Source organism: Microcaecilia unicolor, chromosome 7 (genome assembly GCF_901765095.1).
Source record: "Microcaecilia unicolor chromosome 7, aMicUni1.1, whole genome shotgun sequence".
Classification (NCBI taxonomy): domain Eukaryota; kingdom Metazoa; phylum Chordata; class Amphibia; order Gymnophiona; family Siphonopidae; genus Microcaecilia; species Microcaecilia unicolor.
In genome coordinates, this window is record NC_044037.1 from 276131743 (window position 1) to 276194827 (window position 63085).

At 43.9% G+C, this 63085-nt stretch overlaps 1 protein-coding gene across 1 annotated transcript; it reads right to left on the bottom strand.

The window, feature by feature from the left end:
- Window positions 1-51213: 51213 nt before the first annotated feature.
- Window positions 51214-55033, bottom strand: C1QL2 (complement C1q like 2). Its single transcript, XM_030209435.1, has 2 exons — window positions 54287-55033; window positions 51214-51826 (listed from the first exon to the last, which is right to left on the bottom strand). The coding sequence occupies exons 1-2, from the start codon at window positions 54887-54889 to the stop codon at window positions 51647-51649; spliced, it is 783 nt and encodes a 260-aa protein (XP_030065295.1). The 5' UTR covers window positions 54890-55033; the 3' UTR covers window positions 51214-51646.
- Window positions 55034-63085: the final 8052 nt, after the last annotated feature.

Genomic DNA, 63085 nt, shown 5'->3' on the forward strand with positions numbered 1-63085 from the left:
ATTTGCAGCACCACAACCCTTTGAGCTGGCAATTTGGCCCATGCTATAGGGTTGTCTTCAAGTCTGCCACTGCAGGACCCCCTCTATCTATGAGGCCTGTTGCAGTCACATCTTCCACTCAGCCTACAGATGGCCCTGCTGACTGCACAGTGCTCTCACGTAGAGTGTCATATATAAATGCTATAATAAACGGAGACATTTGCCAACTCTATGACGAACAGAGATCTGACCAAGCTTTGAGCTTTGAAACCAAGAGAGAAAACACATAGAGAAAGCCAGTCAAGCACATCTAAACAAACCTTTCTGCTTACAATGGCAACTAGTAGGGTCCCCGCTGTTATTGGACAAGTCCCTCTTAAGATATATCAAAAAGCCATATTTCAACTCCCTCAGTGGCTTTCCACTTATTTAAGAGGAATAATTAAATTTGCAAAGCAATTGCTCCTTTAATAAATGTCAGATGATATCCATAAGGCCTTCCTAATGCATTCAGAAAGAGCTTTGCACAAAGAGATGGGGGAAAAAAAAAAACAATACCCTCCTTGCTCTTATAGCTGAGGGAGGTACTCATCGTATTGATTGTGTAAGCTGTCACTGTAGTAGCAATACGATTTTTTTTTTCAGAGAGTAATCCAGCCTAATAATTAGTACATGGGAGATAAGTGGAAAATGAAACGTCTGCAGAGGGCGGATGAAGCTTTCCTGTGACATTGATAATGTGCAGATACATAGATCACTGTCAGGGCAAGCTGCCACTGTAAGCCTGTGTCTTCCCACTGCCCCATCAATCCATCATCCTTTTAGCTCTTGACACCTTGGCAGACACTGGCAGCCGGATCTGCATTTGAATTGGAAGAAGCCGGCTCCTCTGGAGAATACAGATTTAAGAATCTAAGATTCAAATTTGTCTAAGTATTGTGAACAGCAATTCCCTTGTAAGTCATCTTCATTGCCCTTTCACCAAGGGGGAACGGTTGGGTCTTGGTTAGAAGTACAAATTGCTTCTTAATGCAAAGAATAAAGCAGGCTGGCACCTCCTTAGAATTCCTTGCTGCTCCCGGTAATGCTGTTGCATGTCAATTTTAATTTTTGAAATTTAAACCGAGGGCTTTGTCTCCAAGTTTCGTCTCGTCAGAGGAAGGTAGAGAATAAGTCAGAAAGAATTAGGAACCCAGTGGGGATTTCAAATCCTTCGCAATTACATTTTCTTTTGGTCTGAAACACTGTTTTTAATCATAATACAGGTTATACGATCGACAAAGCTGAGATTGAGAAGTGTAGAATACACGCACTTGTTCGGGAAGACTTTCATTATTTGATTTTTTTTTTCCTAGTCTATAGACGAATGCCACTCAAATCACCTGTATTAGGTAATATTTCTTCCTTGTGATATCTATCAAGCTCAAATACGGTCTACAACCAGACTCAGAAGGTCAGATCACATTAACATGAACTGATACATGCATCCAGCTTTTCTTACATAGGTATGCAGCTCTGGAATGCACTACCACTTGATGTGGAAAAAAATGCGCGACCTAATCAATTTTCGGAAGTCACTCAAGACCTACCTCTTCAACAGCGCATACCATAATGATCCATCATCTGAACTTTACTGCACGACCACTTTATTTGTTATTCCGTTAACGATCTCATATACCTGATGCTCTACTCCATTATGTTACCCATGTTCTTTTGTAATTACTAATTGTATCTGTTACTCTGGTATGGCGATAGCCACGCGGAACAATGTAAGCCACATTGAGCCTGCAAATGGGTGGGAAAGTGTGGGATACAAGTGCAACAAATAAATAAATAAACATAAGCACGTGAGTGTATCAGGCTTATTTTCGAAAGAGAAGGGCGCCCAGCTTTCGACACAAATCGCAAGATGGGCGTCCTTCTCACCGGGTCGCCCAAATTGGCATAATCAAAAGCCGATTTTGGGCATCCTCAACTGCTTTCCATCGCGGGGATGACCAAAGTTCACGGGGGCTTGTCGGAAGCATAGCGAAGGCGGGACTGGGACGTGCTTTACACATGGGCATCCTCAGCCGATAATGGAAAAAAGAAGGGCGTCCCTGACAAACAATTGGGCGACTTTACTTGGTCCTTTTTTTTTACGACCAAGTCACAAAAATGTGCCCTAAATGACCAGATGACCACCGGAGAGAATCAGGGATGACCTCCCCTTACTCCCCCAGTGGTCACTAACCCCCTCCCACCCTCAAAATAAAATTTTAAAATATTTTTTCCAGCTTCTATGCCAGCCTCAGATATCATACCCAGCTCCATGACAGCAGTATACAGGTCCCTGTAGCAGTTTTAGTGGGTACTGCAGTGCACTTCAGGCAGGTGGAACCAGGCCCATCACCCCCTACCTGTTACACTTGTGGAGGAAACAGCGAGCCCTCCAAAACCCACCATAAACCCACTGTACCCACATCTAGGTGCCCCCCTTCATCCCTAAGGGCTATGGTAATGAAGGTGTAGCCTAGTGGTTAATGCAATGAACTTTGATCCCAGGGAACTGGGTTTGATTCCCACTGCAGTTCCTTGTTACTCTCAGCAAGTACTCTCCATTGCTCCAGGTACAAAATAAGTACCTGTATATAATATATAAACTGATTTGATTGTAACCACAGAAAGGTATCAAGTCCCATCCCCTTTTATAAACTTAATTCATTATACGAAGTACTCATATATGCGCTCTTCTTCCAAGCACTAAAGGTCAGCTTTCATCTCCCCATTACCAGATCCCTTGCACAGCTTTCCTAAACACATGCAACAGGTTCCACATCTGGCTAGTTTCAAGACCAACCTAACAACATATCTCTTTGAGGCCACTTAAATCATAAATCTTCCTGCTCATGTAAAGATGTTGTCAACCTAGGCTCTGGACTGGGCCATGTATGTCTCGGTTTATTCAGACTGCACTGAAGCAGTCTTTTCTTATTTACACTAATTAAAATAGGCTGATAAGTAACAATGTACATTATATATTGAGTAAATGTGAACTGACTGTTTACTCTTTTTTAAAAAAGGTACAAAGACTAGGGGACACTCTATGAAGTTACATAGAAGCACATTTAAAACAAATAGGAGAAAATACATTTTTTTCTCAATACATAGTTAAGCTCTGGAACTCGTTGCCTAAGTGGTAAAAGCAGTTAATGTAGCTGGGTTAAAAAAAAATGTTTAGACAAATTCCTGGAGGAAAAGGCCTTAATTTGTTGTTAAAGCAGACATGGAGAAAACTGCTGAGGTTAAGTAGTATGGAATCTTTCTACTTTTTGAGACTCTGGCCAGGTACTTGTGACTTGGACTGTTGAAAGCAGGATACTGGGCTAGATGGACCCTTGGTCTGACCTATTACGGCAACTCTTATGTTTTTTTACTGTGTATAGGGTATCAAATAGATTAAAGCTGAGTTTTGATTTGGAGTCACCAGTTCCCTTTTCAGAACAGTTTTGGTTCCCACTTGTGGTTCAGAGTGAAGATAGTGCCACAGTGCTGAAGAGCAGCTGTAGTGTAAAGAACAGGTAGCTTACACCTCTTGAATATGCATCCAGCTTTTCCTACATAAGCACGCAACTATGGAACTAATTAACTAACTAACATTTCTAAAGCGCTACTAGGGTTACGCAGCGCTGTACAATTTAAACATAGAAGGACAGTCCCTGCTCAAAGAGCTTACAATCTAAAAGACAAGAGAACAATCTAAAGACAAGTGAACAATCTAGAGGACGAGTGAACAGTTAATCTGATAGGGTGGATAGATTGGAGCATTCTATATTTCTCGCACTACCAAATGCCATAAAAACAATGCACAACCTAACAATTTTCTGAAAATTACTGAAAACCAACCTGTTCAAAAAGGCATACCACAATGATCCAGCCTAAATATTAGACAACGAAACCTTTACCAAAACTAGACAAAACCAAACTCTTTACACTTGACTGCTTCATATACTCTGTTACAAATGAATGCTAACGCACTACCACTTCATTTCTCTTGCCGAAATGAACTTCTATATTTGACTGTCTAACTTACTCTATACTTTATTAGATATGAACTTGAATACACCACCACTCTATTTCTCAGCCTGGAAATGGCGATTGCCACAATGGCATAATGTAAGCCACATTGAGCCTGCAAATAGGTGGGAAAATGTGGGATACAAATGCAACAAATAAATAAATATATAACCACATTTTTCTCTTTTAAATATTTGCAGTCCCAACATAACATTTGATGAGTCTCCATCCTTATTATTATTATTATTAGTTTTTGTATAGCGCCACCAGACGCACGCAGCGCTGAACACCTGATACAAAGAGACAGTCCTTGCTCAAAAGAGCTTACAATCTAAATAATACAGACAGACAAGACAGTTAGGGTGAGGGAAGTAATGGGAGCTAAAAAGCAGCAGTGAAAAGGTGGGTTTTCAGCATAGATTTGAACACAGGTAGAGATGGAGCTAGACGTATAGGTCCAGGAAGTCTATTCCAGGCATAAGGTGCCGCGAGAGAAAAGGAGCAAAGCCTGGAGTTAGCAGTGGAGGAGAAGGAGGACGACAAGAGAGATTTGTCCAGTAAGCGGAGTTCAAGGGGAGGAATGTAGGGCGATTTAATGTATAACCACTTACAATAAATCTTCTAGGAACATAAGGGTCCACTAAGCTGCGCCAAAAAATGGCCTGCGCTGGTATAGACGCGTGTATTGGACGCGTGCAGGTCAATTTTTCACCACACCTGCATAAAAGGCCTTTTTTTTACCGAAAATGGACACGCGGCAAAATAAAAATTGGCGCACATCCATTTTGGGCCTGAGACCTTACCACCACCCATTGACCTAGCAGTAAGGTCTCACACGTTAACCGGGCAGTAATGGTCTACGCATGTACAATGACAATTACCGTCCGGTTAGCGCCGTGCACTGGAAAATTTCCAGCGCGCTTAGTGGACACACGTAAAAAACGAAATTACCGTCCGTTCCACGCGGTAGCCAAGCAGTAATTCAAAATTGGCACACATAGGATCAGCGCTGCGTGCGTCTGGTAACACTATACAAATGCTAATAATAATATGCTAATAATAATAATAATAGGACACCCGTATGCACCTACACAACTTAGTAAAAAGGCCCTATAGTAAATCATGGGAGATAACCTGCATGGTCCATCCAATCTGCCCAACAAGGTGACCAGAGTTATACCTACCACTCCATGCAGGTTACACCCCTCTACTATTTCTGTTTTGTCCCCAAAACTCAACTTACCTTTCTGATCAATAGCACTGGTCTGCTTCAATTTCACTAAGGAGGAGTCCTCCTAGGACATAACAAGAGTCAACACAATCTGTCACTCATCAGAAGCTTCTTCTGAATGAAGATGCAAAAAGTCATTGCATTCAGAAATATATGCATTAAACAATCATACCTTTGTTGTCTTTATTTATTTATTTATTGCATTTGTATCCCACATTTTCCCACCTATTTGCGGGTTCGGTGTGGCTTACAATACATTGTATTGATGGAAGTACAATTTGTTACAACTAGATTATGGTTACATTGTGAGGAGTAAAGTGACAACAAAGTCTACATATCGCAAGGGGAATAGAACAATGGAACAGAACAATGGAATAGTCTTTGAGTTAATGACAGTTAGTGCACACAGAACAAAAGAAATAAGAGGCTTTAAGCCTCTTATTTCTTTTGTTCTGTGTGCACTAACTGTCATTCTTAACTAGATTGTAAGCTCTGAGGGGTAGGGGCTGTTCATTAAGGGGTTCATTTAATATACTTTAGCTGTTCCCGGGAGCATCGTTTCGGCAGTGTGTGCATGGAGTTGTAATGTATGCATGTATATGCAGAGAGGTGTGGTAGCCATGTTAGTCCACTCTTAAAGGTTATCAATAGAAATCAGACAAAATAAAACATGGAAAAGAAAATAAGATGATACCTTTTTTTATTGGACATAACTTAATACATTTCTTGATTAGCTTTCGAAGGTTGCCCTTCTTCATCAGATCGGAAATAAGCAAATGAGGTAGCAGATAGTATATATAAGACATCAAAGCATTACTTTGACAGTCTGACAGAGTGGGAGGGTGGGGGTATGCATGGGGACATCAAAGCATTTCATTGATATTCTAACAGGATGGGTGTTGGTAGGCGAGAGGAGGGTAATAAACAGAGAAATAAACAGAGAAATACAGCTTTATGGTTTATAATGGGTTAGAAAACCCAGATCCTTATTAAGTCCTGTTTGTTGGGTGTCAAAATATTCAATCATTCTTATTTCAAAGGTCTTACGTTCCTGTATTGTTTTAAAATTACCTTTCAGTATTCTTACTGTGAAATCACTGGTGCAGTGTTCTGCATAAAGTATGTGCACACATTTACACGTTCTTCAGAGCAGGTGTGAACTTGTGTGCTGTTGGGGATTGTTCTGAGAGAATCTTTTAGAAATGCAAGTAAGATAGATGCCTACTCTCCTTTACAGGATATGTGCTGATCAGGAGCCCTCTGGGTACCTATACATTCATGGAAAATTATAGAATTACCACCTTAGTGTCTAGTTCCCACAGGGTGGGCACATTATCAGTGGTAATATGAATCGTCATACCCTACCTACTATTGCACGTCTGAGAATATATTGTGGAAAACAAATCAGGGTAATAGTCTTTTCCTGTGCCCAATATTTCTGTAGGTAATAGAACCAGAGAGATCTATATAACAACATCAGCGATGGCACTTACTCATAGAGGATGGACTTCAGTACATGGCGTCCAAAGTTAGGCACCGGGAAGACCTGCACTCAAATACAGTTATATTTATTTTTCTTATATTCCGCTAATTCCATTTGCATAGTTCAAAGCGGATTACACTAGATCACCAACAGGGGCATTTTCGAAAGAGAAGGGCGCCCATCTTCCGACACAAATCGGGAGATGGGCGTCCTTCTCTCAGGGTCGCCCAAATCAGCATAATCGAAAGCCGATTTTGGGCGTCCTCAACTGCTTTCCGTCACGGGGACGACCAAAGTTCCCGGGGGCGTGTCAGCAGTGTACCGAAGGCAGGACGGGGGCGTGCTTAACAGATGGGCGTCCTCGGCTGATAATGGAAAAAAGAAGGGCATCCCTGATGAACATTTGACCGACTTTATTTGGTCCCTTTTTTTTCACAACCAAGTCTCGAAAAGGTGTCTGAACTGACCAGATGACCACCGGAGAGAATCGGGGATGACCTCCCCTTACTCCCCCAGTGGTCACCAACCCCCTCCCACCCCAAAAAATTTTTTAAACATTTTTTCCAGCCTCTATGCCAGCCTCAAATGTCATGCCCAGTTCCATCACAGCAATATGCAGGTCCCTGGAGCCATAGGCGGTCGGTGGCCCAACTGTTTGGGGAGGCTAAAGGGGATGGGGTTAGGGGTGGGTCCAGGGGTGGAGCTTAAATCCATAATTGTCTGATAACACACAGAAAAAATAAATAAATAAAAATAAAAGTCACAATTAATACCTTTTATTAAATTTAGATATTAGATGTGTATCATATGTCAAAGAATAAAGTGGTTGCTCAAAGCATATACTAACCACAATCACTCAACTGCAAAACACTATGCACAACTTTGTGCAAAAACACACTCAGAACCTTACTGTACCATAAATATTACACTGGGCAGAACCTAATACACCAATATACCACCCATACGGAAAATGCAGACCGTCAACAATATGAAACAAGGGATCATAATATCACACTTCTCATGTACAGCCACAAAACACCCTAATTCATGTTTAATGTGGGATAAAATGCCATAAATAAGTAAATAAATATAAACTTTTAATGTTGAGCACCTGATTCTCAAAGTGGACATATTCCAAACACTATAATGAAAATAAAATGATCTTTTCTACCTTTGTTGTCTGGTGACTTTGTTTTTCAGGTCATGCTGGCCCAGTATCCGATTCTGCTGCTATCTGTCCTCTTAACTCCGTTTCCAGGGCTTCCTTTCCATTTATTTCTTTACTTTCCGCCTTTCTTCTTCATTTCTTGTCCTACATCCATAAGTAAAAGCTGGGTCCTCCGCAGACTTGACTGTCCAGTGGATCCAGCTTCTGCCTATTTTCTCCATCCATGTGCAGTTTTTCTCCTCTCTTCCTTTTCCCTCATCTCATCTCCTTCCTCTCTCTTCCCTCCCCTCCCCTCTATGTCCAGCAATTTCTCCTCTCTCCCTGGGCCCAGCCTTCCCATCCATGCTCCTCTCTCCCCTGCCCCCTCCATTCTTCCATATCCAGCATTTCCCCTCTCTCCCTGAGCCCTGCCATCCCATCCATGTTCCTCTCTCCCCTGCCCCAACTGCCCACCCTCTTCTCCCCCCCAAGATCCCTTTCTTTTTTTTTTCTTTTAAATTTACCTCTGAGTCCGGCAGCGCAACGTCAGTGAAAGCGCTCCCAGTGGAAGCGCTTCCCTTCGCTCAGTGTCCCGCCTTCTTCTGACATCAGTGAAGGAGTGGCCTAGTGGTTAGGGTGGTGGACTTTGGTCCTGAGGAACTGAGTTTGATTCCCACTTCAGGCACAGGCAGCTCCTTATGACTCTGGGCAAGTCACTTAACCCTCCATTGCCCCATGTAAGCCGCATTGAGCCTGCCATGAGTGGGAAAGCGCGGGGTACAAATGTAACAAAAAAAAGCGTTTACACGTCTAAAAATCACAACCAATAAAATAGAAAAAGAAAAGAACTACAATATATGAAAGGAAAGAACACTTATCCTATATAATAAAACTCACTCTCAATGTTCTGAAGACACTGACGTCAGTGAGCCAAGCCACTGACGTCACTTCCTTCAAGACGGGTTTGAAGGGTTAGTGGTGGTGAAGCCACCGAAATCGCCAAGTCTCGGGGCCCCACCCTCGCGTCAAACATGATGACATCGAGGGCGGAGCAATGGCGTCACACACCGAGGGCGGAGCAATGGCGTCAGAACGACGAAGGGGTCGGCAGGTAGGTAGGTAGGGAGGGAGGGAGGGAGAAGGGGGGGGGTGTTGGGGAGGAAAACCTTGCTAGCGCCCGTTTCATTTGCTCCAGAAACGGGCCTCTTTTACTAGTCATTCATAATAAGGTTAAACAAAAATAAACATATACTTCCAGAAAAAATGAAGCCAACATCGGTCATTCCAGCACTCAGGAGTTTATAATTGAATACGCATGTTCAAGTAACCAAGACGTCAGTAATGATTTCAACTTTTTCGATGAGGTCTCACTGCACAGGGACAAAGGTAAAGAATTCCATAGTGATGGGGCAACATAGAAAAAAGCACTATGACAAGTGCTCTCCATCTGAGCTGACCAGAGCCCTGGCAGCACCGGGCAATGGTCATTTAATGACTTCAAAACTTGTACAGGAAAATCCGGAATAATCAGACTAGACAAATACAATGGGGTACCTTGACGAAATGCTTGAAACGCTAGTACCAAAATGTTGAACTGATCATGAAACTTAAACTGGAAGCCCGTGATAATCCTTTAAATATGCTGTGACATGATCTGTCTTACAAAGAAGTTCCAAGTTCCAAGAGAAGAGGACATTTCTCTGGTAAGTGAACACTATTTTGCTTTGTGCTTTGGGAACTTAAAGATTGGGGTTTAAAGGGGGAATTGTAGGTTAGTAATAGGCAAAATAAAAATATAAAAAGCAAATTTTATCAACTAATATCCATAGTCTTTTCCACTTTGTTTTAAAAACTTTGTACCACAGCATGGGCTGAAGATAGGTCCCGAAGTGGTGAACTGGATTAGGAACTGGTTGACGGACAGACGACAGAGGGTGGTTGTAAATGGAGTTCGCTCGGAGGAGGGAAAGGTGAGTAGTGGAGTGCCTCAGGGATCGGTGCTGGGGCCGATTCTGTTCAATATATTTGTGAGTGACATTGCCGAAGGGTTAGAAGGTAAAGTTTGCCTATTTGCGGATGATACTAAGATTTGCAACAGAGTGGACGCCCGGGAGGGAGTGGAAAGCATGAAAAGGGATCTGAGGAAGCTAGAAGAATGGTCTGAGGTTTGGCAATTAAAATTCAATGCAAAGAAATGCAAAGTGATGCATTTAGGGAGTAGAAACCCACGAGAGACATATGTGTTAGGCGGGGAGAGTCTGATAGGTACTGAGGGGGAGAGGGATCTTGGGGTGATAGTATCCGAGTATCTGAAGGCGATGAAACGGTGTGACAAGGCGGTGGCCGTAGAGAGAAGGTTGCTAGGCTGTATAGAGAGAGGTGTGATCAGCAGAAGAAAGGAAGTGTTGATGCCCCTGTACAAGTCGTTGGTGAGGCCCCACCTGGAGTATTGTGCTCAGTTTTGGAGGCCGTACCTTGCGAAGGATGTTAAAAAAATGGAAGCGGTGCAAAGAAAAGCTACGAGAATGGTATGGGATTTGCGTTCCAAGACGTATGACCAAAGACTTGCTGACCTGAACATGTATACCCTGGAGGAAAGGAGGAACAGGGGTGATATGATACAGACGTTCAAATACTTGAAAGGTATTAATCCGCAAAAAAATCTTTTCCGGAGATGGGAAGGCGGTAGAACGAGAGGACATGAAATGAGATTGAAGGGGGGCAGACTCAAAAAAGATGTCAGGAAGTATTTTTTCACGGAGAGGGTGGTGGATGCTTGGAATGCCCTCCCGCGGGAGGTGGTGGAGATGAAAAGGGTAACGGAATTCAAACATGCGTGGGATATGCATAAAGGAATCCTGTGCAGCAGGAATGGATCCTCAGAAGCTTAGCTGAAATTGGGTGGCGGAGCAGTTGGGGGGAAGAGGGGGTGGTGGTTGGGAGGCGAGGATAGTGCTGGGCAGACTTATACGGTCTGTACCAGAGCCGGTGATGGGAGGTGGGAAATACTGCTGGGCAGACTTATACGGTCTGTGCCCTGAAAAAGACAGGTACAAATTCAAGATATGGGTTTATCTTGGGCAGACTAGATGGACCATGCAGGTCTTTTTCTGCAGTCATCTACTATGTTACTATGTTACTATGTATTAACAGATAGAATCTAGCAGGCACCGAAGGATCTAGTTTAGTCTTATGTAGGTAACTTACAGAATACTGTAAGTTATGCATGTCCCTGCTAGAGGCCGACTGAATTTCGATTTTGATTTTGGCACTGAAACCAGCCCAAAATCCAGGTTCGGGTTCAGCCGAAAATGCCGGTGTAAAAGGAAAACTTTGTTGTAAGGCCAAGTAATTGACCTTGTCTCTGCTTGGAATCCACGCTGAGCTCTTTATGGGTATGTACGGAATATAAAAGATGTTTTATTATAACACTTGAAACAAACCACTTCCTCTAGTGCTCGCTCACCCCTCCTCCTGACCTGCCTTACATCCTTTACTCAGTTTTTGAACCTTTTCTTCGCTGATGACTCCTAAGTGAAACAAACATTAGAGCAATAGTTCTGGGGCATGAAAACACCCACAAACGCAGATTTTTTTTTTGTACCATCAAAGAACCCCTAATTAGTTGGAAAATAAACACCTGGTTTCCCATTTATAAATGCATAAGAATAGAAGCTTTAATTATAATGAGGTTGATTAAGCAATTTACAATACAGAGCAGGTACTACTACTACTACTTCAACTACTTAGCATTTCTATAGCGCTGCCAGGGTTATGCAGCGCTGTACAAGTTTAAACATGGGGAAGGACAGTCCCTGCTCAAGAGAGCTTACAATCTAAAGGTTAAAAACTATGTAGTCAGTGTAGGTATCAGGAATGGGAAGGTGGTTAGGCACCAAAAGCAAGGGAGAAGAGATGGGCCTTGAGTAAGGACTTGAAAATGGGCAGCGAGGGCGCATGGCGTATGGGCTCAGGAAGTCTGTTCCAGGCATAAGGTGATGCGAGGCAGAAGGGGCGGAGTCCTTGTTATCAGCCTATTTGCCATCTCCTGGGCAGCCTCTGTTCAAAATATAAATCCTCTTTTATTTGTTACCCTTCCTAAATAGCAATTTAACACTGTCGCTTGAGTCGGCGTGACATCTGCACACAATCTAGTGGGCAAATGATGCAGAAAAGGGTTTTGCCCAGAAGTTAACCTTGTACAAAGCTATGTGTTAGATAAAAGCACACAGCATATTAAAATCAACAGCGATGAGGCTGTTAGCTATTCCACCCTGATGCAGAGAAGTGCACAGAAGACTTTAATGCTGAATGCAAGGCAGGAGCTTTAAGCCTGCATCTAAGGAGTTAACCTGTTCTTCTGCAGCTGCACTTATGGGGATTTTTGAGCCTATTTTTTTCCTTTCGCTGCAAGCATAACAGCACTCGGAACCTTTCTCATGGGATCCGTGAAGAGACCTGTGCAGAGTTCCGGTCGGAAAATTGTGTTTTGGCACACATTTGTGTACGTGCCGGCATATTATTCTGCACATAAATATCTACATCGCAAACATATTCCCCTGGATTCTATATAGCGCAACTGAAATTGTGCACAATTCAATTACTTAACAAGACAATCAGCACCACTAATTGCCACTTAACAAGCAATTATTGATACTAATTAGCATGAATTAGAATTTATGCATACAACTTGCTAGGCGTATTCTGTAAAATGGTGCACATAAATTCTAATGCATGCTGCCAAAAAGAGAGTGCGGCCTGGGGCATGGAATGGGTGGACCGCGGGCATTCCAAAAATCTGTGTGCACAGTTATAGAATATACCTGCTCCGGGCCTAACTTAGGCACTGGTATTTACACAAAGTTTTACTTGGCATAAATGGATGCGCCTAGAGTCAGGGCCGCCGAGAGGGGGAAGCAGGGAAGACAAATTTCCCCGGGCCCGGGCCTCCAAGGGGGGCCCGGCGCCGGGGTCAGGCCTCCGGCACTGCAGTTCCTGGTCTCGCCTGCCTGACTCCTTGGCTCCGGGCCCCCTGCATTCGAAGCGGCAATCACAGATCGCCTCCCTTCGGGCCTTCCCTTCCTGTGCCCCGCCCTCATGGACACCGGAAGTTACATCAAACAAGGGTGGGACACAGGGAGGGAAGGCCAGAAGAAAGGCGATCTGTTACTGCCACCTTGAATGCAGGGGACCCGGAGCCATGAAGGCAGGAAGATGAGACCGCGGACTGCAGCAGCGGGGGGAGCGACGGGGGGTGGCAGGAGCGGGGGGAGCAACAGGGGGTGGCAGCAGCGGGGGGGGCGAAGGTGGGGCGGCCTTGCCCCGGGCCTGGCCTAGTCTCTCGGCGGCCCTGCCTAGAGTTAGGCACAGGCATGGCAGCTAGGAGTATTCTATAAACCAGCTAAGCATACTTTTATGCACAAAATGGCATTGCAGCATATGTGCAGAGATTGCAGGTACGTTTTTTCTGTGCAGACGTGTGCATGACAGTAGCTTCCCTTAGCACAGAATCTGCTGCAAATGCATCCAGCTTACTCTCTCTGATTAGCGCACAAGTTTTGCACAGATCCTGTTTGCATATGATTTCTTTACTGCATCAGCAAGCAAAAATTGTACATTAAGCTTACTTTAGAAGTTGTGCACTAAGAGGCCCTTTTATAAAGTGGCAGAAAGCCCAATACAGGCTTACAGTGCCAATCTGAAGCTACTGCCAGTCCATCACGGGCACCGGCGGTAGCTCCAGCACCAGGCACATGCCATTTCTCATGCTGAGGAAAATAGGGATTGATTTCTTGCGCAGTGGTTACCCAGAGGTAATAAGACAGCGCCACTTGCTACCTGGTTACCACTGGGTTAGGGCGGGAGCCCTTGCTGCCACCTCAATGGGTGGCGGTAAGTGCTCCCCCCCCCCCCACAGGGCCACATGGTAAGTATATTTTTGCACCCTTTTTACCTGCAGCGGTAAAAAGAGCCTCAGCACAGCGCAAAAACGGCTGCTGCTGCTACCACAGGGCCCTTTTTACTACAGCTTGGTAAAAGGATCTCTAAGCCAATAATGCATAGCTCTAATGCAAACTTTCACCCCTGAGTGAATCACCCCACACAGAAATCTAACATGGAAATTGTAAAGGGGTCCTTTTACTAAGGTGCGCTAATAGATTTATCACGCACTAACAATTAGTGTCCACTAAATGATAAGACATCCATAGGAATATAATGGGCATCTTAGCATTTGACACACTAATTGAGGAAAGGCTAAAGCGGCTAGGGCTCTTCAGCTTGGAGAAAAGGCGGCTGAGGGGAGATATAATAGAGGTCTATAAAATAATGAGTGGAGTTGAATGGGTAGATGTGAAGCGTCTGTTCATGCTTTCCAAAAATACTAGGACTAGGGGGCATGCGATGAAGCTACAATGTAGTAAATTTAAAATGAATCGGAGAAAATGTTTCTTCACTCAACGTGTAATTAAACTCTGGAATTCGTTGCCAGAGAATGTGGCAAATGCGGTTAGCTTAGCGGAGTTTAAAAAAGGTTTGGACAGCTTCCTAAAGGAAAAGTCCATAGACCATTATTAAATGGACTTGGGGAAAATCCACTATTTCTGGGATAAGCAGTATATAATGTTTTGTACATTTTTGGGATCTTGCCAGGTATTTGTGACCTGGATTGGCCACTGTTGGAAACAGGATGCTGGGCTTGATGGACCTTTGGTCTTTCCCAGTATGGCAATACTTATGTACTAATTGTTAGCACAGTTTAGTAAAAGGACCGCAAAGTAAGGTAGAATATATATATATATATATATCCCTTAGAGCACAGAGATTACTCTCCACAAAGTATCCTTCAAACGAGCAGAGATCAGCTGACAACATTCTACTGGATTTCTAAAGTCCACCCAGACTGCAAGAAAGATCTGAAAAGTCTCACAAAAAGAAAAAAAAATTGTTTTAATGCTGCTGAATTCAAGTTGGCACTGCTGCTTTAAAATATTTTTCTTCACCAAAACAAAATCACTTTCCTGAGAATATGAAATTTCTGCTGCTATTTTGGAAATAATTGCAAGCCACATAACCTTTTGTTCAAGAGGTAGTATTAACTTCTGCGATGCGCTGAATCCATACTGCACAGAGACACTGACAGCTCATCTTATCCACCACTATTACTGAGACCTGTTTTAGAAACAGCAGAGATGCACACATACTTCTAAGAACGATGTCTAGCCATCAGAGATGCTGTGAGCCATGCCTGGTTTGCAAACACCCTGAACATTTTGAGTTCTGTCAATCGTTATGTCAGGACTACAGCTCCTAGAATGCCTGGAGTGGGAAGCTGCAAGTCAAAAAACCAGGAAAGGCTTAGGGTTCCTGATGAACTGGACTGCATCAAGGATGGTTCCATTCCAAAATATCCTCCAGGCTCATAACCAATCAATTAAGGGCGTCTTTTATCAAGCCACACTAGCGGCTCCTGGTGCGGTAATGCCGACAAAGCCCGTTCACTAGCATGACTTGATGAAAGAGGCCCTAAGGTTTTGGCTGAAATGCTTTAAGCTACTTCAGGATACCATTCACATTTCAGTGAAAATGAGGAACGTGCAGAGTGGATCTGAAAAGGTGGTGCGGCCATGGGAGGTGCATTGGTGGATCAGGGGCTTTCCTGGCATTTGCGTGCAGTGTTATAGAATTTTAGGGATCCACACCTAATTTAGACACCAGGGCCGCCGAGAGGGGAGGGCAGGGGAGACAAAATTCCCCGGGCCCGGGCCTCCAAGGAGAGCCCAGCGCCGTAGTCCCCTCCATCCGCCCCCTTCTATCCACCACCAGGCCGGGCCCCCCTGAATTCAAATCATAGCGCCTCACCTTGACCTCGCTCTGTGTGAAAGAAGCGCAGCAGCGGCAGTCTGCAGATTGCCTCCCTTCGGGCCTTCCTTCCCTGTGTCCCGCCCTCGTCTGACATAACTTGCGCGAGGGCGGGACACAGGGAGGAAAGGCCCGAAAGGAAGCGATCTGCGGACTGCCGCTGCTGCGATTCTTTCACACAGAGTGAGGTCGAGGTGAGGCGCTATGATTTGAATTCAGGGGGGCTCGGCCTGGTGGTGGACGGAGGGGGGCAGGTGGAGGAGGGGCTGCAACGACAACGACCTAGGGGGCAGCGGGGGCGTGGCCCCGAGGGCGGCCTTGCCCCGGGCCCGGCCCAGTCTCTCAGCGGCCCTGTTAGGCACAAGAATTTACACCAGGTTTCAGTTGGTGTAAATTCTCCAGCCCAAAATTGGGCTCAGATCCTGGCACCCGAGCACCGTTTATAGAATGGTTCTTACTGCTAATTTTTATCAGTGCCCAAATTTGGTCGCCATTTACAAAATTGTCCTAAATCCATAAGTAGGTCCAAAGTGGTGTTCAAATACAACATTAATTATAATCCAAGATAAACAACATACTCTGTAAACAAGTGTCAATCTAAATAAAATTCACTTGTAAGTTTCCAAAACAACAAATAAGATGACTGCTGCTTTACAATCAATGGATGATTATTCCATACCAAAACGACTTGGAAAAGGAAGGGTTCTTCTAGAATTCTTCTTAAAACATATGTATCAGTATTCTGCTGTACTGTTCATTTCTTTGTTATGCTTCTAAAAACAATAAAAATTATTTGAAATTAAAAAAAATATATATATATGTCCTTAAAAGCAGGAAAATCAGTCACTGACCTGTCGAACATATGGGAATTTAATCCACTGCAGTGTACCACAATCAATTTAGTCAGATGAAACAATGATAATCCATGCCAATTTAAACATGATTCTAGCTTCAAATGGGAGCCAGCGAAGTTTCATTATTTATTTATTTATTTTATTGCATTTGTATCCCACATTCCCCACCTATTTGCAGGCTCAATGTGGCTTACATAGATTTGTTGACATTGTCATATCAGGATATCAGATACAGTTAGTAGTGTGTAGCGATTGAGAAGGGAAGAGGGAAGAAGGGGGGGGGGGGGAATAAGGTAAGCTTTCATAGTTGAGAGGGTTGGTGAGGTGAGTTAATGAGGTTGTGGGTGCTCATTGTAGGCCTTGTTGAAGAGGAATGTTTTCAGCAATTTTCGAAAGATAGTTATTTCGTTGATTGCTTTCAAGTCTGTGGGTAATGCATTCTATCAGACCTCTTTGATTTAAATATCATCTTTGCCACAGTGTTCTGAAGAATTTAAGTACATAAGTAATGCCATACTGGGAAAAGACCAAAGGTCCATCAAGCCCAGCATCCTGTCCCCGACAACGGCCAATCCAGGCCAAGGGCACCTGGCAAGCTACCCAAACGTACAAACATTTTATACAAGTTATTCCCAAAATTGTGGATTTTTCCCAAATCCATTTAGTAGTGGTCTATGGACTTGTCCTTTAGGAAACCATCCAACCCCTTTTTAAACTCTGCCAAGCTAACCGCCTTCACTAAGTTCTCAGGCAACGAATTACAGAGTTTAATTATGGTTTGAGTGAAGAAAAATTTTCTCCTATTTGTTTTAAATTTACTAACCTCCTAGTTAGTGTAACGGAAGCACCTGAGTATAACGAATTGCAGTAGTCTAATTGTTGATAATAACAACAGCCTATACTCGGCCAAAATATAACCATAGGGATCTCTTATTGCAACAAAAGACAAACAATATGGGCATTGATGAGAAGACACAGACATGCATCCTTAAATATACAAGAGGGATCGGTGAAATTGTAAGGGTATTAAAAAAGCATTGGAAGATTATGCAGACACACCCCGGGTTTTACAAGCATCAATTGAGAATTGCATATGCACGGGGGTCAAAATTTACGGGATGTATTACAAAGTAAAATCTTTACCCCAGATGAAAGATTACCTTTAGGTCATAAGGAATGTGGCAACTGTAAATTTTGCCCTTTGATGAGAGGTATCAGTTTTTTTAATTAATCCTTTGGATAACAAAAAATACCAACTAAGATATAGTACAGATCATAATAGCAAATACGTGGTCTATGTTTTACAGTGCATCTGTAGTAAACTTTATGTGGGAAAGACCACCAGAACACTGAAATAACGTCTGAGCGATCATAAACATAACATAAAATATCAAACATTAGAAGCATCTTTAGTTGCTCATAGTATACATAAGTACATAAGTAATGCCACACTGGGAAAAGACCAAGAGTCCATCAAGCCCAGCATCCTGTCCACGACAGCGGCCAATCCAGGCCAAGGGCACCTGGCAAGCTTCCCAAACGTACAAACATTCTATACATGTTATTCCTGGAATTGTGGATTTTTCCCAAGTCCATTTAGTAGTGGTTTATGGACTTGTCCTTTAGGAAACCGTCTAACCCCTTTTTAAACTCTGACAAGCTAACCGCCTTCACCACATTCTCCGGCAATGAATTCTAGAGTTTAATTATGCGTCGGGTGAAGAAAATGTTTCTCCGGTTTGTTTTAAATTTACTACACTGTAGTTTCATCGTATGCCCCCTAGTCCTAGTATTTTTGGAAAGCGTGAACAGACGCTTCACATCCACCTGTTCCACTCCACTCATTATTTTCTATACCTCTATCATGTCTCCCCTCAGCCGTCTCTTCTCCAAACTGAAAAGCCCTAGCCTCCTTAGTCTTTCTTCATAGGGAAGTCGTCCCATCCCCGCTATCATTTTAGTCGCCCTTCGCTGCACCTTTTCCAATTCTACTATATCTTTCTTGAGATGCGGCGACCAGAATAGAAACCACACACATGTTTTGGGATTACAAATGCTTCACTATTGATCATATCCCAGCCTCTTTACGTGGAGGAGACAGGGATCGTAAACTCATCCAAACGGAGCAGCGTTGGATCAGTCGACTAAATACCATAGCTCCCAACGGTCTGAATATCAGAATCGAATGGAAAGCTTTTTTTATGGGTAGCACATTTATTTCTCTTTATTAGGAATAGTTCAATATGGATAACAGTATAACTGGGTTGGCCCCTTTAAATTTAAAAGGTGATCTGATTGGTTGTACTTGATGGCGTCCGGTTAAATTCGGAGCACCATTTTGTTAACAACAGTTCCGGCGAAAATCGGACAGAGCACAACATAAGGTACGAGTAATATACAAGATAGAATAGCTGTTCCATATACTTTCACTTTTCTCCGGCTGATAAAAGTATTCTGTTATATGTCTCTATAGAGTACTTGAAGACTTAAAGGGTAACGTTCCTAAAGAAGCTCAAGCGAAACAGGGGCGCGCTGTAGAGCGTAACCCGATATCCCACGTCAGCATAAGATAAGTACCTTATGTTAGGAATTTATCATATAAGAGAAAAGACTATATGACAGATTACAGAATACAGATAATAGAAAAAGAAAAAATCAAATTAATAAAGAACTCAGAGGTTTTTTCGGCTTATGAGGAAGCTTGCCAGAAAACCGCATTGCAGTGATTGAAGTTAATGGTGGATTCTGGACAGCCAAGCCTTCACATTGATATAATCAAAAGTGAATGCAAAGCATCTGAAGCCTTTTCCTCTGTAACTCTGTAACTGAAGTGCAGTATTTCTGTACTTGGGAGAAAATTGCTTGCTTTTTGGTTGATAGTAGTCTAATTGTGGTAAGATTAGCCTTTGAACCAGTAATGTAAAATATTTTTCATAAAAATAAAAACCAGCTTCAGTTGTTTAAGATTTTTAAAAAAATGGTTTTATTCATTGCTTTCAGAGTCTAATAATTCCAATTCCTTAGGAATCAGTAACTACAAGTCCCTCCATGCAAAGGAAGTAAAACCAGGCCTGACTCAGCCTCTCTCTGCTGACATGGAGACACATTGTAGCCCAGCGATGAAAGTATATTAAAGTGTAGAAAACTTCTACCAGTGCTGACCAAATGACCCTCTAACACAGGCCAAACACAATTGCTGAAAAAAAAAATTGAGAGAAACAAGACATTTCTCTCTCATCAATCTTGAAAACCCTCTTTTTGTTTGTGAAAACAGTTCTACCTAACTTTAAAACACCAATAGACCAGCATTTATCTTTTCATGAGTGAGCGAATTATTAACAAAGTTTTAAGTAAGTAGTTGTGCACAAAGTTTGGTAGCACTTTCCAGGGGCGTAGCCAGACACCCACATTTGGGTGGGCCTGGGCCCAAGATGGATGGGCAGAGGAATTCCGCCCTGTCCCACAAGTGATTTGGTCTCTCACTTTCTTGCCTGCATGCCATAATAGTCTCTCAAACATCCCCCCTTACCCCGCATACCTTTTAAATAGCAGATTTTCACCGGCAGTGAGCAGCAACTAATACACACTGCTCATGTTGGCCCCACAGTCTTCCCTCTGATGCAATTTCCTGTTTCCACATAGGCGGGAATACATCAGAAGGAAGGCTGGTATGCAGGAGGGACGCTTGTTGGGAGTTTTCGGCTAGTGGGGCTTGGGGATCCCTGCCAGCCAAATCATAGGCATTCTGCTACTGGGTGGGCCTGAGCCCAAAGTGGGTGGGCCTGGGCCCACCCAGGCCCACCCTTGGCTACGCCACTGCTTTACACAAACAAGACCAATGAAAAAGAAATGTCTTGTTTCTCTTAAAAATAAAATTTTCAGCGATTGTGTTTGGCCAGTTTTAGAGGGTTATTTGGTCAATGCAGGTAGAAGTTTGCTACACTTCTATCTGTTACCTTATTCACTACCAGCGTGCAGCTTTGACTTTGGGTTGGTTTTACGAAAGTGTATTAAACCAGGGAAAAGCAGCTTGGTCCTTTGGAGCTGCGAACAGGTCAGGTTTTCAGATCAAAAATGACATCTCTCTCCTGAAAATAATCATTTGGTTTTAGCGGAAAGGTCAATTTGTATTTGTGCAAAAGGTACACAGCACAGTTTGTGTAAATTACATCAGCTAATATAGGTGCGGGGCTATCAGAGACAAGGCCCTTTGCCCTTGCACTGTATTGTTTTGATTTGCATTGAAGAGTTTGCTGCAGATTCCTTATGTATTGCAAAGTATTGCAAAATGTTCACTTCTATGTTCACTTTGTAAAATTAATAAACAGATTTAAATATAAATTACATCAGCTAAGTAGTCTGGTTCCAGCTCATCAAGATTCAAGTTTATTTACGACTTACTATCCTGTCTATCGGGGTTACCAACTAAGCGCTTACAGGATAATAAAAGAAGGAGAAAAGTAGGAGAAGAGCAACCAAGACAGCACAGAAAAAGAGGAAAGAAGGGGAGAACTACAATAATCAAGATGGGAAAGAGGGGCAGGGAAACACAGTAGGAAGAGGAGTGTTCTCAGAGTCAACTGGTGCCTGTCATATAAGACAGCAGAGGTCAATGGAATGCTTCCGTGAAAAGGTAGGTTTTGCATTCAGATTTAAATCGTTCCAATGAGGTGTGTGATCTAAGATGTTCTGGATGCTGGTTCCAGAGCTCTGGGCCCTGCACAGAGAAGACAGAGTTCCTGATTTTAGAGTGAGCAATTTCTCGAAAGGAAGGAACAATCAAGTGATGCTGATTAGAGGAATGGAGGGATCGAGTTGGAGCATATTGAGACAGTAGACAAGCGAGGAACGAGGGATCTCCAGTGGAACGTATCTTAAGACCGTGAGCAAACTTTTGTAGACAATACGACAGGAGAGAGGAAGCCAATAAGAAGCATGTAATAGTGGGGTAATACGATCATATTTGCAAGCACCATGGATAAGTTTAACTGCAGTATTCTGGACCCACTGCAAATGGTGGAGATCCTTGACTTATAGAGGGAATTGCAGCAATCAAGTTGGCTAATGACAAGCGAATGCACTAAGATATTGAGAGTTGATGGGTGTAGAAGTGGGGAGATAGAATGGATGAGCTTTAATTTATAAGAGGAGTGAGAGAAGGCAGGTGAGAGCTGCAGTTAGTAAGAGAGTTTGTTATCCAGAATGACACCCAAGAATTCACATACTTTGTACTAGAGGAACAGGAGTGTGACAAACCAAAGTGGAGAGCCAAGCAGAAGCTCTTTTTCACCAGTAAAAAGAAGAAGACTGCATTTTGGAGGGTTTCAAAACTAACTTATTGGACCAGAGCCATTCAGTTAAATGCCTAAGCTTGGCGTTGAGGGCGGAAATTTCCTGTAAGTTGGTTGGGTCAAGGGTACAGAGTAACTATATATCATCTGCTTAGACAACTGCAGTGAACCCGAGAGAATGAAGCAGGGTAAGAAATGGTGCTAAGAAGGTGTTAAACAAGAGATGGGACAAGATCGAGCCCTGCAGCACACCTGAAGGAAGGGGAAAAGGTAGAGAGTCAGAGTGGGTGGTCCATACTATATAGCTATGTTGGTCTAGATACGAACTGAACCAACTGTATACCGTATCTCGAAGCCCCATCGAGTGGAGGCGGGAAAGTGGAGGAGTGGCCTAGTGGTTAGGGTGGTGGACTTTGGTCCTAGGGAACTGAGGAACTGAGTTCAATTCCCACTTCAGGCACAGGCAGCTCCTTGTGACTCTGGGCAAGTCACTTAACCCTCCATTGCCCCATGTAAGCCGCATTGAGCCTGCCATGAGTGGGAAAGCGCGGGATACAAATGTAACAAAAATGAAATAGATACTATTGGAGATTCTACATGGAATGTTGCCACTATTGGATATTCTACATGGAATGTTGCTATTCCACTAGCAACATTCCATGTAGAAGGCTGCGCAGGCTTCTGTTTCTGTGAGTCTGACATCCTGCACGTACGTGCAGGATGTCAGACTCACAGAAGCAGAAGCCTGCGCGGCCACATTAGTGGAATAGCAACATTCCATGTAGATTCTGTTGAATAAAAGCATAAAAATGTTGAATAAAAGCATAAAAGAATAGAAGTGGAAAGCTTCAAAGATCATGCAGAACAAGCTGTTTCAACACTAAATCTCCTGAGACATGAGGCCCACATCAGTCAAAGGCAGGCTCCAGAAAGTCTGTGGGATAATGGGAACCAGATGCAGCATATGTTCTGCTGTAGGATTTATGGTATGGTACAGCCTGCAAGCACGTGATATCAGGAGAAGATTATAAGGAGAGTGGAACAAAGAAATAAGTAAGCATTTTGAATTTTTCTTTGTCTGTGTATAGCATTTTGATTTGCCTTAAGCTTGCTGTATATTGCTTGTGTGTGTAGATATGCTTTGAGTACAGAAATGCTTCCTGACTACCCCTATTGATGGTAATCAGCTTGTACACTAAACAAATGAGTAAACTGTTTATATTAAATATGAAATTCGTCTGGCCTTCTCTACAAAAGTGGCGGCATCCTTTTCTACAAAAGTGGCGAGCCAGCCAGGAGTAGTAGATTTATGCCGCACACGGAAAAGAGAAGGCGAGACGAAGGACAAATTAAGTGTTTGTTGTTAATGAAGTTTTTTACAGGATTGAAAGCAAAGCAAGCGTTGTTTAAACCTGATTTCTGTGCACCACGTAAGTGGACGTGATCAACCTACTGACATGGACATACAGGTGACGACTCCTGGGCTTGCTAAAAAGAGAAATAAGAAGACGCGTGAGTAAGCTTACACTGTGGCCTTATTACTGGTATATTTGTTTAGCTTTGTAGTTTTCTTTTTTGTATATTTTCTTTGTTTAAGTGCATTAGTATATTTTTGTAGGTTGTGGCTCTATAGGAGAAATTGTAATAGTCAGAATACAATGAAAGGGAAAGGGGCAGATAAGAAAGAAAAGCCTCCTGTATATGCTATGTATTTAGATTTAGATAGTTCAAAAAAATGCTCCCCTTTGCAGCATGTCATAGAATTATTCCCATTAGAAAAAAAACAGATTGAAAAAATACATGACAAATGGGTCAAATATGATGCAAAAGATTCTGTTTTGAGCTGGTCTCAGGATGGATCGTTTGATCGTCCAAAATTATTATCTCTCCTGAGCTACTTACAAGAAAATAAAAATAAAACTAGGCAGAAGAAAAGTTTAGAGACATCTTACCATTTGGAATTTATTTTCTGTAGCAGCAGATCTTTTTCATGCAGATGTAGAAAAAAAAAAGCAGCCTTTGGTTCAGCCTGAAGGTTGAGGAATGTCATCTGTTTTTGATTTCTCGGTGTCTGGCTGTTGCTAAGCTAAAGGTTAGAAAGGTCAGGAAGAACTGAAATTTTTTTTGTTCCTTTTAAAAGATTGTTTTAGATTAGATTTAAATAAGTTTGATTTTGTCTTATAAGGTGATCTCTGTTTATTTTAAAATATGTGTTATTCTGTTTCTAGTTCTCTATGTGGAATGTCTTTGCAATTTAACTTTGTTTTTTTAAGTGAGATTCCTGCAGTGTTAAGAGATCATCTGGCTTGAATTAGTCACAGTCCTAGCTAGTTCTGTGTGTAGGGCTAATAGGTGAAAGAAGTGATTTAAAATCTTTAATAACATCTGAACAATATGATTTGTCAGCAATTTGGTCACTATGCTTCAGAATGTTATCAGAATGCAGGAATGCCCCAAGTACAAATGCAGACGCAGCAAGGATTAATGCCACAAGTAGTAGGGATACCTGCGAGTGCCCCGCAGACTGCAATACAGCAGCCGGCGATGCAATCACAGGGACCAGGGGCTGCAGTACAGAGACAGGGTACTGTAAATGCCTTTCCAACTTGGCAGAATATTCCAGACCAATGCTATTGACTGGAAGCAGACCAGTGTCAGGAGGAGGGAATGATTTTCAGGTTAGACACAAGGGAGCCCTTTATTACATTGACAATTGGAAAATATGGAACTCCTGTGAGATTTTTGATAGATACAGGGGCGAGTACCTCTGTGTTATGTGCAAAACCGCAGGGAGTTAAGCTTTCAAATCAGTATAGAACAACAGTGGGATTTACGGGGGTAGAACAAAGAAAAAGGCTAACGGAACCGACTCTGGTGCGCTTGGAATGCCAACCGCACGGTTCAAGGGAGGCTGTGGTACCCTTCTTAGTGGCACCTGATTGCCCAGTAAATTTGTGTGGTAGAGACTTGTTGTCTCAATTAGGATTGTGTTTAGATTTTGGAAATAAAGAAATACCAAGTTTGCTCACTATGGTCCAGCAGTTGAATAATGAAAATAAAGTAAGGGTTATGGAAGAATTACCACAACATATTTGGAGTACAAGTGATTCACCATATGGACTAGCCGTAAATGCAAAACCCCATAAGATAGAATTAATAGAAGGGGCACAGGGGCCGAAGCAAGACCCTTACCCCATACGACCTAAATTAGTATCCAAAACCCTGGAACACATTGGTAAATTATTGAAATGTGGTATTATTGAACCTTCAGTATCCCCGTATAATACCCCATTGTTTCCTGTCCCGAAAGGGGAAAACAATGTAAGGATAGTACATGATTTAAGAGAGCTAAATGAGGTTACAAGAAATCAATTTCCGATTTGTGCAAATCCTGCTACACTTTTGCACACCCAGAATATATATGCATATAACACTGTTATTGACTTGTCTAATGCATTCTTTTCAATACCTCTTCATCCAGAGTCTAGGGATTTGACGTCATTTATAGTACAGAATGAGGCATACAGGTGGACTAGGATGCCTCAAGGCTTTACTGATAGTCCATCGGTATTCTCAAAACAACTAATGATGGATTTAAAGGATTTCAGGAGTCAATTGCCTGACACGGTGTCATTGTTTGTCTATGTAGATGATATTCTACTGTCTGCTGAGACTGAAACAGAATGTCTAGAATGGACTAGAAAATTATTTTTGTTATTAGGAGAGTTAGGATATAAATGTAACAGGGAAAAATGTGTTATAGCTCAGTCTACTGTCACCTTTTTAGGACAAAATGTTTCAGCAGAACATAAGGTCATTATACCGGAAGTTATATCTATTTTAAATGAAACTCCGGTACCGCAAACAGTTACCCAGTTACGTGCTGTTTTGGGAATGTTAAATTACTGCAGACAATGGATACCAAATTATACACAAAAAGTAATGAGACTTTATAAACATTTGAAACTGCCCGCAGCCACACCAAAGAATGCACTGGTTGTATTGGAAGAGCAGGATAAGATAATATTGGCTAAGATTGTGAGGGATTTGTTATCTCCAGGACCGTTAGCAGTAATAGATATCCAATCACCTGTGCATTTGTGGGTAAAAGACATGGGAAATAGTTGGGCAGCTATGATTAATCAAAACAATGAAGTAAATGCACCAGTAGCTTTTGTGTCAGGCTCTTTTAATCATGTGGAAAAGGGAATGAAAGAAATACCAAAGTTACTGACAGCTATAGTGGCTGCAGTAGGTAAATGGAGAGCACAAATGCCTTTTGTTCCTATTGTAATACATACCAACCACACGATTAAAACGCTGTTGAGCCCTAGCCAGACGGCATTGACAGCCACTAGATTTGGAAAATATCAAGCAGTACTTTTAGGGCAAGATATAAGAATAATACCATTAACTAAAGAACAGAGAAATAAGATAGATCTGCTTTTTCCTGTCAATCTAGAGGGTGAGATCGATACTATAGAAATCCCTACATTTCACTGTCTTACTTTTGAACCCTTATCTGATGGGTTAATATGGTTTACAGATGGAGCTTGTGAAAGGACTGTTGCAGGCTTTGCCTGCGTGCAGGTAGATGAGAATCTAAGAAAGATAATGCAAGTACAATATAAAACCCCTCCTGACCAGACTGCACAGCATGCTGAACTTTTAGCCGTTATTACGGCCTTACAACATACTGATATGACTCAAAATGTCACTATATATACTGATAGTGGTTACGTTGCAAGTTCACTACAGTATCATATATTAAAATGGCAGCGTAGGGGGATGATAACCAGTGCAGGTAAAAATTTACAACATTACACATATTGGAAATTGCTGTTTGAAATTTTGGCAAGAAGGGAACGTGAAGGTAGAAAAACTGCAGTTGTGTGGACCCCGGCCCACACTGAAAGGCCAACCTTTGAGGCACTAGGTAATGCAATGGCTGATGCAGCAGCAACGGAGGTGGTTAAGCAAAGTGAAAAGATTTTGTATAATACTAGACAGACACAGGAAGGGCCACTTACGAATGTAGATAAGATTGAAATGTGGCAGCCAGAGGGACAGGAAAGTGAAAAATGGTTGAAGAGAGGATGTATGAAATTGGGAAGTGAATGGTTTAATGCAGAAGAAGGATTACCTTGTATGCCAATGAGCCAGGCGATTAAGGTATTGGCTGAGTGGCATGCAACCATGCATTGGAATAAGGAAACAATGAGGCAACAATTTGAGCAAAGATTTTGGACTTTAAAAATTGATAACCTGATTCAACAGGTTGTGCGTCTTATTAAAATCTCTCAATAAAGAAATGGTGGGAAAATTATATACATGGCTTGATGTATTGCCATTAGCATTAATGACAATACGGGCCCAACCCAATGGGCGTACTAAATTGACCCCATTCCAAATTCAGACAGGACGTCATTTCTTCCCGATGCAGACAGCAAGTACTGATAATACAACTCAGTACTGGCAAAAATTACAACCAATGCTAAATTTGACCAGTGACATGATTCGTACAAATGTATCACATCAGGTAGGGAATAATGATGTTTGTGCTTTTAAAGTAGGTGATTTAGTACTACGAAAGAACTTTACACATAAAACATGGAAGGATCCTGTGTATGTAGGACCTTTTGCTATCACGGCCCTTACTCAGACCGCTGCCCGTCTGGAAGGTCATACTTCTTGGATACACTTATCAGATATTCGACGAACTAATAATATTGAAATGGACAAAGAATAAACAAACATCATGTCCCTAAACATGATGGTATTGGGATGTTGTTGTTGTTTTGTTGTTGTTTGTTAATGGACAATGAACACATATAAGAATAGACTTGTTACAGTGGCCAAGATGTTGAATTTGACTGATTGTATCATATGTGCCCACATCCTTGTCCTTGCCAGCTATGATATATGGGACTACAATGATAAAGTTGGGTGGGCACCGTTATCCCAATAATACCTATGTAAGGGATGATGAAAACCTTCATTGGACAAATGAGACTATTTATATTGCTTATGGACAAGTGCCCACAGACATCATGTTGGTGTCTGATTAATAGTATGACAACTGAACACATTCCCCCGATAAAGTGCACTTACACGCAGAATGTTGTAACAACTGATTCAATGAATGTTATGCTTTTAGTTTGTGTAATTTTTAATGCCACATCAGCTAATGAAAAGTAAGAATGAATGACAGTGTACTTCCCTTTGATGAAGCTCACTGTCCTATAAATTATATACCTCAAGAGATATAAATTTTGTACCCTAGTACAATTGAATCTGTTTAATGCAACATGTATTAGCATGTTTGCAAAGATGTGCCAGGATGCTTTTAAAATGATAATGGTAACTGAAATCAGGAATAGAACGTTAATATGTCAGCAGAAATATTGAAAGATGTATAAAGATGATGAGAAGGCAGAGCTTGCAGGCACAGCATATCATAAATAACAAGGGGGAGGAGATTTAGAAGGGAGGTAAGGAAACAGACTGGAGCTGAAACAGATGTTTGAGGCCTGAAACAATCAGTCCTCAAAAGGGAGGATGTTGAATAAAAGCATAAAAATGTTGAATAAAAGCATAAAAGAATAGAAGTGGAAAGCTTCAAAGATCATGCAGAACAAGCTGTTTCAACACTAAATCTCCTGAGACATGAGGCCCACATCAGTCAAAGGCAGGCTCCAGAAAGTCTGTGGGATAATGGGAACCAGATGCAGCATATGTTCTGCTGTAGGATTTATGGTATGGTACAGCCTGCAAGCACGTGATATCAGGAGAAGATTATAAGGAGAGTGGAACAAAGAAATAAGTAAGCATTTTGAATTTTTCTTTGTCTGTGTATAGCATTTTGATTTGCCTTAAGCTTGCTGTATATTGCTTGTGTGTGTAGATATGCTGTGAGTACAGAAATGCTTCCTGACTACCCCTATTGATGGTAATCAGCTTGTACACTAAACAAATGAGTAAACTGTTTATATTAAATATGAAATTCGTCTGGCCTTCTCTACAAAAGTGGCGGCATCCTTTTCTACAATTCTCAAATAGTAGCAACAGTGGAGGAGTGGCTTAGTGGTTAGGGTGGTGGACTTTGGTCCTGGGGAACTGAGGAACTGAGTTCGATTCCCACTTCAGGCACAGGCAGCTCCTTGTGACTCTGGGCAAGTCACTTAACCCTCCATTGCCCTATGTAAGTCGCATTGAGCCTGCCATGAGTGGGAAAGCACGGGGTACAAATGTAACAAAAAATAAAAAATAAATAAATGATCAACTAAGTCGAACACAGCTGTAAGATCGAGTGAGAGCAGGAGAACAGATCGGTACTTATCAAGGTGATGATAAATGTAAGTCATTATACCCAGTAGAGTGGACTCTGTACGGTAATTCAAACGAAATCCAGTTTGATGTGGGTGTAAGATGTGGTTTGTAGAAACCAGGTAAGAAATGTGTTGGTTTGGCCAGGAAAGGAAGGTTTGCTATCGGACAATAGTTTGCAGGGTCTGTAACGGTTTGCATAGAGTCTTTGATCTTAGGACATATTTAGGCGGTTTTCCAACTAGTAGAGTGGATATACAGAAGAAATGCAGAGATAAACCGCTTAACAAGGTGAGAGGGGAGAGGGTCATGAGGAGCTGTAGTAGATTTCATAGATTGGGGAATCGAATGAGCAAGAGCAGGTAAAAGTTTGCTGCAGTGCCTGATGCAATATGTCCTAGGAAGTAGAATTAAACTCTCCTTTCATTGGGGCACACAGAATCACATCTTCATCTGTTTTGTAGAAGTTTACCTTTTAGATGCACAAATGGATTATTCTGTTTTGAACATGTTTCAGGGGCAAGTGAATTTTTTTTTCAATATTAAAATAAATATTTTGTTTCATACACATCTCTTTTGTTTAAACATAACTAAGTGGGCTATAAGCTCCTAATGCAGTTGTTACGGTGGTGCCCAGGATCCTGGCTCTCAGTCACCTCGGCCCCCGGTGGTCAGACCTGGTAGCTGCTGTGAACTGATGGTTTACCGTTTCCCATGTTCCAGAAGATATGCTGGTCCGGTCCGGTCCGGATCTTCCAGCCTTCCAGATTGTTTTGAGAGTTTTTTGGAACTAAGCAGTACCCGTACCCGGTGAACTCCCTTGTATGCTGCCTTTATTAACCACCTAGGAAGGTCTCTAGTTTGCCTTGCAACAGAGGTCCTCAGAGGAGTTTCCTTTGGTGAGAGTTTGTTGCAGTGCTGCTGTGATATTTTCTGATTCTGGCTTTGACCCTGCTTGTCCCCTGGTTTATTCTTCTGTCTGCTGCCCGCCCTGACTCGGCTTATTTTCTGATTTATTCTGCTGCTTGTTGCCTGCCTGGAACCCCGGTGTGTTTTCTGGAAGTGTCCTGCTGTTCTCCAGCCGGCTGCTGTTTCCTGCAGTTCTGCCTTCCAGCCCTGTCTGGTAAGTCCTGTCGGCCACCTGCACTCAGGGGCTCAACTCTTGAGGAACGGTGGCTAAGTACAGGTGAAATTTGGGTTGAATTCCTGTCCTGCCTGCTCCAGCTTGAGTTGCCTCGGCTGCAGTCTCCGCCTGGTAGTTCCAGTCCTGGATCTGCTGGTACGTCTGTTTTGCCTTGTCTGTGTTTGGGTGATTCTCCTGCCGCTGCCGCCCCGCAGCCGTGGCCCAAGGGCTCACTAACCCCGAGGTTCCGCGAGAGACGTGACAGTAGTCCATTGGTTTTCGTATATTTTATTCTTGTGATTACTTATACTGTGGCAAAACTGAAAACTCTTCTCTCTATCTCCTTGAGGTTAAATGAGGGGACATGGCATGAGTTTAGCTGGTCTAATGAGATTGGATAACAGGGGATGGTATAACTATAAAGCCGTGTTCTAGGCTTGTGTGTGTGTGTGTGTGTATGTGTTTTGAATAACTATAATTAATATGTATAAGATGTATGTATGCAAATGAATACGCTAATATGCCATGCCCCACCCTTTGCCCCCCCCCCCAATGAAACTGTCAAACTATGCCCATGTGTGTACCTTTTGTAACTCCACTATCAGCGGCATAATTGAACGAGAAGGACGCCCATCTTTTGACACAAATCAGGAGATGGGCGTCCTTCTCTCAGGCTCGCCCAAATCGGCATAATCAAAAGCCGATTTTGGGCATCCTCAACTGCTTTCCGTCGCGGAGACGACCAAAGTTCACGGGGGCGTGTCAGCACTGTACCGAAGGCGGGATGGGGGCGTGGTTAAGAGATGGGTGTCCTCGGCCGATAATGGAAAAAAGAAGGGCGTCCCTGACGAGCATTTGGCCAACTTTACTTGGTCCAATTTTTTTCACGACCAAGCCTCGAAAAGGTGCCCAAACTGACCAGAAGACCACCGGAGGGAATGGGGATGACCTCCCCTTACTCCCCCAGTGGTCACCAACCTCCCATCCAAAAGAAAAATTAAAAAACATTTTCCAGCCTCTATGCCAGCCTCAAATGTCATACCCAGCTCCATCACAGCATTATGCAGGTCCCTGGAGCAGTTTTTAGTGGTTGCAGTGCACTTCAGGCAGGCGGACCCAGGCCCATCCCCCCCTACCTGTTACACTTGTGGTGGTAAATATGAGCCCTCCAAAACCCACCACAAACCCACTGTTCCCACATGTAGGTGCCCCCATTCACCCCTTAGGGCTATGGTAGTGGTGTACAGTTGCGGGGAGTGGGTTTGAGGGGAGGGTTTGGGGGGGCTCAGCACTGCAGTGCCCCCTAGGGTGCCCAGTTGGTGTCATTGCATGTGAGGGGGACCAGTGCACTATGAATGTTGGCTCCTCCCATGACCAAAGGGCTTGTATTTGGTCGTTTTTGAGATGGGCGTCCTCGGTTTCCATTATCGGCGAAAACCGAGGTCATCCATCTGTAAGGTCGACCATCTCAACATTTAGGTTGGCCATCTCTTAGGTTGACCTAAATGTTGAGATTTGGGCGTTCACGACCGTATTATCGAAACAAAAGATGGACGCCCATCTTGTTTCGATAATACGGGATGCCCTGTCCCTTCGTGGGTACAGCCTCAGAGATGGGCGTCCCCGTTCGAAAATGCCCCTCCAAATCTTTTTGAGATATAGTGGAATTAGAAGCGAGGAGTGGCAGACACCAGAGGGAAAAGCGTCATAGGGGTGTTAGATCAGTCAGATTCTGAATGAGTTTTGTCATCTGTGCTGGCAGGTATAAGATCTTCATCACTGTGCTTGGAGGAGCAGGATTCTGGAGCTCCAGTGTTGTTGGAACAGTCAGTGGCCGATGTGGTTTTATCAGATGCAGGAGCTTCTTCTGCGTCTCCAGTTGGTGTTCTTCCTCTGAACCAGTGGCGTCGCGAGGGCAGCTGACACCCGGGGCGGGTCGCCACTGCGCAACCCCCCCCCCCCCCCCCGGGTGCAGCATGACGCACCCTCCCCCCTCTGTAGCGCAACACCCCCCCCACGAGAACATACCTGGAAGGCGGGGCAGGGCGGGTGAGAGGGCCAATCCGCCAAGTGCACGCCGCTGGGGGGGTGTCGGCGCCTCGCTGGTTCCTTGCTCTCTCTGCCCCGGAACAGGAAGTAACCTGTTCCGGGGCAGAGAGAGCAAGGAACCAGCGAGGCGCCGACACCCCCCCCCCCCCATCAGCGTGCACCCGGGGCGGACCGCCCCACCTCCCCCCCCCCCCCTCCTACGCCACTGCTCTGAACCCTCTGGTGAAACCAGTAACAGTGACCTTGGATACACTCTGGGAAGCCATTCAGAACTTGTGTCTATTTCCATAGCTTCCTTGTCTAAAATGCAGATTTTGGAGTCTCGGGTTAATGCCTGCATGATAAAAACTGAATCACTGGATAAGACTGTTGCTGAGTTAAAATCCTCCTAAGCTTCATTAGTGCAAGATAAATCTATGCTGCTAAGGAAAGTGAAAGAACTTGGAAAATACGCAAAGGGGTTTAAATCTGAGATTTTTGAATTTTCCTCAGATTAAGTTGATCCCAGTTAAAGACTTGTTTTATACTTTTCTGAAGTCAGTTTTGAAGATTCTGGAACCAGCTTTGCCTCCCTTACAAAGATTTCTCTATGTGATTTCTGCTGGGGAAAGGGATTCTGAGTCCCCAGTGGAACTGAATGTCTCTGAAATATTGGAATCATCGGATTCAGAAAAAACTGTGACTGCTAAAGCTACTTTACTGGTTACATTTTAGGGACACAGTTTTGAGGTTGTATTTTAAATCTGCTAATACTTTGTTTATAGGTGAGAAGGTGCAGGTGTTTCCCAGTGTCTCCAATTGGACGCAGGCTAGACGTAAGAGGTTTTTGGAACTTTGCACTGAAGAAATTGGTTCAGGGGCCACTTTCCAACTCAGATTGCCTTGTAAATGTTGTGTTATGTATCAAAAAGTTCGTTACATTCTCTACGAGCCATCTCATTTTTTCTTGAGGGAAAGGGTGCATCTTCTGTTTGAATCCCAGTTTTTTCTCTGGGGACTGTTTCAAATCTAAGAAGAACTTTTGAGGTGATTTTCTTACCTTATGACATTTAGGGGTCCTTTTACTAAGGCACACCAAAAAATGGCCTGCGGTGGTGTTGACGAGTGTATTGGATGTGCGCAGGTCCATTTTTCAGCACGCCTGCAAAAAAGGCCTTTTTTTTCTTTTTTGCCAAAAATGGATGTGAGGCAAAATAAAAATCAGCGCACGTCCATTTGGGGCCTGAGAACTTAATGCCACCCATTGAATATGCGATAAGGTCTCACGCGTTAACCGGGCGGTAATCATCAGCATGCATATACTGCCGATTACCACCCAGTTAGTGCCATGTGGTAGAAAATAGAAATTCTTTTCTGTCACATGTTTGGACGTGTGTCAAAATTAGAATTATTGCCCAGGGCACGCGGTAGCCTGGTGGTAGTTCTAATTTGACACGCCTTGTACATGCATAGACGCCTACGTATCTTAGTAAAAGGACCCCTTAACTTTTCCTTCATTTTCCATCTTTCCATGGATTTTCTACTCTTGGATTGCTCTCTTTTTGTGGACTATGTTTAAGGTTTATTTCTTAGGATATGAGTACAGTGCACTCCATTTAAGTGCACGTCGGATAAGCACATGCTCTGTTTAAGTGCATGCTGTACTTCGGTCCCATTTTTGGTGCCATCAATTTCTATGGGGACAAACTTCGGTTTAGCGCACCACTGATAAGTGCAAGATTCGCTTATATGCTTGGTTTAAGACTGCTCCTCTGCAGGAAAGACTCCGCATAAGTGCATGCATGGAATATGGAAGCCGATTGGCACGTGACAAAGGGGCGGTAAATTTGAAATCTCGTTGGTTAACTGCCACAGGCAGAATAAGTGAAAGAATGTTGTTAGAGTGTACACTGGAGTCATTGTCATCATCGCGCAACTGTAAGACTTTAACACTGGCTGAATGAATAGAAGTTCTTAAAAAATTAGAAAACAAAGTCAAGCATCTATTGCTAAAGAATATGGTGTCAATCACAGTCAAATTTCACGTATCTTGAAGCAGAAAGATCAGCTTCTGGAAGACTGGCAAAACAATACAAATCCACACCGGAAACGAAAACAGGCGGGAAAAGCTGAGGAGCAGACATTTTCCTCTCAGTGGTCCACTGCTTATGGAGAAAGCTAATCAGCTAGCTGAAAGTATTGGACTAACTGAATTCAAAGCCACTGTTGGATGGTTGGAAAGATGGAAGGAGAGAAACAACATAAAATTCAAGAAACAGCATGGTGAAAAACAAGACGCTGATGACTTTGGTGCTGAAAATTGGGTTGTTTCAGTTCTTCCTGCCATCTTGAACGAGTTTGCACCTCGTGACATTTTCAATGCTGACGAAAACGGTCTCTAATGGCGAGCGATTCCTGATGGAACACTTGCATTCAAACAAGCCAAAACTACAGGAAGTAAAACGTCAAAGGACTGACTGACGATCCTCCTTTGCTGCAATATGGATGGGAGTGAGAAGTTGGAACTACTCGTCATTGGAAAGAGCAAACAGCTCCGTTGCATCAAGAATGTTAAGCAACTTCCTGTGTCATACGAGGCTAATGCAAATTCAAGGATGACAGGGGAAATTTGGAAGCAGCGGCTAAAGAAGTTAGACACTAGAATGCGGGCACAAAAGCGTCAGATTTTGTTGCTTTGTGATAATTGTGCTGCACACAGTGATGATGTCAGGCTGCCTAACGTCAAGGTGGTCTTCCTGCCACCAAACACTACCACTCTGATCCAACCTATGGATCAGGGCATAATAGCCAATTTCAAAAAACATTATTGGGCTCTTGTGCTACGTTGTCTGATGAGCGTTATGGATGACCAGACTGGCAAGGATAAACGTGCTATTGAACTGGCTCGTAACCTATCACTGTTGGATTCTCTACATATGCAGAAAGAAGGCTGGAATCATGTTACATAGGCAACCATTGTGAACTGCTACAAGCGGGCAAGCTTTGTTAAGGATGTGGAGAGGGATGAAACAGATGCCGCTGTTGTAAGTGTGTCAAATGAACAGGCTATTGATATCCCAGCCGGTGTTACTGAAGAGGAGTTTCATCACTACGTAGCTGTTGCTTACGATCTACAAACAGCTGACGACAGCACTGATGTCGAGATATGTGCCTACACGCAGGCAACGGCTGATGATAAAACAGATGATGAAATGAGCAGCGAGGCACATGCTGACAAAATTCAACAACCTCCTGTCACTTTTGCAAGAGCGCTGGAGAGTCTCAACACCGTGCGGGCCTATCTGGAGGCCACTGGATGTCAGTGCTATAACAGTTTTTACCATCTGGCAGACATAGTGTATGGAACTCACAAACACAATAGTGTACAGAGGACTATAACTGATTACTTCAAGTAAGCCTAACGTCAGTTAACAGAGACTATATACTGTACGTATAATAAACAGTACTGTGCATATGTTTATCAGATGTCAAGCTTCTTTGGGTCACAAAGGTTAAGTGCACGCTCCAGTTAACTACATGTATTTCTTTGGTCCCAGGCCCTTGCACTTAAGCAGATTATACTGTATATTATTTCTTTCTGGATTGTTTTCTGAATTTCTTGTCAAAGTGCAACTTTGTCTTTGATGTATATTTGAAATGCAAGTTAAAAATATAAATATCCTTGAAGTGTTGTAGAATCAATACTAGTATCAATGTTTAATACCCATCTGAAAAACCAGGTAAAGGCAGTTTACAAATTCAGTGGCATTTAACTAGTATAGGCTTATATGTGTAAGCTTGAAATATTTTGGTGGCCCTCAGAGCTTTCTCGTATTCACACTGTGGCCCTTTATATGAAAAAGGTAGGAGACCACTGTGTTAAAGTGTTTTGTGGTATTTTCACTGTTTGCATGCTGTAACCCACACATTATGGGGTTTTTTAAAAATATTTTTCCAGGGGGAAGCATTAACCAGCTAGTACGTGAGGATTACCGTATGCTAACTGGTTACTGCAGGGTTAACATGGGGGCATTTAGCACCGCCTAAACAGGATGTGGTAAGTGCTCCTATGTTAACCTTTTACAGGTACTGAGCACTAATACAGAATACAGAAAAAAACTCACTGCCTTGCTTTATCATCTCAACACAACAAGTCCATACCTTCAACCTTAATTATCCCCAACCATACCCTTTCCATCTCAGAGAGCCTAAAAATACTAGAAGTCACCCTTGACCGCAACCTTTCACTAGACAGCCAAATCAACTCTACTACAAAGAAAATGTTCTTCTCGTTGTGGAAACTAAAATGGTTAAAACCTTATTTCCCGAGAGAGGTATTTCGTCAACTAATACAGTCAACTGTATTATGTCACTTGGATTACTGCAATGTAGTTTACGCTGGATGTAAAGAAGAACTCATTAAGAAACTCCAGACCGCCCAAAACACAGCGGCCAGATTAATCTATGGTAAATCAAAATTCGAAAGTGCTATACCTCTCCGAGAGAAATTGCATTGGCTTCCTGTCAAGGATCGTATCACCTTTAAAATCTGTTCCCTAGTCCACAAAATCCTCTGTGGGGAAGTCCCAGGCTATATGACCACATTAATCATCCTACCTCCTAGGAACGCATTAAGATCATCCCGTTCATTCTTGAATCTTCATTATCCAAGCTGCACCGGTATCAAATATAAATCTTTATATGCTTCGTCCTTCTCCTTCATTGGCTCACAACTGTGGAATGCTTTGCCAAAAGCTATAAAAGCCATCCAAGACCATCTAAATTTCAGGAAATCTGTTAGACCATCCTATTTAGAAAAGCCTACCCCAAAGACTCGGCCAGTGTTCCCACTTCTTGATGCACATCAATCTACTGATAATCTTGGACACATTTACCCTTCCCACCTCTCTCCCTGTTTTCCCTGATCCCTCTTGTTCCTCCCCTTTCCTCCCCATTCTTCCTTATGTAGGATTTATCTTGTATTACTTTAATTTACCGGATCGGCGTCAGCCTTTGCGGTACGATGTAAGCCACATTGAGCCTGATGCTGTTGGGAAAATGTGGGGTATAAATGTGATAATAAATACATAAATAAATAATAACAATATTAGCGCATGAGCTGCAGAAAAAAAATACTGTGTAAAATCTGGGCTTGGAGTGCTGGAAAGTCCCATGTTAGGATGTGATAAGCCTTGATTTTACTGCAATTTAGTGAAAGGGTTCTCTGGTCTCTTTTGGGGGGAATTTTTGGTTTTCAGAAAAACCAACCTATGTAGGCTGGCCTGGCTCCAATGCAACCCCAACCCTCAAAAACTAGTGGCCTACCATTCTATTAAATAAACTGCCTTTAAAATAGCCATTTCCCCCTCAGAGGATAGGGATAAATGCATAAGATAACTGGGCTCAGGTTCATACAAAGGGTTTCTCTTTCTTTTCTAAGGCTTGTGCACATTTTCCTTCTATATAGAATGAAATGTAGCCGGTAACAGTGTGCAGGAAAAATGTGCTGCATTTTTTGGTTCCGGTAACTCTTTCCACCATTCTTCACTGTCTGATCTTCACGGCTGATTTATGCCAGCCTTCTGCCCTCTTCAGTGAGCTGTTCTTTATTACCTGATTTAGGTCAATGATCTACCATTTATGGACAGCTGCAGGAATACTTAAATTTACTCCTTCCAGCCACTTCAGGTTCCTCCCTTAATCATGAGGAGACAGTGGAGAAAAGCTGTTTTTGCAGAGCATGGAGGCTGAATAACCCCCACGTGAACAGAACTGGGTTGGTTCTTCGCAGAACAGGTTCTCCGCATTGCCATTACCATTAACTGAAACATTTAAAACCTGATACACGATCTACATTCAGTGACAAATATAAACAGAATAAATACAAGAATGTGGTTGAATCAGTCAGTTTCCAGTTCTAGGTTAAAATCATTCCTGCCAATGGTGAATCTAAAAAAAAAAATCTCTTGATCTGATATAAAAATACAAATTCCATTAATATAAACTCTTAAAAGGAGCTACTTATTGACATGCTATGATATAAGATTTATACCATCATAGAGTCATCATATTTCCAGTAATGCCACACTGGAATGTGACACCTTAATCATTGATCCATAAAGTTTACTTCTTTTTACCTTTTTAAACAAAAAACATGGGATCAGCATAGGAAGGCTTCACCCACAGCTCTAAACTACCCAATCTGTCCAGTTTCAGTTTCGGCTGGAAGGTTATTTTAATTTTTGCATTCTTTGACATGAGACGCTACTCCGATCGTCCCCGCTTGACTTTGCTTTGGGCATGATTTAGCGCTACGATATTCAAAAGAGATTTATATATTTCTCCAATATTTGGATAGAATTAATTATCTGCATAAGGTGAGAAGACTCCTGACGCAGGCCTGTGTGGCTGAAACACAGCTGTGTCGAGTCCTTTTCTCCCTGCTATTTTATGACTAATAAAGTTCATTTTTTAATTTTCACAACCAAAGTGTCGTCTTTTTAATGTATTTATATTTTTTAATACATATTTTTGTGATTATTTTTACATTTTGATAATTTTTATTTTTCTATTTTTCTGTACTATTTTATTTATTTATTATTTTTTTCTGTTCTTGTGAGTCATCTTTGCTGTTTTTGTGTTTCTGTTTTTTTGCAGCATATTTTAATTTTTGGCCACATCCCATTTGTCTCCCTTCCTTCTTCCTCCTCCCCCTGAACAGGAGTTGCCCTCCTGCTAGGGCTGTTCCACCCCAGTGCCTCCCCCCTCATCCATAGGCTCCCTTGGTCATATCTTAGAATCCTTGGTGGTCTAGGGCTGTAGTTGGAGCAGGAACCATCCCTATTTACTCCCGCCCATTCTAGCTCTGCTTTCCAAATGGCTGCCGTGACTGGGGCATCGGTCCAGGGATTGTAAAGTAGTCTTGGGGGGGGGGGGTAGGAGCTACTATTTGTATTCTTTTTTTTTTGGTACTGCAATTGCAAGTAATGCAGTTATGATTTTGCGGAGCCTAATTCATGCGCAAACCATGTGGAATTCTTTCTTTTTTTTTACAATACTCGATCAGGAGACCACTTTTAAGTTCTAATTTGATCATGTTTCTATTCTTGTATGTGATCTCATTCCAATCATTCGTTAGCACCATTTTGAAGAAAGAATAACTTTTTGATATCGGAAGTATGTCAATTGAGAAGTAATTTCTAAGTTTTGTCATGTCTCTTTAAGAGTTCAGGGTGATGTTCCTATATAAAGAGTTAAAGTTGGCGTGTGATGTAATAGCGCCATTCTGAAAAAAGGAGAAGCCTTTGACACTGGAAGTATGTGGACCGAGAAGTGATTTTTAAGCTATGTAGAGTAAAAGTGATTTAGCAGAACTCATGAAAATTCTTTGTCTTTTCAGATTTTTTTGGGGTGAAATTAAGCAGAATTAGTTCCTGAAGAAGCCGCAAGAGGGGTGAAATGGTGGCCCTGTTGAACTTTAAGTGCTGCTTCCATTATTGCACTTTGAACAGAACTTAAAGTTAAGTGCTGTTTTTGCCGTTGCATTTTGAACACTACAGCAAGTGCTGTTGTACTAATGCACTGTGTGATTTTGGCGCTTATATCACCACTAGTAGAAATTTCTTTAAAAAATCATATAATTTTATAAAATATATATATATACTAGTAAAAAAGACCCATTTCTGGAAGAAATGAAATGGGTGCTAGGATAATGATGATGTAATTGCAATTATGTTGTTAACAGTACCATTACCAAAAATCAGGGTATATAACGAGTGTGTGTGTGATACAGTGTGTGGGCACTCCCTTCCACATCAATTCCCCCTTTTCCCATCAGGGACGGCCAAATTTCAAGGGGGTGTCAGAGGTATAGCGATGGGGCAATTGAGGATGTCCAAAATTTGGACATTTCTGCAATGGGCCATTAAGGACGTCCAAAATTGGACGTTTCTATGAGAAAGACATCTTTCTCATAGAAACATCCAATTTTGGATGCCCTTAACGGCCCATTGCAGAAACATCCAAATTTGGACGTCCTCAACTGCCCCGTCACAGAAACGTCCAAATTTTGGACATCCTGAACGCCTCCCTTCGGGCCTCCTTCCCTCCCTGTGTCCCGCCCTCGTCTGACGCAACTTCCATAAGGGCAGGACGCAAGGAGGGAAGGAGGGCCGAAGGGAGGCGTTCTGCTGCCACGGAGGTGAGACTGCGATTTCAATGCAGGGGGCCCAGCCCGGTGGCGGATGAATGGAGGAAGCGGCGGCGACCTCGAGGGGGTAGAGGGGGGCGCAGCAGTGGTGGCGACCTGGGGGAGGCATGGCAGTGAGTGCGGCAGGGGCGGGGCCTCAGGGGCGGCCTTGGCCCGGGCCTGGCCCAGTCTCTCGGCGGCCCTGGGTGGAGATGGTGGTGCGTGTGGAGGAAGGGCTGAAGCTGCTCCTGCAACGTTCCAATGTCTCTCACTGCATTCGTAACCATCTCCTGACGTCAGGCAAGCAGGCTTCTACTGCAGGAGAGTGACGTCAGGAGATGGTTACGAACGCAGTTAGACACATTTGAACGTTGCAGGAGCAAATTATTATATTAGATATAATAATTTTGTGGTGCACTATAAAAGAAAGCACCTGAAAGGAGTTTCTTGAGCCTGATAATAGAAACTCAATGCTGGCTGAAAACTGAGCCGCATTCAACCAAGGATTGCTATCCGATTGGTTTCTGAGGTCTCTTTCTCCTTCATAACTAAAAACAGCTGCACTTAAGTTTATGCACTAGTGTTTTTGTTGCTGGTATTGATTTACCTGATTTTTACACTAGCATTTACTGCATATTTGTAGTTTTGTGAAAAGCAAATAGAATGTTCCAAACTCAACCAGCTCATGGGAATGTAAGGAATTCCTCCATTTATGGGACCTTAAATGGCCTCTCACACAAACTTTCAACAGACCAGAACTTAGCCATAACAGATCTTAAATGGACAGAAACACCTTGGACTGATCACTACAAATTAAACTTATCCCTACACTGGTGGAAGAAAGGATTACACCAAACACAAGAACGCACATCCTACAGCACTAGAGGTCAAGTAGACACCAAATCATTCTGGCAATTGATATGCAACAATGAATGGTCAGCACAAACGAACTCCACATATTATCTTGCGGAATGGGAAAAAAGATGCATATGTGTACTAGATGATATAGCACCATTACGAACAAAAACCTCACGAAAGCACAACAGAACCCCATGGTTCAACAACGAACTGAAAAAGCTAAAGACACAATCCAGAAAACTCGAACGTGCATGGAGAACAAACAAAAACGAATATACACTAACCACGTGGAAACAATCACAAAGAAAATACAAATATGCAACAAGACAGACCAAAAGAGTATACTATAAAACTCAAATAGGGACAGATTACAAAGACACGAACAAATTATACAAACTTTTGAACAAGCTCCTAGACACTAACTCGGTCACTAGATCGAATACAGACATTCCATCTGCGGACGAACTTGCTAAGCACTTCAGAGAAAAAATTGTAAATCTACGCAGTACACTATCTCAGAATAACACTGACATTGAAAGCTTCCTTAATGAGCTGGATCGAAACCCAGGAGAATACCCATCTGACCGAACTTGGTTAAACTTCACCTACCTTACTGTCAATGCAGTTGCCCAGGCGGTCAGTAGGTTCTCCACTACCCACTGCAAACTTGATACCTGTCTCAGCTATCTAATGAAATCAACCCCAGACCGTTTCATAGTAGACCTCACATCCCACCTAAACTACATGCTTCAACAAGGTCTCTTCCCTAAGGAAAAAGGCAATATCTTACACCAATACCAAAAGACACCAAGAAAAAGACAAACGACATCACTAACTACCGTCCAGTAGCATCCATCCCGATAACAACCAAACTGATGGAAAGCATGGTAGCCAAACAACTTACAGAATATATAAACAAATTCTCCATACTCCACAAATCGCACTCAGGTTTCCGATCCCTCCACAGTACAGAAACAGTACTAGTCACTCTCCTAGCCAAATTCAAGCAGGAAATAGCAATAGGCAAAAACATCCTCCTCCTCCAATTCGACATGTCTAGTGCATTCGATATGGTAGACCATAATATACTTATCAGATGATCCAATTAAGTATGTTTCCTCCAATCCCGAACTTATCTAGTAAAGAGTTTATTAACCACAAGAATATATCAAGTAAAGTCAAACTCAAACATCTCATCACCGTGGAAAACAGATTGCGGAGTACCACAAGGATCACCCCTATCACCCATCCTCTTCAACCTAATGATGACCCCACTAGCCAAGTCCTTATCCAACCAAGGTCTTAACCCTTTTCTATATGCAGACGATGTCACAATATACATACCTTTCAAATCTAAACCATCAGAAATCACCAACGAGATCAAGATCAGCTTGAACATCATGGACTCCTGGGCAATGGCATTCAAACTAAAACTCAATAAAGAAAAAACACACTGTCTCATTCTCTCATCCCAATGCAGCACTGCCCACCCCACAACTATTAATACCCCAGACTACTCCCTCCCCATCTTAGACAGCCTGAAAATCTTCGGCATTACCATTGACCGCAACTTAACGCCACAACCACAACAAAGAAAATGTTTTACACAATGTGTAAACTCAAACATGTGAAATAATTCTTCCCGAGGGGAATACTTCGTAACATGATACAATCAATGGTACTAAGCCACGTGGACTACTGCAACAGAATATATGCAGGATGCAAAGAACAAATCTTAAAGAAACTGCAGACTGCTCAGAACATAGCAGCTAGGCTTATCTTTGGAAAAGCCCGATTTGATAGTGCGAACCCCCTTCACAAAAAACTACACTGACTACCAATCAAAGAACGAATCACCTTCAAAATCTGCTCACTGGTTCATAAAATAATCCATGATCTAGCTCCGGAATACATGTCTGACTTGATTGACCTACCAATGAGAAGCACATCAAAATCAGCAAGAACATACCTAAATCTGCACTTCCCAAGATGTAAAGGACTCAAATACAAATCAACATATGCGTCCTGCTTTTCCTACATTAGCACAGAACTGTGGAACGCTTTACCAAAAACCTTGAAAAACACGAATGGCCACCTAAACTTCCAGAAAGGCCTAAAAACCCACCTGTTTAAAAAGGCATACCCCACCGATCCAACATAAATACCCGATCTCTGCAACACAACTTAACTAATGCACAGTTCAACCAGGACACATATCTTCCGTTGCACGATCCCCCAATGTGGTTGCACCACATTAGCTTTATCTAACTATTTAACCACAACATCACTTTGTATTTGTCTACACCGGAGTCCGCAAGTGCCTCTCCGGAACTATGTAAGCCACATTGAGCCTACAAATGAGTGGGAAAATGTGGGATACAAATGTAACAAATAAATAAATAAATGCTTTTGATACAAAATATTAGCAGGAATTTAAGTCAGTAAATTTAGGATGATAAGCGTACTTGAAAGCCCACCTGCTCTCCCAGGGTCACAAGGAGCTGCAGTGGGAATCAAACCCAGTTCCCCAGGATCTCAACCTATTGCACCATAAGAACATAAGTATTGCCATACTGGGACAGACCGATGATCCATCAAGCCCAGCAACCTGTTTCCAACAGTGGCCAATCCAGGTTACAATTATACCAGCAAGATGCCAAAACAGTAGAATAACAGACTCTAGAAGGCATAGAAGGTCCTAGTTCAGTCCTCATTCCCACCATCCCTCCCTCCCCAGCTCCCACCCACCCCTAGTTCAACTCTTCACTGATATTCAGTGACACTATGGGGATAATTCTCAAAGGGTCATCTAAAGTTAGGTACTGGAATGATGCATGCTAAAGGCCTGATTCTATATTTGGTGCTGAAAAGATCAGCGCAGTAGGAAAACACACCTACAACAAGTATTCTATAAACTGCTCATAACGTTTAGGTGAGTTTATAGAATATGCATAGCACCATCCACGTGACTAAAATTTAGGTGCAGCCATTTACACCAATGAAAAGCTGGTGTAAATGCTCACACCTAATCTTAGGCATGCAATGGGTTATTCTATAACACTGCGAGTAAATTTTAGGAATACACACGACCCGCCCATGTGCCTCCCATGGCTATACCCACTTTTGAGATCCGCAAGGTAGAATTTCCGCGGACTACTTTATAGAATACGCTCAGCAAGTAGTGTACATAAATTCTAATTAGAGACATTAATTGCTAGTTAACATCTAATTATCGGTGCTGATTGAATCGTGCACACAAATCAGAATACGCCTAGATTTGCCGTACAAACCTAGTCGCACTATATAGAGGTAATCTAGTCACAGGTAAGCGTGAATTGTATAATGATAGTAGTGTGTTCACCTGCCATTATAGAATACTAGTATGAGTCCGCAATTATGCATCTAACTTTAGCTGCGAGCACTTATGCTAGCTCAAGGGATGGTGTAACTTCTTGCACCTAATTGCTTTCAGTATTCTATAACCTATGTGTGTAAGTGCTATGCACACCCCTGACTCACTTATGCCCCCACCCCCAGGACCATGCCTGCCTCTTGCAGTTGCACACTATGGATTTTGTGCGCTGAATTTGTAGAATATGGATTAAGGGCAGTTACACACATATCTGCTAATTAGTGCCAATTAGTGTCAATTAAAAGCTAATTATAGCCAATAGTTGGTTGTTCATACCAATTAATAACTAATTATTAAATTAAGTTACATATGTAATTGACACTATTCTGTAATTTGCACATGCAACTTTGCACACCAACTCCCGGATTCTATATATGGCACTCAAAACTGTGTGTGCAAATTTGGGCATGCACCCAAATTGTGCACACAATTTAATTAAGTAATGAGCCAATTAGCACCAATAACTAGGCGCTATCAATTATTGGTAACAATTTGGATTTACAAGCACATCTTCCTAAGTGCTATTCTATACAGATATTCATGCAAATCTTTTAGTGTGAAACTGAAAAGGGGGCGTGGCCATGGGAGGAGCATGGGCAGGTCAGAGGCGTTCATTAACAATGCGCACACTATTATCGAATTTGGGGGATCCTCGCCTAATTTGCATGAGGTTTCAGTTGGTGTAAATCCTCATGCCCATAGTTGGGTGCAAATCCCGGTGCTACTGCTCTTTAATAAATGGTGCCCAACTCAGAGTGCCATTTCTAGAATGATGCTCAGAGCTAATTTTTTTCAGCACTCAAATTTGGGCGCCATTTACAGAATCCAGGCCTAAGCATAAAATTTTGTGTGCAAGTTTATAGAATTGAGGGGTATCTGCTTACGTGTCTAAGGATATCAGGAAAGGGCCCAGTCAGTGGCACTTAACTGGGCAGAAGCCACTCTCCTGAATATCAACTGGTAAGAAATCAGGGAGATTTTTGTTCCTCTTGAAGATTGGTTCGGTGCCTTTACATAGCTTTAACACTGGAGAGGTTCTGAGGTCTTTAACCTCCTGACACATTTTATTTAGATTAGGTAAAATTCCATAGGTACTCATTTGTTCAGCAGAGTGCAGGGCCGCAGATAGACTGAGCCGGGTCTGGGGCAGGACTGCTGCTGTCGGGTCCCCCCCACCCCCACCCCAGGACCAGCATTGCCAGGCCTCCCAGGACCACCGCTGCTGCTTCTCTCTGGACCTCCATGTTGCCAGACCACAAAAATGAGGGGGACCGGAGCCCAAAGTGGAGGGACACATTTTCCCCCACCTCCCTCCCCCACTGCAACTCCACATACCTTGGCTGGTAGGGGTCCCCAAGCCCCGCCTGTAGAAGCCTTCCTCCAGCGCTGTTCTCCACCACATTGCCTGCCCTGCGGCTGCTTTTCCCCTCATATCGCGCCATTAATTCTGAAATCCTGCCAGAAGGGGGTAAGGTGGCCACAGAAGCTGTTCAGTACCTTGAGCCATTTGATGGGGAATACTGGGATGAAATTTTCTTTGGTCCAATAGAGAAGAAAAAGGCAATAGGAGTTCTTTAGTTGAGAGTTAAGGAAGGATCTCCCCCCCCCCCCCCCCCCCCAGGACAGCCTGGCCACAGCATCATTCAGGTAGTGACCCCTATGGCTAAGATCACATTGGCCTTAGTCTACCTACAGCTCTGACTACTGGAGAGGGACAGCCCTGTCCACCCAAGGGCCCCGCCCCTTACCCCTCCATGCTGGATGATTTCCCACTCAACCTTGAGTTCTAGCACAGTATATTCCCTGACTTTACCCACCTCAAGTGATATCATCAACCCCAGAAATAGCAACTAGGGTTAGATTACTCCGGGATGGCCGGCCCCTTGGGGAGTGATCAGATGGGGAAAAACTGAGTGGACTTTAGAGTGTCTTTGATGGGTTTAAGTGGTCTTGCGTTTAATGTATATAATTTATTGTATGAGCTGATTAACTCAGTTGCTTCAGTTCCCTAGTGAGGGTAGGAGAGATGTACTTGGGTGATATGATCAAATTTTTAATTGCTGAGTATTACATTTTATTTATATATACTGTGCTTTGATATTTATTGAATGTATATGAAATGTATTTTATGTACTTTATAAAGTTAATCATTTTGTAATCTGTTTTGAGTAATCCTCTTGTTCTAAAATGGTGGAATATATATGTAGAGATGAGATAAGATCATAAGTAAGGCATCCTAGGATACATATACAGTACATATACATATGAATAAACATAATCCACCCAGAAGTGTAGCTAGATGGGTCACCAGGGAGCGACCGCTGCCCCAAATGGACTTCTGACGGTGACAGCACCTATTTTTTCTGCTTCCCCCGATGCCACAACCTGGCTACGCTTCTGAATCCGTCCAATATTCAGAACTATTTAACTGGCCAGGAATGGCTCCAGGCCAGTTAAATAGGACTTAACTGGCTATCTGCGAATATTCAGCGGGTATAGCCAGCTATCTCTCGCTGAATATTCACAGTGCATCGCCAGCTAAGTTTGGTGGCCAAATCGAGCCACCCAAATAACAGGCCTATCTTTGGCCATTATAAACAACCAGCCAGCTCCAAATATTACGTGGAGGGGCATAATCGAACGGGGCACCCAAGTTTTCCTGAGGGCATCCTCGCAGGACGTCCTCGCGAAGGGGTGGGGAAACCCATATTATCGAAACAAGATAGGCGTCCATCTTTTGTTTTGATAATACGGTCGGGGACTTCCAAATCTCCACATTTAGGTTGACCTTAGAGATGGTCTTCCCCGGTTTTCAGCGATAATGGAAACCGAGGATGACCATCTCAGAAACGACCAAATCCAAGCCATTTGGTCATGGGAGGAGCCAACATTTGTAGTGCACTGGTCCCCTTGACATGCCAGGACACCAACCAGGCACCCTAGGGAGCACTGCAGTGGACTTCACAAATTGATCCAAGGTGCATAGCTCCCTTACCTTGTGTGCTAAGCCCCCCCAACCCCCCCAAAGCCCACTCCCCACAACTGTACAACACTACCATAGCCCTAAGGGGTGAAGGGGGGCACGGGTACAGTGGGTTTGTGGTGGGTTTTGAAGGGCTCACATTTACCACCACAAGTGTAACAGGTAGGGGGGGATGGGGCTGTGTCCGCCTGCCTGAAGTGCACTGCACTACCCACTAAAACTGCTCCAGGGACCTGCATACTGCTGTCATGGAGCTTGGTATGACATTTGAGGCTGGCATAGAGGCTGGCAAAAAATATTTTTAAAGGTTTTTTTTAGGGTGCAAGGGGGTTAGTGACCACTGGGGGAGTAACGGGAGGTCATCCCCAATTTCCTCCGGTGGCCATCTGGTCAGTTCGGGCACCTTTTTGAGGCTTGGTCGCAAGAAACAATGGACCAAGTAAAGTCAGCCAAGTGCTCGTCAGGGACACCCTTCTTTTTTCCATTATCGGCCGAGGACACCCATATGTTAAGTACGCCCCAGTCCCGCCTTCGCTATGCTTCTGACACGCCCCTGGGAACTTTGGTCGCCCTGCGATGGAAAGCAATTGAGGACGCCCAAAATCGGCTTTCGATTATGCCGATTTGGGCGACCCTGGGAGAAGGATGCCCATCTCCCAATTTGTGTCAAAAGATGGGCGTCCTTCTCTTTCGAAAATAAGCCTGATAGCCACCAGCCAACAAAATATGGATATTCAACACCAGTCACTGGAACTGGCCCAGCATTGAATTTCCAGGTTTATAGCACTGGAGTCAGGCAGACAGTGCGCTACCCAGAGCCGACTGAATATGAGCCAGCATATCTATTGAATACAGCATAGCTCAGACCATCAAGCTGTCAACCCAGTTTTAATTGTAAATATGTGTCATTGTCCAAAACTCAACTTATTACCAGACAAAACAGATTGCTGGATTTTATCTCAAACGAACAGTACTAGACTGCAAATATTAGCCTCTCAGTTCTCCGTTCTCCGTTCTGGAGTTTTGCCTTTTAGCCATATTCCTGGTTTCTTGTATTTTAAAAACATAAGAATAGTGGGTCAGACCAATGGGCCATCTAGCCCTGGCAGAAACCTAAAGAGTAAAAAGATTCCAGAACCCCAAAGTGTTACAAGATTCGAGAATCCCAAAATGAGTAGCAACATTCCATACTACCAATCCCAGGGCAAGTAGTGGCTTCCCCATGTCTGTCTCAATAGCAGACTATGGACCTTTCCTCCAGGAACTTGTCCAAACCTATTTTAAAACCCGGGTAGACTAACTGCTGATACTACATCCTCTGGCAACAAGTTCCAGAGCTTAACTCTTCGTTGAGTGAAAAAATATGTTTTATTTCTTGCATTTTTATGCCTCTTCATGGACTAAAGGGTGGTGGTGGTAGGAATAGCTTGTCATTTGCAGACTTAAAGGGGAAGTCTATAAATTGGCACCTAACAATAGGCGCCAATTATGTGCATTAGTTAAACAGTAATAGTGCTTATGCGCATGATTGGCAATTGCATGTGTAAGTACTAAGCACTATTCTAAGCGTGTAAGCACAAGGGGGCATAAACATGGACAGAGTATCAGCCGATCATGGGTGTGTCTCTGAGATATACATGGAACTTATATAATACTATACATTATGTGCACGTCTGGGCACACTTAGGTGCCAATAGTTACAACCGCCATTGACATGGTATAACTGTTGGCACTTAATTTTAGGTGCACCAATTCTGACATGCTAGTTTTGTATAACTGTATCTTGGTGCCAAGAAGTTGTTATAGAATTGGTACCAGGGGTGTGGCTAGATGGGGCCACGGGGGCATGGGCTCCCACAGATTTAGCCCTGGCCCCCTCTACTTTCGACCCCCCCCATCACCGCCCCTCTTCCGCCACCACCAGGTACCTTTGCTGGCGGGGGTCCCCAACCTCCACCAGCTGAAGTCTTCTTCAGCGCCGGTCTCTGGCGCCTTCGCTGATCTGTTTCTGTCGGTCCTGACGTCCTGCGTGCATGTGCATGCAGAACATCAGGAGTCAGGACTGACAGAAACAGATCAGCGAAGGCGCAGGAGACCGGCGCTGAAGAAGACTTCAGCTGGTGGAGGTTGGGGACCCCCGCCAGCAAAGGTACCTGGCGGCAGCGGCAACAGGGGAGGATCGGTGGTGTGAGGGGGTAAAAAGTGGCGGAGGGCGGTGCCGGCAGGGGAGTCGAAAGTGGCGGGGGGGGTCAGCAGCTGGGGGAGGCAGAATAAACTGTGCCCCCCCACCTCGGGCTCTGGACCCCCCTCCCGCCGAGATCTGATTGATCCTAAGTGTATGGCATTGGGATGTCTAAAGTTTGGTGCCAATTTATAGAATTTCCACCTTAGACAATCACAGCTTCCACTCAGTGATTGGGACATTGTTGGCAGGATACCACAGAGGTTTGCCCTAGCCTTCTGCATCCCTCAGCACTTAGTCTTCCTGGTGGTCTCAACTCTGGCTCTACTTTGCATCTGAGATCTGAGAACTTTGGATTCCCCCAGGCAGTGTAACCGGAGGGAGGGGGGAACAAAAAGCTAACAAACTTTATAATGGTGACATGCCTTATTAAATTCTCATGATCCACTTTTCAGATGTTTGTGCTGTAATCCCACTTTTATCTTTAATTGTGTTCATCATTGGGCTGATGATGAGCAGGACAGCAGCACCATGGAATCATAAGTATTGGCACCTTTATTCCTATTAAAAAAGCACTAAGTAAAAGGATAAGGTATCGAGGGGTCCTTTTACTAAGCTGTGGTAAAAAGTGGTCTGACTTAGCGCACCCTTACACAGGCTTTTCTCATTTTCACCGTACCAGTAAAATAGCCGATTTTTCCATATTTTCAATTAATGGCCATGCGCTTTTGTGTTTACCTTTGGCATCTACTATTGGATTCGTTTTGGAAGGCTGTTTGAGGTGCCTGCCTACTTTGGTGTTTGTGGACTTGTGTTTGTGCATAGGAGTATCTCTCCATTTTTCTTGCTCATGCGCTAATGTTGCCATTACCGTCCAGCCATCACAAAACCTTCGTGCAAAAACTTGGTACATGAACCCTTGCCCACTCTCTACCACCTGGCATGTCTCCTCCATGGAATAAATAAATATTAGCTTGTGCACGCAGATCTCAAACATACCACAGGACGACAGCACATCTGGCGGAAAGCCCCATTAAGCTGCGATAAGTACATGCTAGCGTTTCAGCTTGGTAAAAGGGCCACTGAGTTAATACACAGTAAACGTTTTTTTTTTCAGAATGTACATTAAAATGATGGGTCACGTTTAAAATATTTTCAAAGACAGAGAGTAAGACTCATGATCTAAAACATCATTTAATAGGTTTTTTTTTTCTTCCCCAGAAACAGAGGTTATGGTCATGCTCCGTTCACACATACATTGTATCTCACAAAAAAAATATATGTACAGTATTACATTTCAACCCATATGAGAAAACATCACATGTAGAAGCAAAGAATCGTTTAATTCCATTTCCAGAAAGAAAATAAAAGCAAAATATTTATGAGCCGTTGGGCAAAGGGTGTAATCCATGTCGCCTAGTTGACACCAAAAAACTGTTTTCAGAAACGGATTTTGTGGAATGAAGTTCCCAGAGTCACACAGCCGACTTGAATCTTAAAGAGTTAAAACTGCAAGTAAAAGGATCGTATTCCTTTCTTTTGTGTGCACCATAAAATGTACAAGTCATAAGAAGCTGAAGAGACCCGTAGGAGGAACAAAGAACACAGTAGGCTTGAGACTTCTTGCTCCGGTTTGCTCTTTTGCTTAATCCGGATATAAAATAAAGCCAGAGAAAGTGCTGTACTTATTATTGTTGCCTCCGTGTGCTTTCCCTCCGTCCAGTTTCACATAGATTTCATCTCCTGAGTCCAGGTGCAGGACCACACTGTTACTGGCGTAGTCGTAGTTCTGGTCCGCATCTTGAGCAATGGCACTGGCACGGACCTGCAGGGGGGGCACAGCAGCAGCAAGACATGAGTTGGTGCCCTACATGTAACCCATCCCATCCTCGCCCGCCCCCTCATCCCTGTCCCACTGCAAGCCACAAAGGGGGGAAACGAAGGCGGAACATGAGGGGCAGAAGTGAAAACTTCAGGAAATTACTGAAGACCACCCTGTTCAAGAAGGCTTACCTTCCAGACTTAATTCACTTCTTCATTGCTACAGCAAAATTCATGGACCTTATTTGATCTTTTACTAGCTTTGTTGTTTAATACACGGACTAGTACATGCGTCCTGCTTTTCCTACATTGGAATGCATTACCACCGGATCTGAAAACTATTCACGACCTAAGCAACTTTCGAAAATCACGAAAAACTTTTCTTTTTAACAAGGCTTATCATAATCATCACTACTTACTTGATAATCTGTCTGTTTTCTGATTTACTGAATTGATTATATCCACTATGTTTCACTTGTCTTTTTGTATGTAACCAATTGTTTATCTACTCTTGAATGGCACCTGCCACGATGTAATATTTATTGAAAGCCACACTGAGTCTGCAAATAGGTGGGGAAAATATGGGATACAAATGCAACAGTTAAATAAATAAATATATTACCTATACGATTACTATCTTGCTATTACATTGTTTAATTGTATTTTTACTGAACTGTAGCCTGCTCTACGGTACTGTGCAAGCCACATTGAGCCTGCAACTAGTGGGAAAATGTGGGATATAAATGTGATATAAATAAGTGAAAACTATTTCAGGGTCTCAGAACCAGGACTGAATACTGAGTTAATACCAATCCACCACCCACCTGAAGTGAGAAAAAAAAACCTGAGACACAGATAAATGTAAACCCTCTAGTGATTGATTGATTGTATTTGTACCCCACATTTTCCCACCTTTTTGCAGGCTCAATGTGGCTTACAGAGTATGGAAATTAAAAAAAAAACTTGTCTATTTCTAACCAGAACGTGGGACCCTTCAAATCCAATCTCAGGTTTTCTTCTTAACACAAAGACTATTTCAGATAGCTTAGGGTCTAGAGATGGGCAGGTTACAGATAACGCAGGGCAGTGTAGGACTATTATCCTAAACTTTCCTTGCAAACCTGACTTACGATTCTCCCCGATGGAGAAATTTCAGCTGATACTTCTGGTTTTCAACAGGCAGCTTCCAAGACTAGAAAATAGGAAAGTCATTAAACCCAAACTTCCTTTCGTAAGAAAGTCCGTGACAGCATATTCCCTTACTCCCTGCCTAAACCTTGAACTGCAGCAGACAGAAGTCAAATTCTCCAACAAAGAATCAATAGGGGAACAATTTATTTCCTTCCAGGCTTTGCATTATAAATAGGGATCGCGGTGTGAATTATAAAATAGGCAGGTTGAAGTCCAAATGCCAAAAAAAAAAAAGTGGTGAGCTTATCTTGCAACTACAATAATTAGATTTAACAGGTTTTAAAATAATGATGTTAAACTGTGCTTACTGTACACCGCCTTGGTTGAATAACGCTGTTAATAAATTCAAATAAATAATAATAGTCTGCCCTCTCTCCAATTGCCTCATTTCTGCACACAAACACACACATCTAGTAACGTTCACCCAGTCATGTTCATACTGCAACATTTGACATTTTAATGTCCAGTCACTCTTGGAATATGCTTGCGAGACAGAAACATATAACAGATAAATAAATAAATAAACCAAAGAGCTAACAAACACATCATAAAAAGTCAAAATCTCCCCTTGCCTCTCCAAGTTGGAAACTCTGGGCGAGTACAGTCATTGTACAAACGCAGCGCCTCTCAAATTCCCTTCGTATATTACATGTCTGTCCCCCTGTCCCATCCAGCCCTGCTTCTGATTCCAGTCCCAGGTCGCCCCAGTGAGTCCCATCTCTGTCCTTATAATAATCCCTAGGTCCGAGGCTCATCCCCTGAGCTCTCAGAATCCCCCCCCCCCCCACCCGCACCCCAGTCCCTTGCCCTGGGAAGATCTAGTCTGCAATGCCTAAGTGTCCCATCCCTGTCCTTATAATAATCCGGATTCTTCTCCCCTAGGTCCGAGGCTCATCCCCTGAGCTCTCAGATCCCCCACCCCCACCCCAGTTCCTTGCCCTGGGAAGATCTAGTCTGCTATGCCTAGGTGTCCCATCCCTGTCCTTATAATAATCCGGATTCTTCTCCCCTAGGTCCGAGGCTCATCCCCTGAGCTCTCAGATCCCCCACCCCAGTTCCTTGCCCTGGGAAGATCTAGTCTGCTATGCCTAGGTGTCCCATCCCTGTCCTTATAATAATCCGGATTCTTCTCCCCTAGGTCCGAGGCTCATCCCCTGAGCTCTCAGATCCCCCACCCCCACCCCAGTTCCTTGCCCTGGGAAGATCTAGTCTGCCATGCCTAGGTGTCCCATCCCTGGGTCCCTGCTGCAGATCCCGGTACCGGAACCCTCACCTGGCCGTTCTTGCAGAGATCCGCCCACATGCTGGTACCATCCCCTCCCCGCATCAGGATGTGGTAGGTGAAGTAATAGATGCCGGGCACCTGGCAGGTGAACTTGCCGCTGCTCGGATCGTAGTGGTTGCCCAGGTTGGTCACCACGTCATCAAACTTGAGCACTTCGTAGCCCTCGTGGGGGCTCTTCAACCCCACGTAAAAAGCGATCTTGGGGCTGGCGAAAGCTGCGCTCAGGGTCCCGGAGACCGTGCCACCTGCGGAAAGTGCCAGCCCTGGAAGCCCCGCTTTGCCCGGATCCCCCTTCTCCCCGGGGGGGCCCCTGGGGCCGGGTGGTCCAGGCTCCCCGGGGGGCCCCCGGGGACCCGGTTTGCCCGGCCGTCCGGGTTCCCCCTTCTGCCCCTGCAGGAAAGAGGGTGGCGGCGGGGGAGGGGCGGCACTGAGGTCCTGCATGACTTCCAGGCTGCTGCTGCCGCTGGGTTTGGGGCTATAGGGGTCGCAGATCATGCGGCAGGTGCCCATCATTTCGTAGTGTGCTTCCGCCCGGGGGCTTTGCAGCAACAGCAGTGGCAGGGCAACGAGGAGCCCCAGAGCCACGGCCATGCCCACCCCTGCTGCCACCAGCCTCCTCCTCCGCAAGAGCCGGGCAGCGACGGTGAGCAGGTCCCGGCCACTGGGGGAGGTAATGGTGGCTGGATGCGGTGCAGGAGGAGAGCAGCTGATCAGGGCTGGACAATGCAGAGCAGAGCCCCCCCTCCCCCCTCTCCAAAACTTTAGGCTGAAGGCAGGGTGGGCTGTTGTCTGTGCTCTCTCCAGCAGAGCCGCATTCTGATCCCGATCAGCCCCCTCGGAGAATGGATTGCTGGAGGGGGGGTAGGCAGGAGAGGAGACGTCAGGAGAACCCCCGGCAAAGTGCAGCTACGGGGCACCGGGGGAGGGGGGGGTCAGATCTGAAGAATGACACCTTTCAATGAAGCAGGAGCAAAAAGACCCCGAAAAAAGGCTGAATGCTTGCTAGAGCCTGCAAGCTCCAAAGTCCTCTAGTGAACTGAGCTGTGCTGCTTTCCAGATTTACTCCATTCAGGAAAAACAGTAAACTGGAGTAGCTTCGGCCAAAGTACCCTCGCTCCGAATCCAGATTGGTGGCTGTCCTCCAGCACAGAAAGGTATCAGCTGCATCCTGACAGTGGGGCTCCCAGCAGGAGTCGGCTGCTCCTGAAACGATGTGATGCCCCACCTCCCTCCCCTCCTCACCCGCCCCATCCCTGTCACACTGTGAGCCACAAAAGGGAAAACGAAGGGGGGGGGGGGATATGAGGGGCATCACTGAAATCTACCGCAGAGCCCCGGTGCCCTAATACCAGTCCACTGGCAGCTGAAGTAAGAGAATACCTGAGATGCGGATAAATATGATAATGAAAACGTGGGACACTTAAATCCAATGTCTAGAAATGGCCAGGATTCTGGTAGACTGTTATCCTAAACTTTCCCTTTCAAACCTGACTTTTGATTCTCCCCAGTGAGCTGACACTTTGTGTAAGTGGAGTGGAGGAGTGGCCTAGTGGTTAGGGTGGTGGACTTTGGTCCTGGGGAACTGAGGAACTGAGTTCAATTCCCATTTCAGGCACAGCTCCTTGTGACTTTGGGCAAGTCACTTAACCCTCCATTGCCCCATGTAAGCCGCATTGAGCCTGCCATGCGTGGGAAAGTGTGGGGTACAAATGTAACAAAAATAAAATAAATTTCAACAGGCAGCTTGCAAGACTAGAAAAATAAAAGTCAGTAAATCCCAAACTTTGTAGAGATTCAGTTCTCTTATTTAAAAAAAAAGGAAAATGTAGTAGCCTAATGGCTAGTACAGGGTCTAAGAACCAGGAGAACTGGGTCTGATTCCTACTGAAGCTCCTATTGACTCTGGGCAAGTCACTTAACCCTCGGTTGCCCCAAGTACAGCATAAGTCCCTGTACATAATATGTAAACAGCTTTGATTGCGACAGAGAGGCAGTATATCAAATCCCTTTCTTCTTTCCCTTACCCCATGACTAAACCTTGAACTGCAGCTGATAGAAGTCAAATTCTCCAGCAAAGAATCAATAGGGAAACAATTCATTCCCTTTCAGCCTTTGCAGTAGAAAAAGGGGCCATTGTGTGCATTATAAAATAGGCAGATTTAAGTCAAAATGCCACAAAATATAATGAGCTTACTTTTTAATTACAATAACTTAGGGATCCTTTTACTGAGGCGCACTGAAAAATGGCTTGTGGTAGTGTAGGTGCATGTCCATTTTGGGTCTGAGACCTTACCACCAGTGGCGATCCTAGGTCGGCTGCCACCCGAGGCGGATCGCCACTGCGCACCTCCCCCAGGGTGCAGCATGACACCCCCACCCCCGGCACAATGACACCCCCCTCCCTGGTACATCAAGCCCCCCCGGCGCAATGACACCCCCCTCCCCGGGTGCATTTTTGGCTGCCTGTCGGCTTCACTGGCTCCCTGCTCCCTCTGCCCTGGAACAGGAAGTAATCTGTTCCGGGGCAGAGGGAGCAGGGAACCAGCTGAGCCGACAGGCGCGCGGCTGCTCTCTGCACCCTCCAGCAGTGTGCACCCGGGGCGGACCACCCCCCACCGCTACGCTCTTCTTACGCCACTGCTTACCATCAACCATTGACCTAGTGGTAAAGACTCACATGGTAACCAGGCGGTAATGACCTTATCGTGTCAAATACCACTTGGCGCACGTCCGTTACACATGCCCAAAAATAAAAAAAATATTTTTCAGACGCGCATAACGGATGCGTGCCAAAAATTAAATTACCGCAAAGCCACACGGTAGTCGGGCAGTAACTCCATTATGGCACACATTGGGTGCACGTAGATGCTTACGCAACTTAGTAAACGGGCTCCATAGAAATTAGATTAACAGGTTTTAAAATAATGATGGTCTACCCATTCACCAAACACACAATTTAAGGCCTCAGTATTGTACACACACACACATCTAATAATATTCAGCAAGTCGTCTTAGCACTGCAATATTTAAAATGTCAATGTCCAGTTACTCTTAGAATATGCTTGTGAGACATAGAAATATAACAGATAAATAAAAAAAATAAAAACAAAATGCTAACAAACATATAAAAAGTCAAAATCTCCCCTTGCTTTTCAAAGTTGGAAACTCGGGAAGGGTGAATAAATTTAGAGTATGGTCAATGGAGAAAAGCAGTGCCTCTCACATTCCCCTCCTTATTGTACTTCTGTCTCCTGTCCCAGCCTCATCTTATACATCCAGGCCTGCATCTCATTCCTGTCCCAGGTCTTTCCAGTAAGACCCATCCAGTCTCAAGCTCTGCCCCTGCCCTGTCCTTATATTAATCCAGATCCATCTCCCCTAATCAACCCCAGAACCCCAAGACCTGATATGCATTTTTTGGCGCCACCCCAATCCCTTGTCCTGGGAAGTTCTTTGCTTTGTCTCTACATAGTAAACATAGTAGATGACGGCAGAAAAAGACCTGCACGGTCCATCCAGTCTGCCCAAGAAGATAAATTCATATGTGCTACTTTTTTATTTGTACTGTCCTCTTCAGTGCACAGACCGTATAAGTCTGGCCAGCCCTATCCCCGCCTCCCAACCACCAACCCCGCCTCCCAACCACCAGCTCTGGCACAGACCGTATAAGTCTGCCCAGCACTATCCCTGCCGCCCAACCACCAGCCCCGGCACAGACCGTATAAGTCTGCCCAGCACTAGTCCCGCCTTCCAACCACCAGCCCCAGCACAGACCGTATAAGTCTGCCCAGCACTAGCCCCGCCTCCCAACCACCAGCTCTGCCACCCATTCTAGGCTAAGCTCCTGAGGATCCCTTCCTTCTGCACAGGATTCCTTTATGTTTATCCCAGGCATTTTTTAATTCCGTTACCGTTTTCAGCTCATGTCTCTAGTCTGTTATGTCTGTTGCTTTGTCTCTAGTCTGTTATGTCTAGATGTCCCAGCCCTGCCACCCCCTTTCCCATCCTTGGGTCCCTGCTGCGGATCCCAGTGCCCATGGATTCTCACTTTGCCATTCTTGCGGAGAGCCTCCCATATGCTGAACCTGCACTTCCCCCCTCCTCCTCCCCCCATCAGGATGTAGTAGGTGAAGTAATAGATGCTGGGCACCTGGGAGGTGAACTTGCTTCTGGTTGGGTTATAGTGGTTTCTCAGGTTTGTGACCACATCATCAAACTTCATGGCCCTCGTGGGGACTCTTCTTCCCCACATAGAAGGGGATCCTGGGGCCGATGAAAGCTGCAGTGATGGCAGGGGCATAGCCAGACAACAGATTTTGGGTGGACCTAGGGAAGAAGTGGGTGGGCACCAATTGTTCTCCCCTCCCCCCAACCACCACCCAAAAAATATCTCAGCTGGTGGGAAAACGCTTCTTTCCACCTTGGCAGTCTGCAGCAGGCATGCACTGAAAACCGAACAGACGCAGGTGCCGGTATCATGGAGAGTAGCGTTTTCGTTACCATCTGGAGGAAGTCTTCAGCTGGCCGAGCTTGGGATCCCACAGCTACCACTAAACGTGTGCTACTGTTGGGTGGGCCTGGGCCCTAGGCCCACCTGTGGCTATGCCACTGAGTGATGGTGCCTCCTGTGGATACAGCCAATCCTGAGAATTTCACTTTCCCCGGATCCCTCTTTCCCACAGGGTGGGTCCAGTGGTTCAGGCCCCCTCAGGGTGTTCAGCCAGTTTGGTTCACACTTTTGTCTCTGCAGGAAGAAGGGAGGTGACAGGAGAGGGATAGGGCAGTGTCACTGGGCTTAGGACTGTAAATTTGGGGCTATAGGGGGGTCACAGATCATTTAGCAGGTGCCCATCATCTCATAGTGTGCCACTGCCAGGGGTCCTGCAGCACCCATAGAACTGGCTCCTACAGCCATGCCCACCCTAGCTGTCCCCAGTTGCCTCCTCCGCATGAGCTGAGAAGCAACAGCGAGCAGGTCCTGGCCACTGGGGGAAGTAATGGTGACTGGATATGGAACAAGAGGAGGAGACCAGCCGATCATGGCTGGACAATGTAGATCAAAGCCCCTTCTCCACAACTTTTGGCTGAGGACAGAATGGGTTGTCGGCGCTCTGTGGTTTGGTCACTTTGTGCCTCTCTCTAGCAGAGAGATGGGGTGCCACTCCATATTCTGATCCAGTTCAGTCCCCTCCTGCGGAGGTGAGCGCAAGAATAGACAACAGTATGGAGGATAGGAGGCAGGGAAGGAGAAGAGGGTTCCTGGCTCAGACATCAGGCTACTGCCAGAAAAATGTAGTATAGGGGACCAGAGGAGGTTGTTCAAATTTATTTATTTATTTATTTATTTATTTATTTATTTATTTTATTTATAGTACATTTCTACCCCACATTTTCCCACGCATGCAGGCACAATGTGGCTAACATAGGATAAGTAAAAATGACAATACAATAAAAGAAATGTTAAGAGACAAAAATTGGGCAAGGGAGGGGAAGGGGGCATAACAGTTTCAGGAGTAAGTAAGTGGGGCTAATGATTTTGAAGAGTGTAAGGGGAGTAGACCATTCCAAATAGGTGGGTTTTCAGCAGCCTCTTGAACAGCTGGTGATCCATTTGCAGTTTTAAGTATTTCGGCAGGACATTCCAATTCTTGGCACAGGAGTATTGGAAAGACGAAGTGAAGATCTTCTTGTATTTGACGCCTCTGCAATTTGGGAAGTGCAGGTTGAGATACGACCTCGAGGTGGCTACTGCATTTCTGGGTGGGAGGTCGATAAGGTGAAGCATAGATTCCGGAGCTTGTCCATAAATGATTTTATGAGTTAGTGAGCAAATTTTGAAAGAGATACGTTCCCTCACGGGCAACCAGTGGAGAAGGAAACGCAGAGGTTGAGCATGCTCAAAACGTGATTTGCACAGGATTAGTCTCCCCACTGTGTTTTGTGCAGTCTGGAATTTTTTTTAAAGATGTTCATGGCAACCTGCATAAATCCCGCTGCAGTAATCTAGGTGTGATAGCACCAACCAATGAACAAGGGTGTGAAATAGATCTCTGGTTAGGCAATATCTGATCTGCCGAAGCCTCCACATTGCAGAAAACATTCTCTTGGTGACAACTCGTACCTGATCATCCAGCTGCAAATGCTTATCCAAGGTCACCCCAAGAAGCTTTAGACTACTTGAAAGAGGGAGGACGTAGTCATTTATAATGAGGGTGTCAGTTGGGACTGAGTTGTATGGGGAGTGGAGAATTAGGCACTGAGCAACTGGGTGTCCAAGAAATCAGAGCTGCCAAACAGGAACATATGAAATAATATGAACAAAAACAGCCAAATTCTCACTGGAGTACACAAGCTTGAAAAGCAACGATGTTGCTCCATGAGTGAATTGAGCTGCACTGATTTACTGTAGTCAGTAAAAACAAAAAGCTTGGCTGGCTTCAGCGTAAGTCTCCCTGCTCCAAATCAAGATCCGTGACTGCCCTCAGCTGCATCCTATCAGTGGGGGAGACCATGCAAGCAGCTGATCCCTCCCAGCCCTGTGACTCTTAACAGATACAGATGGGAGCACAGTTCCGTGCTAAGGAACTCGCAGCATTCACTCTTTATAATTTCTTCTTGCTAAGGTTCCTTTTGTGGACCTACATCTTAAAGACAGAAGGTTGGGGACTGGGATCCGGTTTTGACCCATTTCCCGGAAAATGTGGCGATTCCTTCAAGTGTGCACGTTCGCCTCGTATGGGGGTCAAATGAAATGAAGTTCTTTGGCAGAAAAGCAAAAAAAAACAGCTACTTGGTGGCATTCTCTTAATAATGCTAAATCAATACTTAAAATTGCAGTGGAGAATAAACAACATGAAGTGGCACAATGACAATAAATAAAGTTTGGTTTTTTTGAAGTCTAGAACCTTCACTTTTGAATGAACCTTCTCCACACCTGCCTTAATATTAAACCACACCATCTGGTGATCACTGGATGCCAGACGATCGCCTACTATAACATCAGAAACTATCTCCCCGTTAGTAAGAACTCAGTCCAGTAAGGCTCCATCCTGCATGGGTTCCATTACCAACTGCTGGAGTAGTTCCCCCTGTAGAGAATCCAAGATCTCCCTATTTCTTTTTTTTTTTTTAATCATTTATTTATAATTTTTCATTTTACAAGGGTCACTTGCAAACAGTAATACAGAGATGATTGCACATTAATACAATATAAGAAGAAAACAATCCCAACTAGATATATGGATTATATACAATCTTTCTCTTTCTTAGACCACAAAGAGGGGCATAATTGAACAAAAACGTCTATCTCCATGGGCGTTTATCTCCGAGAACGGGTCCGTGAAGGGGCGGACCGAACCGTATTTTCGAAAAAAGTAGACGTCCATGTTTTATTCGACAATTTGTGAGCTGGGCGTTTTTGTTTTTCAGTGATAATGGAAAATGAAAGCGCCCAGCTCAAAAACGAATAAATCCAAGGCATTTGGTCGTGGGAGGGGCCAGGATTTGTAGTGCACTGGTCCCCCTCACATGCCAGGACACCAACCGGGCACCCTAGGGGGCACTTTTACAAAAACAAAAAAAAGGTAAAAGAGCTCCCAGGTGCGTAGCACCCTTCCCTTGAGTGTTGAGCCCCCCAAATCCCCCTCAAAACCCACCGCCCACAAGTCTACACCATTACTATAGCCCTAAGGGGTGAAGGGGGGCACCTACATGTGGGTACAGTGGGTTTGGGGGGCGGTTTGGAGGGCTCCCATTTACCAGCACAAGTGTAACAGGTGGGGAGGGATGGGCCTGGGTCCACCTGCCTGAAGTCCACTGCACCCCCTAATAACTGCTCCAGTGACCTGCATACTGCTGCCAGGGAGGTGGGTATGACATTTGAGGGTGAAAATAAAAAGTTGTGAAACGGCATATTTTGTGGTGGGAGGGGGTTTGTGACCACTGGGGGAGTCAGGGGAGGTCATCCCCGATTCCCTCCAGTGGTCATCTGGTCATTTAGGGCACTTTTTGGGGCATTATTCGTGGAAAAACAGGGTCTAGGAAAAGTGCCCTAAATTCTCGCTAAAAACACATATTTTTTTTCCATTATCGGCGAAAGGCGTCCATCTCTGATCGCCCAATAACCACGCCTTCGACACGCCCCCATCAACTTTGTCCGCATCCGCGACGGAGTGCAATTGAAAACGTCCAAATTCGGCTTTCGATTATACCGCTTTATTCATTTTTGTGAGATAAACGTCTATCTCCCGATTTGGGTCGCAATATAGGCGTTTTTCTTTTTCAATTATAAGCTGGAAAGTGAAGAAAAATAGGGAGAGTGAAATAAGACAAGGAGATCAATTAAACAGTAAACAAAAACAAAAAAAAGAAAACATGGTATTAACCTGATTATCCCCAGATATTACTCATCTAATACATTATCATCTGGTTGGCTTCCTCAAGACCAAATACGGTGTATAGTCAATTCATTTCATTGAGAACATCCTTAATGTCCAGGTTCTAGTTAGAAATAATACATCTGATTACATTTAAAAGAGAGAGAATGTAAAAAGATCTCCCTATTTCTAAAAGATCCCACGATAGGGATAAACCAATCAACATCTGGTATAATAAAATCACCTATTAGTAGTACTTCCCCTTTCACAGCTATATTTTGAATGTCTTCAATTAAATCTCTGTCCACTTCTGTCTGTGAAGGAGGCCTGGATATCAAACCAATGTAAATACATTTGCCATTCCCTCTTTCCAGATTGACCCACAGTGCCTCTTCCTTACCCTATAGGTCCT

Bases quoted from the DNA above. Each gene is read 5' to 3' on its own strand.
- C1QL2 (XM_030209435.1), bottom strand. From the start codon at position 54,889: ATGGCCGTGGCTCTGGGGCTCCTCGTTGCCCTGCCACTGCTGTTGCTG. The intron at 51,827-54,286 runs GTGAGGGTTCCG...CCCCCCCTGCAG, and splicing joins ATCTCTGCAAGAACGGCCAG to GTCCGTGCCAGTGCCATTGC.